Genomic DNA, 72,089 nt, shown 5'->3' on the forward strand with positions numbered 1-72,089 from the left:
AACGGTGGATCCTATCTCACATCTGGAGAAACCGAGCCGAAAAATCGGAACGTAGGGTTGGGGGACGGAGCATTATTCCACCATACCCCACGTGGAGATGGAAAGGCTTGGGATCTAGAGGGGTGGGAACGAAGAGAAGGAAGCAAGGCTCCTCATAACTCACCTGTGCTCAGGCGTAGGGCGCATAGTGGAGGTGAGAGGGATATGAGAGAACAGCACCGGACTGAAATGCTGAAGGCTGAAATAAAAGCAAAACGTCTTGACGTGATGAGTTTGAAGTCAGACTTGGATGAAATGATTGATGGCACAGTGGCACTAGAGAGATTAGACTTGTATACACCAGACGAAATACTGTTCCTATCCAAGGATATTACTCGAAGAGCGAGGTCAGCTCATGAGAACTTATCTAATTTGGCAAACAGGTACATGGTAGACCTGTCACGAACTAAGGCTTTACAGAGCAACCATAGGCTAACTTGCACAGATCGAGATCTGGATGAGCGTAGAACGATCGCGCTGAAGGTACACATAAGGGAATTGATCGTAAGTATCAGAATATGGAGAGATCTGGATAGATGGGAGGAAAGATGGTCCAAGAAGGGCTCCGTTAGACGGAGTGTGCTTGGGAAGTCCCAGGACGCAGACTTGATGCGAATGGAAGCCTTCCCTTTGCGAGAAATCGCGAATGGAAGCTACGTTCATGTGCCCTGGAGTAGGGGGGATTTGGCGGCATTTACCAATTCCTTCCCAAAGCTTAGGGATAATCCCGTTGAGTGGTACAAACAGGTAGAAAGATTCGTGAAGATCTCGAAGGTACTATGGATCGATTTGAACACACTGTTCGATATCGTAGTACCCGGAGACTTGTGGACGGCGTGCAAGCTTAGTGTTGAATGGCCTACTTGTGAGCCACCGAGAGATATTCGGACGAATGGTCCATCAGCTAGAGTCATGGAAAAATACGAGAGGGTAATAACATGGCTAAAAGAGAGAGTGCCAGTGCAGGACATAGACTGGGTAAAGATAGATCGAACGACCCAAGAGCCGAAGGAGACAGTTCATGAGTTCTATGAGCGATTGCTGAAAGCATTCAAGCAGTACAGCGGGTTAGATGTGATGGATCCCAAGGACATAGGACAGTTTGTTTCGAAGTTTGTCCTCGGATTGAGACCAGAAATATGCCTAATGATCCAGCAGCATCTGATCTGTTGGCAGAACAAACCTTTAGATGAAATTCTGAGGTATGCGAGGTACTGTAGTGACGAGATAGACTCTAAGGCAAAGAAGCTTAAAGAAAAGTTAATGCTAGTGCAAATGCAAGCTGCTGGAAAGGATAAACAGCGGCAACAGGGAACAGGAATGCAGGCAAAGAAACAGAACAATCAGAGCAGAGATGAGGAAGAAAGACCGAGACCGAGAATGGATATCGCGACACTGAAAAAGACGACGAGATGCCATCAGTGTAATGAGGTGGGACACCGGCGACGCGAGTGTCCTTACAATGTTGAGTCAGGGGAATTAGAGCAGGAGGAGGAAGAGGTTCAGAACAACGTGGTTAAGGGAGCCACAGTCCCGAAGGGCAAGTTTGTCAAAGGGGGGACTCAGACTCCTCGAGCCCCGTTTCCTCAACCACCTCGCATCTCAAACGGAGGGAAAACCTACAGACAGATGCCATTGTTTGTAGGAGGAGAGGAATGCTACTACGTTGATCCACTTACAGGGCAGCGGGCGAATAGGGAGGAAGATTGTACACTAGGAGCCGCCTTGGAAGTAGATCAGAGAGGACCATACGTAGAGGCTGAAGTAGCGGGATGTCCTACAACCTTTTTGGTGGATACGGGGGCCACTCGATCCACGTTGAGATCTGCGGTAGTCCCAGGTCTGCCAATATCAGGAGAAATGGTTCAGGTGGTAGGAGTCGCGAACAAAAGGATGACGAATCCCCTGACCGAACCAGTGTCAGTAAGGATAGGGAATTACAGTGACGAACATCAGTTTGTGATCTGTGATTCTAGTCCTGTGTGCTTACTAGGGAGAGATTTGCTGTGCAAACTGAATTGCACGATACATTGCACACCAGAAGGAGTAGAAGTGCAGACCAATGATGAGGATGCTGATTTTAAAGTCGTAAACTCAAAGGAGTGTGTGGAACTATATCCTACCTTAACAGTGGAGGAGCTTCCGCAAGACTTGAGAGAGAAAGTCTCAGCTGAGGTATGGGATTTTACTGGGGAAGAGATAGGATTGATCAAGGGAGTAGAACCGGTAAAAATCTTGGTAAGACCCCATGCTGAGTATCCAAGAACACCACAGTATAAGCTAACGCCAGAGACGATTGCAGGAATAAAGCCTGTGATCGAATCCATGATTAAGCAGGGAATACTGAAGGAGATCGTGGGTAGTCCATGTAACTCCCCGATCATGGGTTTGCAGAAGCCTAGTGGAAAATACAGGATAGTGCAGGATCTTCGAAAGATTAATAACATTGTTGTCTCATGTTGTCCAGTGGTACCGAATCCATCAGTGATATTATTTCAGATACCGTTCCAAGCTGAATGGTTTACCGTGATAGATTTGTGCCAGGCTTTCTTTTCGATACCGTTAGACGAAGAGAGCCAGTATCTTTTCGCTTTCAAGCTGGAAGATCGCGTCTTAACATGGTGTCGTATCCCTCAGGGGTATACAGAAAGCCCGTCGATCTTTAACCAGTTATTGAAACGAAATCTTGAGAGTCTAGTACTGCCCAAGAATTCAGTTCTGGTCCAGTACATAGACGACCTCCTGGTTGCGTCAGAAACTGAGGAAGCTTGCAGAGAAGACACCATCACCTTGTTAAATCACTTGGCCGAGAACGGACACAAGGTGTCTCCAAGTAAATTGCAATATTGTAAGACTGAGGTGCAATACTTGGGCCATAGGATCGAAAAGGGAAAGCGGAAAGTGTCTCCAGACAGAATAGAGGCGATTATGAAAATGCACGCGCCTACGACACAAAGAGAAGTCAGGATGTTTCTAGGCATGGTCGGTTATTGTCGACAGTGGATAGCAAACTTTTCACTGAAGGCTAAACCGTTATTACAACTGACGCACAAAGGAGTAAGTGATCCGGTACCATGGGACAAAGATTGTTTGATGGCATTTTTGCAGCTGAGGGAGGACTTGTGTCGCGCCCCGGCTTTGGGAATGCCAGATTACACCAAACCTTTTTTGCTTTACTGCTGCGAGAGAGAGGGATGCGCTTTAGCGGTTTTAGCTCAGATCCACGGAGATGCGCGCAGGCCAGTGGCGTATTTTTCGGCTACATTAGATCCAGTAGCCGCAGCGTTGCCCGGATGTCTCAAATCCGTAGCTGCAACGGGTGTCAGCATTGAGAGATCGGAGAGTGTAGTAATGGGACACCAGTTAGTGGTGTATGTGCCGCATTCTGTGGAATTGTTAATGACTAGGACCAAGACTCAGCATCTGACGAATAGCAGGCTCACACGCTACGAGCAAGTCATACTGGCTGCCGAGAATGTGACTCTAAAGAGATGCTCTGTCTTGAATCCTGCAACTTTGATACCACTTCCGAATGAAGTGGACGATGAAAATTGTACAGATCATGACTGCCTCGATGTGACTGAACTATGTACCAAACCGAGACCTGATATCGTAGATGAGCCATTGACAGACCCAGACGAAATTTTCTTCGTTGATGGTTCATGCGTAAGAAACGATGTCGGTCAGCTGAGAGCAGCTTATGCAGTATGCACGATTACCAGAGTTATAGAAGCCGCTTGCCTGGAAGGAGTACACTCCGCACAGGTAGCTGAAATTGTGGCTTTGACTCGTGCTTGCTTAGCAGGCGACAAACTTCGAGTCACCATATACACCGATAGCCAGTATGGTTTCGGGGTAGTTCATGATTATGGGCAGTTATGGTCTCAAAGAGGTTACATGACCTCCTCGGGTTCTCCTATTAGGAATGGAGAATTCGTGAGACTTTTGTTAGAGGCTTTGCAAAAACCTATGGCCATAGCTGTGGTCAAATGTGTTGCGCATACCAAAAATGTTGATTTTGTATCACTAGGAAATAGATATGCAGATGAAGTAGCGCGTTACTGCGCAGAGCAGGGATATTCTCACACTGATGTAAAAGTGGGGGGAATCCAGGAAAGAACTGAATTGACCATGTTACTAGATACTGTAGATACATGGGATGAATTGAGAGCTGTACAGGAAAATGCACCAGATGATGAGAAAAGGAGCTGGGAAACGGCAGGTTGCGGAAAAAGTGAGATGAATTTTTGGGTTTCTGCCGACGGAAGGGCAGTTTTACCAAATGAACTTGTTAGTCCAATGGCAAGGAAATTGCATGGATCAGCACACATAGGAAGAGATGCTATGGTGAGAGTATTCAGACAGACGTGGTTCAATCCTAAGTTTAGAGTAGCGTCAGAAGCAGTGTGTCAGCGATGTGCGATCTGTCAGCAACTAAATGTGGGTAAGAGAACACCAGTTACATTGAGTCACATTGGGAGGTCTGGGGGGCCTTTCAATAGGATGCAGATTGACTTTATAGAAATGCCTCCATGCAACAGACTCAGATACGTTTTAGTGATTGTCTGCATATTTTCTAGATGGGTTGAGGCTTACCCTACACGTAGGTGCGATACACTTACAGTAGCAAAATTGTTACTTAGGGAGTTGATACCGAGGTTTGGGGTGCCATCCTCCTTGGAATCGGACAGAGGAACTCATTTTAATAGCGAAGTGGTGAAGATGCTGTGTTCAGCTTTGAATATCGATCAGAAGTTACACTGCAGCTATCGACCAGAAGCTTCAGGGATTGTAGAGCAAATTAACAGTACTATCAAGTCCAGACTGGCTAAAGTTTGTTCATCGACATCCCTGAGTTGGCCAGACGCACTTCCAGTAGTTCTTATGAGCATACGTAGTACACCTGATAGAAGAACAGGCCTCTCTCCACACGAAGTGCTAATGGGGAGAGCTATGAGATTGCCATCGGTTCCGACTGCAGCGCTAGTGAACATCACAGACGATTTGATCTCGGACTACTGCAAGGGACTATCTGATGCCGTTAATTCTGTGTCCCTCCAGGTCCAGGCTGCAGAGGTTCCATCAGTACAAGATTTGTGCCATGACCTGAGTCCAGGAGACTGGGTCCTGGTGAAGAAGCATGTCAGGAAGAACTGCTTAGACGTGCGTTGGCGAGGACCATTTCAAGTCATACTTGTAACGAATACCGCAGTGAAGTGTGGAGGTCTGCCAAACTGGATACATGCCTCACACACCCGAAGAGTGCCAACACCTCCAGAAGAAACAGCTCCTCTCTCGGATGAGAATCCGGCGGGAAGCGGAGAAGCCATAGAGGGGGAAAACCAAGCTGGGGAGGTGATCGAAGAAACTGAAACTGTATTGGAACAGGACGACGAAGGTCAGGACACTAGTGGGACCGAAGTCGCCTCAGGAGAAGAAAGTAATTGGGAGTCCGACACAGATATCGAGCAAACTGAGAGTGACCAAGAGACAGGTCCTAGAACAAGGAGCGGAAAGACAAAGAGTGACGAAGCCAGTTGGCCGGAGAGAAGGAAAAGGCCAAGTTCGGAAGGAAAGAAAGAAAGAACTCTTGCCCCGATCGCTGAAGAATCGGATCAGGAGGAAGATACGACATACTCAGGAACGGAGAGTCCACGAAGATCGAGAAGGGTACGTGTGCCCTGCAGAAGGTACGCCACCCCAGAGTGGACTTATCTAGCAGATGTATTGGGGACAGAAATCTGGGAGAGTGAGGAGCGTGAAAGTAATCGATCTCGATCCATTTGTGGCAGTGGAGATATGGATGTTGGCGCCTGGACTCGAGACTGAGGGGTTGCTGACTTTCACACTTCCCATACCCCCACGTTTGAGTAAAATTCAAGATCTAGTGCTAAAAAGATTACGATTTCCAACAGTTGGTCAGCAAATGTCAGAAGAAGAAGAAAAAGTTATTCGCTTTGAATTATTGATAATTGTTGTGAAAGCTGCAGGTCCGAAAATAATTGTTGATGCATAAAAGACTTTTGTACGTATGTTATAAAGAAGAAGATAACCTAGCACCGAGTGGAAAGAAGAATAAAATTAGGGATTACATTTAGAGGACGGAGAAGGGCTAGGGTTGTCTGCTGCTAAAAAGAGAAATGACATTTTGTGAAAGAGAGACTTTGTTGATAAAAAGCACTTTAAAGACTGTGAAAGCAAACAAGCAACCAAAGACTGGAAAGAGAATTTTCGCTAGAGAACGAGGTACCCTGTTTGATAACATGGAGAACGGCAACCCAAACAGAAAAGCTAGATGTATAGTAGGTACACTTATAGCAATAGTGATATTCCTCATAATCATAGTAGTAACGATATCTTACATGACAGGATATGAGAATGATAAAGAAATAGCGAATGTAAAAACTGTAACGACTTTGAAACCTGCTCTTGTGGGAAAGAAGGAGGAGAGCACTGTTATACGTGAAAAGGCGTTACTTGCAGATGAAGCTCGTAGATTACACGTAGACGAGTCACAGGGAAACTTTAGGTCAAATGCGTATGCTAAATTATTGTACGAATATATCGATGCCATGGAGGCCAAGGATTGCTACGTTTGTATGCAATTGCCGGCTTCTGTAGACGAAGGCATTAGATATCATCATCTCCCATTGACTTATGGGATAACATGTAGTTTACTGCTTAGTATATTTTATGGTAGAGAAGGATTTGAGTACTACTTTTCAAATTATGATTCGGTACTGCCTGAAGTTCCGAATTATAAGCAAATGAATAAGTGGGACTATTACAAAAAGGAGGATAGACTAGCTAAATTCTTTCTTCCTTGGGATACATTAGATACATCATATGCACGTAGAAATAATCTGACTTGCAAAGTGTCAGAGGTAGAGAAAAGGTTTATAGCACAAGTAGATGACCGATGCAGACGGCAGAAGATTCTAAAAATGTCAGGACAATGGAAAATAGACTGGACAGAAGAAGAGAAGGCACATAAAAAGAAAGGTAGCAATGGTCCAATAGCATTGGATAGAACGCAGAAAGGAAAGTTATGTTTAGCTCGAAGCAAAACGTATTATGAGAGTGAATTTGTAGGTGAAGTTAGTTGCGAGCACTCTTTTAAACTAGAGTACTACACGAAAGATTTTATGAAAGGGATGCAAGCTATTCCGAATGTGTATTTTGTATGTGGGAGAAATGCCTATGTAAAACTACCTGATAATTGGTATGGTTCGTGTTACTTGGCAATTGTCTTCCCCAAAATATATCATGCAAAGGATTTGGCGATAATAGAAGGAAAGGCTTCGACGAGAACGAAAAGGGAAGTAGGAGATGCAGAGGTAGTAGGAGATGTATTTGGAGCGATGTTTCCATTGTTAGGTTTGATTCTCAACGATGTTAAAATTAGAAGGTTAGCGACAGTAGTGGATAGATTGTCTGCCAGTACTGCAAGATCATTAATGTTAGTAGAAGGTGAGATGCAGTCGATTAGAGCTATGGTTTTACAGAACAGACTTGCTTTAGATGTGATATTAGCAAAAGAAGGCGGAGTTTGTAAAGCTTTGAAAGTTCAGGAATGTTGTACTTATATTCCTGATAATTCAAAACCACTTGAGAAAGTCATACGGAACATTACACAGATTCATCAAGAAATCGAAGATTTATCAAAAATAAATGTTTGGGAAAAAGTAGGAAATGGAGTGGGAAAGGTTGGAAGTTGGTTTGCTAATCTTGGCAAAGGTATAATATGGTACATATTAAAGCCTGTATTAATAGTATTAATTTGCATAATTACATTATTAGGATTAGTAAAATTGTATAAGTGGTATAGGTCGAACCAGTTACAAAGATCGATGAGAGACCAGGAAAGGAGACTAGCTGTTCTACAAGATCAACAGTATAAAAGTCTGAGAGCACTTGAATCGATAAAAAGAGGAACTGATGTAACGAGTTCTGTATAAAAGCTGTATTCAAATTGCTTTTAGTGATGACTCCTAAAAGTCATCAAAGGGGGGAACTGAGAGAGCGCAATTTGAATATAGAGTATATCGTAGCCATATCTAGACGTATATGTTATAAACGTAGGAATGAAACGCATATCGTAATGTAAAGTTGACAACTATAGCATAAAGGCCAACTAACGTGATAACATGGTATAGGAAATGTAAATGTATTCACGTGTTAAATATGCATTAGATTTAGAAGGCCCGTATACATGATGGGTAAACATAGGAATGTGTAGAAATGCTTAAGAAATGTAGAACGTGCACAGTAGAATTCGTGTACGTGTGTAACTTTAAATGGAGAAACGTGGAGAAATAACGTGGATAAATGTATAGGGAACTTACATGACGATGTAACCAAGGAGAATGCATAAGTTATACTCTACGCAGTCGTATTCTATGTAGTATATATTCGATGTAAAATGTATTCAAGTATAACTAAGACTTTTTGCTAAAGTACGAGTATATAAATGTATGCCAAAGGTTATACTGTGTAGAGGGTTTCTGTAGGAATGCTGGAAGAGTTTAGGTCATTTGTGATTGTAACCTGACTGACCAAGAGTTCGCAGGAGAATAGTCAAATGTATGTAATTTAGAGGGCTTGTAAAAGTCGTAAATAGCTTGATGTGGACGTGAGAGCCAAGAAGTCTAGCACTTGTTAGATTTAAGGTGACAATGCCGGACGGAGCTTATTGCTCGAACGTGAGGAGAGACACTTTTGAGGTGAACTATGTTTTGACAAGACCATTCACAGGATCTGGAAGGTTAAAGAGTTGTAGGTATAAGTTAAAGCCTTGTCTAAGTTCATATGACATTCGATCTGAAAGAGTCAGTAAAAGTCGACGATGAGATGATGAAGATGACATCTAAGGAGAAGGGTCAACTTAACGAACGACGCAAGGAGTGGACCAATGGAAGAAGCAGGAAGTTGACATCATCGGGGAAAGACCGTGGTGGGCGTCAAGGGGCGTTCCACCCACACAGTGATTGTGTATTTTAGGGACAGCACCCCGGGGAGGAGAGCAGAGCAATTAGCATTAGGCTAAGGCGAGAGCAAAGACAAGGGTAGATGCCTTGAGCAGATGTGCTGAGAGATCAGAGCGCAAGGGAGCAGTAGGCCGAGGACCCTTAGAGAGAGCGGATGGGTAGGCAGAGAGGGTACTGCTTCTGAAACTTAAGATTTCCTTTAGAGGCTAAGAGAGTTTGAACTTCTTTGGGAGTCAAACTGCTGACACCTTTTTAGGGAAGAAACTTGCGAAATAGGGATGTCACGTAGCATAGAGTAGGGACAGTTTAACTTGGTTATTTTATCTTACTGCAGATGACGCAGAAGGAACCACTTCACAGCAAGTTTAAGCGGCTGATATTGTAACTGATTTTGTATTTTGTATACTTTGAAGTTTTATCCCGAGTGGATTGTATTGCATTCAAAATTACTTCATATAAAACTCTTAAAACTTTATCAGTTGTAAGTAGTTCTTCAGAGTGGCGTCAGTTAATGGGGTTTGTCTAACCTATGCGGGGGTTGTCTTTTACTCAATGACAGATATAAATCGGTCCGAAAGTGACGAATGAGATAAATTATTAAATTGATCATAATCATAAATTGATATCAAAATCTCATTCCCCGCACCCTGAAGTGTCACAGTTCGTTTGGATATATATATATATATATATATATACCCTTAAAAAATGATGAAGGCCATTTAAAAAAACTAAAGGGCGGGCCCAGGGGAAGGGGTCTCTGGGGCCAAAATTGACTCAGGTTATGGGGGCCACGCGGCTCCCCACCTTTTTTAAAAAAAAAAAAATTTTAAAAGGAAAAGGCCGGGTCCTTTGGAATGGAGAACCCAGGGCCTAAATTGGACAAGGAAAAGGGGGCTACACAGGCCCCCATTCCCTAAAAAACAAATATAAATATATATTTTTTAAAACTACGGCAAGTCACCGGAAGCTACACCCCCTTCACCACCACTCTGCAAATGCGCCCCCTTGCACCCTACTAATTGGGGGATGAAGTCCCCTTGGCTCTTGAGGGTCCTGGGTAGCCAACTATCCCTCCTGCCACCTTCAGTAAGACCTGCACAGTTTAATCGATTTGATGGTGTACCAACGTAGCACCAATGAAAATTGATATCGCCGTCATGGTGGACGTAAATGTATTTTAAGAAACCTAGGTACACCTACTTGGTTTCTAACACTTAATTTTGCTGAATATGCATGGGTTGATTTACTTGAATTTTTACGAGAAGCAAATTCAAATATAAAAAACAATGAACTGAAGACAGCTGGAGAACTCTCTTCCTTGGATCGCGTAAATGTAGGCACGAACGGTCACCATAGGTTTCAAGCTATGGCGTAATTTATCTGCAATCGTAAATCGTAAATCATACGTTCTTATATAGCACCTTTCACCGTAAGGTCTCAAGGCGCTTGCTTTGGGAACCCGTCCTGGCCTTTCCCTGCGAGATTACCCCTACTGGGCATCCCCAAGGTGAAGACCAGGCATCCCATTGCGGTGGGGCCGTAGTGGAGATTAAGCAAGCTATTGCCCAGAGTTGCAGAGTGTGAATCCACGATTCGAGTAGGCACTGAGGAGAGAATTATCGAGTCCGTGGACATTTTGAGGTCAAGGCCCTGCCGCGTCAGGGATTGAACCCTGGTCCCGGGTCTGACCTCTGCATCAGGGACTGCCTCCTCTAACCGGTGAGCCACACTCCAATAAAAGCATTCCACCTCTTGGAGAGGTAACTGATTTCTTTTGTAGAAAAGAGTACCAAGCTAGAGGTGCTCCTCATATGCACATGCTATTGTGGATGGAGGATGCACCAAAATTTGAAACAGATAGTGATGAGGCTGGTTTGTCTTTCATCGAACAGTATGATACATGTGCCCATCCAAGAGAAGGAGGAGAAAACGGCGTGAGACAACAAGTTCTACAGTTTCAAACTCACAGATGTGAAAAATACTGCCAACCGATATACAAGTATATAAATATATATATTTCAGCATTGCTTTAACTGTGCAACTCTGTAAATGTCTCAAAATTGGTAGTAATACCTGCACATAACTTGGCAAGAAACATACAGTACAACAAAATATGAGTGAGACTATGTAATGTTTGCCTTTTGTCATATGTATAGCCTCTCCTAGTATGAAGTATTTGTCCAAATGACGGGTTCCTCCATTAAGGGAAACTGCTCCATCCTCATCTTTAGCATTCAACGCCTGAATTTGTTTGATTGTATGGATAATAAATGTGGCTGTAGCTCCCTTCTAGGGACAGTTAATATAATGTAACTGTTTATCCGCTTTCTCGTTTAATACAAGATCAGAGACCCTATTAGAGTTCATAATCAATTATTTTATTTTTGTCTTCCTATCTTGCTTACCTTCCAACGAAAACCAGTTTTTCTCACTATGTATCAGTTGTTCCAAAATGTAGGCTCTGATGGCTACCAATCAGTCTGGCAGTGTTTCATCAGGAAATTGTTTACTATGGCCCATATGTACAAAATTCCAAAATTGAAATTCCCAAATAGCGAATACATAGAAAATGCTATTTGGGAATTGTAAATTGGAATGTATGTACCCTGTGAATTTCCTAATGGTGATTCCTAAGGATTCACATTCACTATTAGAAAATCGGTAACTAGGAAATCAAAAATTGATATATTTCTTAATAGGAAATCGTGATTTTGGAAACAGAGCCCCCTGTGAAAAATGTACAACCATTCTCCCTCATACTGGGGTGTAAGGAGGAACCTATAGTCGCTTTCCTCCATCTCCAGCATTGTGTCACAGATTCCGGTAATTACCACCAGATGGTTTCAGGCTCTCCAGGCCTGCAGTGTTTCTGTCCCTTCCTCAGTCCGGCTCTGAAGGTGATGCAGTTTTTGCTAATCCAGGTCTGTCCCGGTAAACTGAACTGCAAATCTTGGCTCTGTGATTATGTTGCCCCTGTCCTCCAGTGCAGGACAGCTTGTCTTGTCTGTTAATCCAGCCACTCCTCTTCCAGAGAGACCACATCTGTAGGGCCCTCTGCCCTGGCCTTGGCTTCAGCCTCGCCTCCAAGGATAGCGGAATCCACAGACCTCATCCTGTCAACTTGTATGTTGTACTCTACTTATTGCATATTCCTATGTATGCCTTTGCCCACTAAATGCCCTTCTAGTGGAATGTCTCTGCACTGTGATGCACTACGGAATGCTGGGTGTTGGTTGAAGATAAGCCACAGTTGTGATGGGGCTGAGCTGCCTGCTGCCTGCTCCTGGTGGGGCTTGTTCCAGTCTGCTTAACACCTTGGCTGCTAAGGGTTTTCCCGCTGGGCGCTGATCCTTTATGATCCCCATTGTTTGTGACAAGGTCAACTCGTCATAAGCGCAGGGCAGGTAAAGCCCATGACGAGTTGACCTTGTCATTAGCATGGAAGTGGTTAACAACTTACAATAAATCTTCATTAAATGCCTCAACCAGTCTGGAGTCGATTACTACATTGTGCTGCAGAGGTCTAGGGTGAATTTAAGTGAGTGCAGATCTGGAGTCACTGGCAGGAAGCCTTGGATCAACTTGAAGGACTGGGTTCTTTTGGACCCAGCGGTGCCAGGGCACAACACCTGAAACCTTCGTGGGTAACCTGCTCCGGCGTACAAGTCACAGAGACACGGGACACTTCCTTCGGCGTCAAAGAGTCAAGGTTTATTTACTGCAGGGAACACAGAAGTCACAGGAAGTACATCGAGTGTAGTTCGGGGAGACTGCTTCAAATTGTATTTGTGGTTCGCTCCTTTTATACAGTTCTTACCCATAGGATAACATGATACACAATAGTTTACAACCTGGTTCCCACAAGTCGCTCTCAGAGGGGTCGTTTTAGATCACTTTGAAACACACAAAGTCCGGAACATAAGTGCGGAAACATTTGGCGGTTCCCAACTGTAAAAACCCATCTTCCCACCATTAGCACATTCCAATCAGCAGTAAAGTAGATCGAAATAGGAACGAAGACAGGTGCAGAGGAAGACGGAGACAGTGGGGAGATCGGAAAAGGGTGTAAAAGGGGAGTGTCGAGAAGCACGAGATACAGGCATCAAAGGGACGTGCCTAATGAGATGCACGGCTGAGACAATAAGCCCGTACTGTAAGATGAGCCTCGAGCGGCGTCATCTGCCTTACAGCAGCAACCCCCTTGTCATAAAGACACTTTCAAAGAACATGTGTCTTCCGCAAATATCTTGGGAGTCCCAGGGTCGCGAAGCGGACAGCATCCGTTCGCTGGCTACTTGAGGGCAAGAGACAAAATGGATGCCGTATCTAAGATGGAACCCGTGGGTACAGATGAGAAACCCACATAACAAGCGAACGGTTTAAGTTAGCACAGCGAAACTGCGCACACTTACTAAACTCGTCATTTGCGGTTCATAGATACTAGACTCGACCATATTCGTGCGAGTCGAAAACATCACTTACAATTGTCACGGAACCTCAGACGCTCCTTTTGCCCTCATGTAGGCAAGCACTAGTCGGAATCATACTCGATATTCATCAGACCATCAAGATGTCGTTGTAGCATAGCTCTGTCCGATCGAGTCCCCTTGGTAACAGATGGTTGTCTCATACACGTTGTAGCACAGAGGCCACATAAGGCAGGACCACACTGCACACAAAGGCAACACGTGAACAGGAACACTACCACAACCCCGATGATCGTCAGAATCTTCCAACCCCAAGTCGACATCAGGCCCCAAAACCAACCAAGTAGCGTCCAATCCCCTACATCCACGTGTATGGATTCGGAGATCTTATGCAACTTCGAGATGGCTTGATAGACAGTAGGAGCATTATCTGGAATGAAAATGCAACAGCTCGAATGGATCACTTTACATACCCCACCGCGATCTGCTAAGACAACATCTAAAACCATACGGTTTTGTAATGTCATAAGTCTCTCCGCCTGAAGTTCTGTGGTGATATTACCAAGGGCACTGGCAGTAATGTTAGCTGTCGATTCTACCACTCGAGTCAAATGTCTCAGGTTCCTACTATTAACCATAGGTCCCCAAAACGGGAGGAAACCCTTGAAAAAGTCTCCTGCCTCTTGACCGGCAGTATCCTCTTCGCTAATTACGCCTCGTATAACTCTAGTCTTATGATAATCGGCATCTACAGTAAACGTCGGAGGCAACAGATTTGCAACGAAACATGAGCCCATGAAGTCTGCGGGCAACCATGTGTATGCACGATCATGACAGATAAAGTATGTACCCTTGGCAGCCAGAAACACAGGGGACGGGGACATTGGCAGGACGTAACTTTCAGTGCAAGCACTTGCTCCAAGCGAGGCTTGCGAGCCACGACCCACAAGACAAAGATTACCAGTGTGGGGTACGACCCATATTGGAGACGAGCTTTTAAGCTGCTTTTCATTAGTGAACGTACTATATTCCCCTCTACTTAGGACCTTATAGGCTTGTACCTCTTCTTTAGGGATAAGAAAAGGATCATGGATCTCATCTTCCATATCCTCTATTGCCATCGATAGCACCCACTGATACGAGGTAGGACCAAAGTTGGGGGAACGTTGTTCTTGCGTGGGGTGGAAACCCAGTGCGCTTCGAAACATTGTTTGGAATGCTCGAGCTGATCCTTGGGAACTATACGGTAACACCAGATATGGAATTCCCTTACCCGTAGTATGTGGCATCAACCCACACACCCAACAATTAGTAGTGTTAACCACTAACTGATGCTGATGGAGGAGCTGGATAAAGGAATTATTGCGGAATTCTACACGTCTAGCCTGTTCGTGTTCTGGTAACATGTGAAAGGAATGGGGAGAAGCAGTAGAAGTAAGGTTAGGGTAAGGAGTAGGAGTAGGGGTAGGAAGTAAGAAGTAGGACATAGTGTAATACACCCCACCTGCCAAAAATGCAGAAGCAGTTAAAAACAAAACAAACAATTGGGATACAAAACATTTCGTACGACTAAGTTTCTGCAGCTTGACTCTATACGCCTGAGCTCCTTCCAAATCATTCAGCTTCGAAAATGCCATTTCCCTACGACCGTCCGCAACGTTTCTTGACGCACTTCGTTCTGTGCAGCAATAGTCAATCCCCAGGAGTTCCTAGGAACCGACGATCTTTAACCTAGCGTCAAGACCTACTGTCCAGAAGGAAGTACGCGCGCGGCCCTACGGCCCTCAATACACAATGTATATATATTAGCACAATATTTCTCAGCTGTGGAAGGAAAAAGATACAGAGAAAAAAACTCAATATATGTACAAAAACAATTTTCAATGATACGATTGTTCAAAGTTGATTATGGGAAACGAGGATATTGCAGTTATCAATTTCAGCAAAGCAAGAAAATTTTATTTGTCCTTAGTATGAAAACGCAAAGAATATCGATGTTTCCCTGGACGTGTCTGCTCGTCAAACAAAGGATCTGTTGAAGAGACAGCGTCCTGCTGATCAGTTCGTTGATCTGGTCTTGAGTCTCTTGCTGACAAGAGTTCAACAGTGGCTTTCTGCTGCGCTGAGGGTTCCTCAACAAGCTGTGCGTCGCTAAAAGGTACAAACGCCGGCAATGTTTCTGTTTCTGTTGACGCAATGCCTTTCCTTACCCACGGGTCTGCCGGCAAAGGAATAGGGACTCGCTTACAATGGGTAGCATGTACCCAATTCTTCCGCCCCTCAAGACGAACGGCAGTCCTCGTGGCCAGGAGCACCTGGTAAGGTCCGGTGAAGCGGGGGTCCAGATTGTTTTTGCGTGAAAAATTTCGGGTAACTACCCAATCTCCGGGCTGGAGCTGGTGGCCTGGACCCTCCGTCTGCGTCGGCAAGGCGTCGTAAACCTGTTGATGAATTAACCTCAGTTTAGCAGTCAAGTCATGTAAGTAATCGATCAACATCGGAAACTCAAGATCAGAGAATATACCTGGCCTAGGAACCCCCCACACATTCGCAGGACGGCCGAACACTATTTCATAGGGACTAAGCCCTATTCGGGAGTGTACAGTCGCCCTAGTTGACAGTAATGCTAGAGGCAAAGCATCAGGCCACGAAAGTCCAGTCGTAGCTTGAATCTTTGCTAATTTTAGTTTAAGGGTGCCATTGTACCCTTCAACCAATCCAGCTGACTGAGGATGATTGGCGCTATGGAATTTCTGATTGATTCCAAGGCCCTTACACACACTCTTCATCACACTTCCAACAAACTCACTTCCGTTATCCGACCACACGACTCTAGGCATTCCATACCGAGGAAAGTATTCCTTCAGTAGGATTTTCGCAGTGGACAAAGCAGTATTGTCTTTGAGGGGATAGGCCTCAATCCATCGGGAGAATGCGCAAACCACAACCAAAACGTATTTCAGGTTATTGCAACGCTCCATATGGACGAAGTCCAATTGGATCACCTCAAAGGGATACGAAGGAGGAGCAAAACTGCCAGGAGGAGTTGGGGTTCCTTTGCCAGGATTGTACATTATACACACCATACAATTCTTCACCAAACGTTCAGCACACTTAGTAATTCCATCATTCTTCCACACATCAGCCAGCAACTTGCAAATACCTTTCGCGCTAATATGTGCTAACCCATGTGCCATTTGCACAACGGCCAGTACATACGCATCAGGCAACATCCATCTTTTCTGATCCGACAAATCAATCCAGCAACCATTCACATCCAACCTTCCCGTACTTTCTTTCCACTTCATCTTTTCAGTGTCGGTGGCCTCGTTCTGAATTGCTTTCACACTCTCTATAGTATTTTCACACATACTTGATTCTGTAGGCCACCTAACCGAACTCGTCACATACATTCGAGTGCTAAGGTTCCGAGCAGTCTCCTTAGCAATCTCATCTGCAAACGCATTACCACGACCAACATCATCCGTCACTTTACGATGCGCACTACACTTAACAATTGCAATTTGAGCAGGCAAAGTCAATGCATCCAAAAGATCGTTCACAAGCTGGCCATGCTGTATTTTCGTGCCATGCGACGTCAAGAAACCACGTTCTCTCCACAACCGTCCAAAACTATGCGCTACACCAAAAGCATACTGACTATCGGTGTACACATTCACACGTTTACCTTTTGCTAATACACATGCTCTAGTGAGAGCAATCAGCTCTGCAGCTTGGGCAGAATTCTGATTCAATCTCGCAGTCTCAACAACAGTATTCAATGTCACCACAGCATAAGCAGTAGTCACATCACCATTTGGCAACTTAAAACATGACCCATCCACATACAGGGTGCCATCCGGGTCTTCCAATGGGGTGTTTTTAAGGTCCACACGACCTTTTGTTTCCTCTTCTGTCCGCAAGTAACAGTCATGTTCTGCTACTTCATCTGACTCTGCACTACTTGGTAACAAAGTTGCCGGATTTAGGACATTACAACGTTTTATCTGAATGTGGCTTGCCAAAAGCGTCAATTCGTACCCAGATAACCTCGCACTCGTCAAGTGCTGAGTTTTCGTACGATTCAAAAGAGTATCGACTGCATGCGGAACCATCACCGTAAGCATATTATCCATGACCAATCCTGCTGATTGTCGGATGGAGACCGCAGCTGCCGCAGTTGCTCTCAAACAACTCGGCAATGCTCTAGCTACTGGGTCTAAGGTCGAGGAAAAATATGCACATGGACGTTGTTTACCACCAAAAGGTTGTGTTAGAACACTCAAAGCACAACCCTCCCTCTCGTGAACATATAACGTGAACGGTTTACTGTAATCAGGGGTACCTAACACAGGAGCCGAACACAATGAATCACGTAATTCAGAAAAAACTTTTCTGACATTCTTCCGTCCATGGTAAAGGAGTCGAAACATCCTTGCACGTAAGAGCCACCAATGGTTTCGCTAGCAATGAAAAATTAGGAATCCACTGCCTACAGTACGACGTGATACCTAGAAAGGCACGCACATCTCTTTGGGTTTGTGGCACAGCCATGCGCGCAATCGCTGCAATTCTCTCTGGGGTCAATCTCCTTCCCTCCTTTGACAATAAGTGACCTAGGTAGGTTACTTCTTGACAACAATATTGGAGTTTAGAAGGTGACACCTTGTGATTTAACTCACAGAGATGTTGCAGCAGCGACACTGTAGCTTTTTTGCAGATGTCCTGAGTATCAGCAGCCACCAATAAGTCGTCGACGTATTGGATTAAAGCCGCACCAACCGGCAACCTAAACGCATCTAGTTGACCCTTCAAAGCTTGACTGTAAATCGATGGACTTTCACAGTAGCCCTGAGGAGCGCGTTTGAACCGGAAGCTACGTCCACCAAGAGAGAAACCGAAAAGGTCCCTACTCTCTTCGGCAATCGGGATGCTGAAAAACGCATTTTTCAAATCAATCACCGAAAACCATGAAGCAGTAGCTGGAATCAGAGTCAGTAGCGCCGTGATGTCAGGCACAACAGGGAATTGAGGAACCACAATTTTATTTACCTCCCGTAAATCGATAACAAAACGATAAACAGGCGGTTTGGTAGGATCAGTACGTTTAAGAATGGGCAGTACAGGACTATTGCACACGTTTCCCCGAGTTTCTTCAATGACATCTTTCTCGATCAAGTCATAGATGATCGCTAACAAAGCTCGTTCACCATCAAGTGAGATACGGTATTGGGGAATACGTGGCAATCGCACATTCGATTTCAACTGAACAACATAAGGGGAGATATCAAGTAGGCCCACATCATTTGGACCCGTCGCCCACAAAGACGCGGGAAGAGAATCCAATTCCGGTGGAAGCTTATCAAGAGACAAGTACATGGGAGAGACTACTCTCTCTCCTAACGTAAGCTTTACACCCGCAGGAGAACAATACAAAGTTGCATACAAACGTTTAAGCAGATCCAGACCCAAAAGATTTTCACCACAACCAGTAGACAAAATCAATGGAGCTTCGAGCTCACGAGGCCCAATTTTAAGGGGCAAAGGGCGCGAAACTGGATTGCTAACGGGGGCGCCAGAGAATCCAACAGAAACATTTGTTAAGCCAGACAAAGGTGCGCCAGGGAGTTTCGAATGCATGATAGAACTTTTCGCTGCACCAGTGTCCAACAGAAAAGGCTCAACGACGCCCGATGTAGCAACTGCGACGTAAGGCCCTCTCTGATCAACCGGAACTGATACCACTCCCTCTCCTTGTCTTTGGCTGTCCTAGTAATTACTATCGTCAGTTCCCTGATCGACGTAATAATCGTCTACATTGTACTGCGCAGATCGTCCTTGCGATGATCCACGTTGATCGAAACAGTTATTAGAATTTGATGAATGGTCAGAGCGATCATTCTGAGCACCACGACCCCTACCACGCGATGCGTGCTGTGCACCACCACGACCTCCTCTAGACGAATTACCACCACTACGGTCATTTAAAGCAGGACAATTGAATTTAATGTGTCCCTCCTGTCTACAATAAGCACATTGATTGTACCCTAACGAAGATCTTTGGAAAGAGGAATCATTACGCGACTGCGATCGATTCGATTGCGACTGCGATCTATTCTGCTGAGGCGCATTCTGATTAGAACGCGGCGGATATGCTTGTTGTAACAACACTTTAGTTTTCAGCTCTTTCGTTTTTTTATCGGCACGGTCATTTTCCTCTTTTTCTCTATTCTCATAATATTGTGCCGTAGCCAATATCTGAGCTGAGGTAGAGACAGCCCACGCACTCTCTGAATTCTTTAATTTAGTGCACAAGTCGGGCAATAAGTTCGATACGAATTTATCTACAAACAACCTCTGTCCACCCTCAGTACCCATATCCTGCCCACTATGATCAACGAATGTTTCCTCGAACCTCGTAAAGAAGTCTGAAACACTCTCATCTTTCTTCTGCTTACAGGCTGACAACTTGTCCCAATTGACCTTCATAGCTGGCATAAGCGTTTTCATTAATGTAATGATTCGTTGGGGAAGAAGTTCAATCAACTGATCGGGTTTAGTAGCAGCCACTTGTCCAGCGTCTGCCGCTGTAATGGCAGCCCAATCACCACCTAATTCATTCGCGTGATCTTGGTGACGAATCTTGGCCCATACCGGTTGCGGTACGATATTACCAAACAACATGTCGATATCGGCCAGATTCATTATCGTAGCATCCACAAGCTGCGATAATTCTTTGTAATACCCCGCAGGATTTTTGCGAGGATCAGGCAAAGTTTGTTTCACCTGAAGCACTTCCGATCGTTTCCAAGGGAGGTGTATCCACACTCTCTGGAAATGTGCCGCCACTGGAGCATTAACATTAGTATTATCAGCGGGTATCCAAACTGGCGGAACTTCACGCATAGGATATTGGCCAGACCCATCTCCTTTCTCAATGTCCTCAACGAACAATGCATGAGGAATAGGAGCGGGACGAAGAGATAGCAACCGCTCAATAGCACGTCGGACATTAGTGTCGACTATCAGTCCACTTGCGAACTGAAGCCGAAGTTCGGACAGGGCGGACAGCACCTCGTCAGGCGCAACGGCCACTATCTGATCATGTAAGAACTTGCACATTTCATCAAACACATACCTCTGAGTAGGTATGTTGAATTGATCAAACGTTTCGAGGACAACACGTGGTGGATTTCTAACAGGGTTTATCATCCAACCCATCGCCATATTGTATAGCGCAACACGTTCTCTATTACCAGGAAGCTGACTACGTCTCTGAGGACCATCAGAACCAGCAGACCCAAAAACAGGTCCGAGCGACTGAAAGAAGTTTGTCGCAAGGGGAGAATCACGATTACGAGTAGAGGGAGAAGAATAAGACACAGGACTAACAAGAGAAGGAGTAGAGACATTAGCAACAACAGGGGTTAACAACACAGGAGTAGTAGCGGGAACAGGAGTATGTGGAAGCGGAGGAGCAGTAGGAATAGAACCAGGCAAAGGAGCAGGAACAGTCGGAAGAGCGGGTGCAGGTTGAGGAACAGGTGGAGGAATAACAGGTGGAAGAACAGGTACGGCAGGGACCACAGGAGCTGCGATACCCTGTACGTACGGAGGTGGCGACTTCATAAGATAGGACATTAAAGAATCCTCGACTGCCTCTTCCTTCTTATCCGACTCCGTAGGCAAAGCAGGATAGCATTTGTCTATGGACATACGCTGTAGCCTCTCAAACACTTCCTTATCCTTATCCTCCTTATCACGCTGAAACTGCTCAGCTTTCTTCACTATAGTAGCAACATTATCTCGCTCACTGCGTTTATTTTGTCTGATTTCTTTCTGTCGAGCTTCTTTGCGCCACAACCGAAAGGCATCAAACATGGCCGGCCTAGATTTGCGTTCGAACAACTTTATTTCCAAATTATCTAAGATCGATGCTTCGAAGCTACCGTGAGGTGGCCAGCGAAGATCGCCGTCTTTCTTTGTATATTTTATCCAATAATCGTTAAAAGCAATCGGGCCTAGCCCATGTTTGCTATATAAATCATAAGTAGGAGTTCCAACCGGAGGTATCGGACACGAGTCCTCCAGCAGGGAATCCGCACCACAAGGTCTAAAGCAACTGAACAAAGTACTACGACCAGGCATCTTGCACACTAGCCGAGTTTCACAAACTTCAAGGGTTACGGGATTTCGGGATTTACCAAGTCCCAGCAAAGAACAAAACCCTCGGTTTTTGGCGGCTGCAGTCGTCAAACAAATACAACAACAACAAAGTACGCTAGCAAAGTGTCACCGACAAAAACACTCACACAGCGTGTACAACAAAAAACACTAGTGTTTACAACAAAGACACTCGCTAAAGTGTCTACAACCAAGAACTCTGGGAGCGACCCACAAATACTTAACTCAAAGAACAATGGCGTCCTCAGGAAGGCCCGTCAATCGTCTCGCTATACCAAGGTCTACGCCAGGCGCCAAAACAGGTCTACAGTCAGGGCAGCAGTCCGTCGCAGCCGTTAGGAGGCGGGAATCTTCGCGGGAAAAGTCTTCGGGCCACTTATTTCGACAACAGGATCGATGAAGCGGGGTGCACCTTCCCTCGGAGATTTCACACGAAGTTCCTCACGATCGTCGGGCTTGGACCGGTACCACTGATGCAGCCCCCACGTTGGGCGCCAACTGAAGGACTGGGTTCTTTTGGACCCAGCGGTGCCAGGGCACAACACCTGAAACCTTCGTGGGTAACCTGCTCCGGCGTACAAGTCACAGAGACACGGGACACTTCCTTCGGCGTCAAAGAGTCAAGGTTTATTTACTGCAGGGAACACAGAAGTCACAGGAAGTACATCGAGTGTAGTTCGGGGAGACTGCTTCAAATTGTATTTGTGGTTCGCTCCTTTTATACAGTTCTTACCCATAGGATAACATGATACACAATAGTTTACAACCTGGTTCCCACAAGTCGCTCTCAGAGGGGTCGTTTTAGATCACTTTGAAACACACAAAGTCCGGAACATAAGTGCGGAAACATTTGGCGGTTCCCAACTGTAAAAACCCATCTTCCCACCATTAGCACATTCCAATCAGCAGTAAAGTAGATCGAAATAGGAACGAAGACAGGTGCAGAGGAAGACGGAGACAGTGGGGAGATCGGAAAAGGGTGTAAAAGGGGAGTGTCGAGAAGCACGAGATACAGGCATCAAAGGGATGTGCCTAATGAGATGCACGGCTGAGACAATAAGCCCGTACTGTAAGATGAGCCTCGAGCGGCGTCATCTGCCTTACAGCAGCAACCCCCTTGTCATAAAGACACTTTCAAAGAACATGTGTCTTCCGCAAATATCTTGGGAGTCCCAGGGTCGCGAAGCGGACAGCATCCGTTCGCTGGCTACTTGAGGGCAAGAGACAAAATGGATGCCGTATCTAAGATGGAACCCGTGGGTACAGATGAGAAACCCACATAACAAGCGAACGGTTTAAGTTAGCACAGCGAAACTGCGCACACTTACTAAACTCGTCATTTGCGGTTCATAGATACTAGACTCGACCATATTCGTGCGAGTCGAAAACATCACTTACAATTGTCACGGAACCTCAAACTGGAGGAGGAAAGCTGTGAGATCCCCAGTGAGCCAAACGAATGGTCGCCTTGGCTGGGATCCAATAGGGCTCATCCCTGACGCAGCCAAAGGTAATATTGTCTATATTGCAATTCATGTTTGATCACTGAGTCCAAAACTGCAGAACAAATCGGCAGTAAAAAGGCCTAATTTGCAATAGACTCATACTTGTTGTAGATCTGTAGGAATTGTTGTGCATTGATGCATTCTTGTATAGTGCTTGTGACAGGCATATGGGGCATGCATCAGAGAGTCAGGCATGGCCGCACATCCAGCCCCAACATTAGCAGGGCACAAGGAATACTAAACTGTAGGCAAGCCAAAGTCCACTAAGGCACCCCTTTATTGTCTGCCACGTCTGTAGCCCTTTCTCCACGTCCTGGGGCAGCAGGTGTTTCCTCCGTAACCCACTGGTGCCTAGCTATCTTTACCGCAAGGGTAATACTGCATTGCTCTTGGGATGCCTGTATTCCTAGCTAGGACTTGAGTCTGCTCAGGTAATATGGGCAGCAGTCAACTCTTACTTTAGGGTTTGCAACCCGAATTATGCACCGTGTCCAGTCAGTGCTTTATTTACAACAGAAACATGTTTTGCAATTAAGACATATATGTGAATGAAAAACTGGAAAAACGAAAATACAGACGATCTGAGCACTTTTTGAAACAGAGAGATGATCCCCAAATATTCCTTTAGTGCTTTTGTAGTTTTGCCCTATAATGGTGTTCTTATGGCGGTCAATGAACCATGTTAGTCTATGGAGAGAGATCTCAGAAACTCAGCAGTTCTGAGCTTTTTTTTCTGGAGTTGAAGGAAATATTAAAAGTTTATGGAAGGGCTCTGAGCCATCTATCCTTTCTCTTTGTTTTTTGCAGCCCTAGGTTCAAGTATAGGTAGTTCATTTGGCCTGAGCCAATTCTGCAGCGCCAATGCGAAACCACCCAAGCCGCAAAGGGGTTACTCCTTGACTAAGGAGAAACTGAACAGCGCCTGCACTCCATGTGTGCCCAGTGTGCCTGGACCTCCAGGTTCTGCCTTGTAACTGAGAAGTCACCAGACACTGGCCAGGGACCAGCCATGACTTCAGCTGCTCCCAAAGTATTTTCAGATGCAAAGGGGTTCCAGAAAGGGGTGTTGGGCTTTGCGGTTCACGTCAAAGTATTCAAGGTGCCCAAGCAGGTGGGTGTTCAATGTTCTGATGGCACCCACTAAGTTGTTCAGCATTACATCTAATTTATAGCATAGGAAAAAAGCGGCAAACAGCATCTCAGCTACCTCATTAACTCTAAACTCTAAGCCCCAGAGGCTAAACCTTTGTCACTTTAGTATGTTTCACATTTTCTGTGCTTTACTGAATCTGAGAGTCCGACCAGATCCTTTATAAACAGCACCTAATGTAGATGGTTCTGAGGTCACCCTGACAAACCCTCATCTAACTGCAGACATCACATGAGTGTCATTTTGAAGTTTGCACCTGGTTACCATCAGATCCGATTCCATGGTAATAGCCATTCTTAATTGTGCATTTTGCGACTAGTTGCAATCAGGAAATGTTATGCACATGTGGTTACTGAACTGCATATGGGAAATCACTATTTGCAATTTCCTATTTTGCGCTTCCCAAAATGCGATGCCTCTCTTACATACTGAAAAGCAGTTTAGCATTTCTCCATAGCCTGAAATAGTGAATCGTACATTAAGAAATATTAGAACATTGGAATGTTGGGAGCTCCATTGAAAACAATAGAGTGCTCTGGGCTTATAATGGCTGGTATAAGCCTGGAGCTCCAACATTCCAATGTTTCTTTGTTCACAGCTCTGGCTGTGAACAAAGGCTTCAGGGAACCTGAGGGCATTCCAATCCCCTCACGCTCCCAAAAGGCTTTGTTTTTTTGTTAGAACATTCTGTCCTCTAGTGACAGAATGTTCTAATAGCCTTATAGCCCTTCGTAGATGGGCTATACCGCTATTAAAGTCCCTCTCCCTTGTTAAAGGCCCTCGCCTTCGGCTCGGGCCTTTAACGCTGGAGAGGGCCTTTAATAGCTGGTATAGCCTTCTACGGCGGGCTATAAGGCTATACAACTTCCCTTTGCACTTATGGCCCTAAATGTCTTGTTGTCCACTCTTCTACAAGAGCAACTTAATATAAATAATATATAGACCGTACATAATATTTGTGCCAAAAGTTTGGTATGCCTACCTCTATCCTTAGCACTGAGTTTTATACCCCATACACAATGATAGCCAGTTCTTCCAAACAGGCATCGCTGCATTTACATGCATTTCAAGTGTTTACAGGATATAGTTTCATAACCATGTAGCAGGAGACTTGTATGTACATAATAATAGTTCAATTAGTCTTCTATCAATATAAGCATCAACCTGTTGAAGAGCACTAGCTACTGCTTTTAAGGGCCTCTGACATGACCCGTTGATAAATTGCTTGAAAGGTTTACACCTACATATCTGTAATTTGATACAACTTCTTATTACATTCAATTCCATCTAACCCTAAACATTCTTCAGTCTAGTGCTTCTATTGTTAAAGACTGAAACTTTTGTATTGGCAGCATTGATTTTTAAGATGTGTCTTGACAATAATGATGAGATATGCTCAATTGTCTTTGAAGGACAGTGAGTGTTAAATCATATATTATAGTATTATCTTCATAGTTGATAGTATGGATCTCTTCCTGCCCCAACCTTTGGGGGGATAGCGTCTTACTTTACTGAGACAGTGGCATCGGAGATAAAACCTGAAAATAGTAATGTGCCAGGAGGCACCCTTGGCGGAGACCATTTGTTGTCAACATTTCTTAAGAGAAGCTTCCATTTTCACCCTTTTGTTCATGAATCTTCATGTATTCTAACAATTGAGTATATTTAAGGTCTACGGATTCCCATTTATCCACTTCCGCACATAACCTTCCCCTGGTGGGCAGACAAAATATTGAGTTGGAAATGTCAAGCTACAGAAATTTCAAGTCCTAAATATTGTGAGACAGAAATATCAACAGCAAGAATATCGTAGTCAAGAACATCGATTTTAAGGTAAGAAATATCATTTAAAAAAATATAGAAGTCAATAATATTGTTTGAAAAAATATATATGTTTAAAATATCGATTTTTAATTAGTGTTATGTTTTTTAGTACATATTTTAAATCTATGTGATGTATTCTTTATGTATCAAAATTGTTCATGTTTTTTAATATATGTATTACATTTTTAGTAGTTATCAATTTGATTTTAATTAAAATTTGTGTTTTTTAGTTCCGTAGCAGGCTGTGGGTTTAAAGGGGAATAGGGTGGGAAGTAATTTAATTGTAATACAGTATTTTTTTTTATTTATTAATGTTTATTTAATTGAGATTTTATAGTGTTTATTGTGGGAAGTAATTTAGTTTGAATTAATTATTAATTGGTTGTTAATTAATATTAATACATTGGTAATTAATGATAGTAATTGTGTAATTGTTTTAGGTGTGGGTTGTGGGGTGTATAGGGGTTAAGGGTGGGAAGTCATTTATTTTTAATTAATTAATAAGTTGTTAATTATTATTAATTAATTAATTAATTGAAAAGTAAATATGGAAATTGTGTAATTAATTTCAGGTGCTGGTAGTGTGGTGTATAGGGTAATGGGTGGAAAGTCATTTATTTTTGATTAATTAATAATTCGTTGTTAATTGATATTATTTAATTATTAAATTTTTGTAACTAATTTTAGGTGCATGTTGTGGGGTTTATAGGGGCAAAGGGTGGGAAGTAATTTATGTTTAATTAATTAATAATTATTTGTATATTCATATTAATTAGTTAAAAATTAAATATGGAAATGGTGTTATTAATTTTACGTGTGGATTGTGGGGTTTATAGGGGTAAAGGGTGGGTATTAGTTTATGTTTAATTAATTATTAATTAGTTGATCATTATTATTAGTTCATTAATTGATATTTAATAGGGTATTTGTTTATTTTTTGTGTGTGGGTTTACTTTTATGGGGTAAAGGGTGGGGAGTACAATAATTTTACTTACATTTTAATTAGTTGTTAAATACTAATAATTCTGTCATTTTTTTACAGTTTAATTTTAGGTGTGGGTTCTGGGGATTATAGAGGTAAAGTGTGGGAAGTTAAATATTTTGTATGTGTTTTAATTTGTTTTTCAATTAATATTTCTTTAATTGGTAATTAATTATGCTAATTATAGAAATACATTTTTATATTTAGATGTGGGTTGCGAATTGTGTGGTGTTATAGGGTATGAAATAAAAAACCTAAAGGTATGTAATAATTAACTTTATTGTTTCTAAATATTTTCAAATAAAAAATATGTATGTTTGAAAATATTTTTTTTTATTCAATATTACATTTGTAGGTATTTGGCATATGTATTTAAAATTATAATATGTTTTTATTTAAACAAAAATTAAAATTAAATATATTAGTATTTTAATTTTTAACATATTTAGATAATTTCTTATTTATTTTGTTTTTAAAATATGTTGTTGTTGTTAACATTTTGTTTGTTTTGAATCTTGAACTGACTGGAGTGGGAATAATAATTGTTACCCCTCTGCAATCCAAAACTTTCCCTGCTGTTGCACTGATTGGAGTGGTAATAGTAAATTGTACCCCTTCCCTACTGTTGGAGTGACTGGAGTGTATATAGATATTATAACATTTATAGAATTTTAAAATTATAAAATAAATTTAAATAATAGTTCATTAATTGTTTCAAAATAAATATATTTGTATTAAATATTATGTATGTGTGTTCAACTTTTTTAAATTAAGTTTATTTGTTTTATTTGCTAAACTGTATATTAAATCTAATTTTTTATTAGTTTTATTATTTAATATATTTAATATTTATTATTTTATATAAATATATAAAGATCAATATTTTGTACAACTATATTTTTGACATTGATATTTTTTTTCTTGATAGGTTTGTACTTACTTGTTTAAGTATAGGGAGTCAATATATTTGCATTCTATATTTTTACCTCAATGTTTTTTACAACTATATTTTTGAGGTCAGTATTCTGTCAGTGAACCCCTTCCTCTGTCGACCAGGTCAAAAGCTGTAGTAAGGTTTATTTATGCCACATATAACAACAACCATTTTTGTATAGCATACTTTGCCATCAGCATACAGGATAGCATGAAGGAAAGGTAACTTATTTATTTTTTCTAAACCCACATTGTTCTGGAAGGATATTATTTTCCTCCATCCATGTTCGAAGGGGGTCTAGAAGTATTTGACAAACATTTTAGCAGTGATGTTCATCAGGACAATCAACAGAATTTTTAGGGTTAATATTTTACCCATTTTATTCTGATATCTCCTCTCCATGATTGAGAAATAGATACCTTGGTTATAACATTTCCAAAAATTGGCCCCATGCTCAATGACTGGCATTCTGCTTTAATACTGATAACTATGCCATCCGGTCCCTCTGCTCTTGAACTTTTTATTGATTTCACAATTCCTTCTATCTCCATAGTAGTTGATGGTGCAGGCAAATTATCTGCCTGATATAGCCCACACATAGCTATATACTCTAAACTTGTTTGTGTCATTCAACCCTTACATCTCTTCTCTCATTTTCAATTATAACATTTCTGGGGCTATATAAACCCTTAATATATTGTTTCACTTTTTTCCGTGACTGGCACAGTTGTCAACTGTTTTCTTGACAATATAATCTCAAAAATGTTTTATGCTGTTAACTTTTAGTGTCATTGCTATTTTTATTCAGAGTTTTTCCTTTTCCTGACATTTGCATTCTCTCACCCTTTAATGAAGTTCAGACCCGTATTTCTTAATTGCGCTCTTCCTTTAACCATACAGGAGCTTAAACGCTATCCTTATTTGTTTATTAAGTTTACTCCTAACCCATGGTAATTCCATGTTACTCCATTTAAACTAGTGCTTTTATTCTGATAATACATTCTTGTTAGAGCCATTTATTTTATTTGCGTGCTAAAATCATTATAAACATAAAGGATCTCATCTGCGTCAACAGAGTTTACCAAGAAAGTTGTATTGGCTAATTGTTCCAAACTTTACACTTGCATTTTGTTTGGCCCAATTTAGTAGTTTTTCCCAGGGGCTTAGCTTAAAGGGGTGTTTCGGTTGTTACACCCCCTAATAAATGTATTCTATAGTAAATAGCTTGGTAAAGGTATTTTAAGTCAGGTATTGTGAGGTGTTTGTCAGAATTCAATTTGTATTTTAATATACACATGCAGACAAAAATACACTTACACACACACACCCATCTCTGTTTTAAAGGTCTTAAAATGGTTATTGGGGAAATATTACGTTTTAACTACCCATCACATACTGCACTCCCCTCCCTTCCTTCTGCTCCTGAAGTCCCTCCATGCCCTGGTTCTCAAATAATGTATTTTAACCAGCATGACTGTTGGAACATCTGAAGCTCTAACTCTCTTAATCTTATTGACTAAGCTACTCCCCTGGATTTTCCCTTGTTATTTGCAAATATCACCCTTTCTGCAGATGGTCCTGTATTTGTGTATTGAGCTAGATCACAAATGTAATTGGACCCTGATCACTACCACATAGTTCACCCACTTGAATATCTTTTATGATGTATAGGAAATAGGTAGGTATTGTTAAGTAGTCAATCAAGGGTGATCTTCTCCCATTATCAAATGTGTGCATTGCTGGTTGGCCACCTTGACTACAGTTGAGTAATATTAAGTTAAATGTTTTTAATGTCTGGCAATTTCCCCCCATCTGTCTGTCTTGGAGGACTTTAGAATCTCTTAATGGTTCTCCAATTGTTCATACATTTCATTAAGAGCACTATCTTATCTATGCTGTGTTTTTCCCTTGAAATCTACCATCAAAAGAAGGTGAAATCCTATGCTGTCCACTTCCACTTCATTCAATAAGCCTCTTAAGGAGATTAGGCATCTAAAATTCATTTTCTTGACTGTTTGGCAGATAGATATTTATTAATATAATTTGGCAAGTTAGTTGTATCTATTTATATTGTTTCTTTCGTTTTTGCACATACTACAGTTGTTAAATAGTCCACATTTTAGAAATTATCTGAACGACATCTAGATGAAGTGATATGTTTATTACAAACAATAATCCACTTCCAGGTAGTCCTTGTTGGCCTTACTAGACCTGGCATTAGTCAAGAACTTTTGGTTTTATTAAAATATGTATAATATACTTGCCTTTAGGCACTTTGAGCCACCTATCTACATCCATTGGTCTGTTGTGTCATTCACATTTTGCTTCCGTCCACTGCATCATATAGCATGGGGCAGTGGGGCAGTTTACTTAAGACACTAATTAATTTCACAAGGAGCACATCCACTCACAAGCTAGATCCCTTCAGTGACTGTGTTTTAGATTTTACTCTAAAATGACTTCCGTGTTGCCTTTGTTTTTAGAGTCTGGTGTGATAGCAGGATGCTTCTGATGCACATTCCATCTTTATCAGATCCCATCTCCTGCCAACGATGTTGTAAATTCCTTATAGAGTGTTTTGATTTTCTAGCTGCTGCTATTTCACACCATACCAGATTGCGTAAATGTGGATCATGTGTGTGTGCCAAGACATAGGCCTGTCTCACGGATTGTAGTCTTGTTGATCCGGCAGTGGTGCTCAACGCGCTACCCTCATAGTGGTGGAAGGCTACTCCATTCAACAAGAGTTAAGTGTGGGGGTGGCAGCAACATGTGTAGTTATCAGTAGTAGTAAACAGGCACTGTTTAACCTGTGTCACTAAAGTGAGGCCTACAGACTTATTCACCCTTTTAAAGTTCTGCTGTTGTGTGCATAACTCACCCTTGGTCTACATCAGTTAGATATAGAGCACTGCAGAGTGCGTGGGTGGTGTCTCTGCACTTGATGTGTAAGGGGCTGGTAAGAGTACAATACAGGGATAGAGCAATTTTGTGCAGTGCATGCATGGTGAGTGTATGAACTGGGTGGATGTAGATCAGAGAGGAATATATTACATGAGAGATGTAGTGCTGTGCAGTTTGTGTCCAGTGTAAGTATGTGCTGTGTGTATGTGCGCTTGTGAGAAGTACAATACATGAAAGGTGAAGTGTTGTGCAGTGCGTGCATTGGGAATGTGTGTACTGGCAGTGTGTGTGTTTGCAAGTAGCTCACCGTGGTACAACACAGAAAAGCACAAGTACTGAGCAGTGAGCACAGAATGAATTTGTGGGCTGGATTTATGCATGCCTATAATGGCCCAATGCATGAATGTAACAGTAGTGAATAGTGTATGTGCTATGTCAATACCCTGAGCGCAAGTGTGTCTGTAATAATACATTACATGGAGGACCCTGGGTTCCATTTTGGGAAGCCCAGAACTGCCTGGGGAAGACATGAGGAATGTCCCCAGAAAGATTTGTGTATTGCTGCATTCCTGTGAGCTGGATGGGACACACTGTAGAAAGTGAGAGAGAGAGAGAGAGAGACCCCCCATGTAAACTTCAAATGGTGTTCTTTGATTCAGCCATAGATGACAAGGAAAGACCCTGGACACATCTCAGGAAAAAGATGGGGCTGATAAGGGAATCATAAAGAGCAGGGCTGGGAGCACAGGATCAACCTTTAGATGCGCATATCACTGTGGCTGACATCCAGGAGTGAACTCTAGTCACTAACATTGCCTGTGTGGGGGACTGTCAGCTTCAAGGTCTCTCCTACTGTGACAGGCACCCTTTGACGAGGATGTAGAGAAACAAATGTGTATATTTCAAAAAAATCAGAGCCCCATCAGAAAACTTCATAGACCCAGACCCAAAATGAAATTAAATGAACTGTAAGAAGAGGAGGTTGAACCCCCAAACACGAATCATCTACCAAGCAGCTAGATGGGCTCCATGAGAAAGGTAAGCTGTGCAAGACTTCTGCCTCTGACCAGGACTGGGGGCCAAGGCCTAATAGTTTCCATTCTGGGTGAGGGGACATCACCCAGGGAAACCACGACCACCCGCTCTGGAGCCTGGAGCACCGGAGCCTGCCTGCTTGCAAAGAGTAGTGTGCCCAGTGAGGAGAGCGTTGGAGGAAGCGAGGTCCAGTGGGGACCTCAACCAAGTAGACTCTCTCTGCGAGGTGTGAGGAGACAGCTACTGCACTGATTGGATTGTTGGCCTTGTGCAGATTCCAGTCGTTGACCCCCATTTGCCAGGAGAGGGCCGTCATGAAGATAGTCATGAGCAGAGTCCTGTGTGGGATGAGTGAAGCTTTGTGTGCCTGTAGCGGTGACCCGGTATGCCAGGAGGAGCTGTAGTGAATGTTGTTGCCAGGTTCAAAGGACTGAAGTCTGAGGGGAGCCTAGCCACGATCCCGTATGCCAGGAGAGGTCGCTGTGGTACAGACTACCACATTGCCAGTAGTGCCGTATGCCAGAAGGCGCTGCTGATTCCTAAGTGGTAGCGAAGATCGGGCATTCGCCCGAGACATGTGAGCTGTGAACCATAGGTTACCACAAAGCAAGGAGGATTGAGTCAAAGCTGTCCCTATGAAACTTAGGAAGTCGCCGTTGTACGTGGTTATGGGCCTATAGGGCCCATAGGGATTCACTGCTGAGGGCGCTGCAGTGCCGAGACACTTTTGACTATTGCATTATGGCCTTCTAGTTAGCATTCCCAGGATGTGACCACCGGTGATGGTGAATAGCCCCTACCACATTATGAAAAGAGTGGTGGAATAGGGATTTCCTAGCGAAACACTAGAGCCCCACCTCAAGGGGAATGTGTTATTGTTTATATACGTTGTAACATGGTATTGAATGTGTAGAGTTAGAAATAAAATACTTTTTTAAATTATAAAAATAAGTATTTGACTGGACACTGATTTACTTGACAGAGCTGTGCACTCTTTCAATTATGAGTAAAGTTCACTGACCTATATTCACACATCCGTTCCTAGGAAGACTTGGTCTGCTCGGCCTTAGCTACAACGGAGAGTCAAATACAGAAGGAGTACCTGGCCCAGTTACTCAGGATCCATAGTAGGTTGAGTCCCAGGACATCAGGAGTAAAAATGCTTCAACACCCACAGTAGGGCTCAGTAAACCCTGAGTGCCACATGGCTCACTGAAAGGGATTCTGACAGTGTCTTTTTGAAACTGTTTTGTATTAGGTTATCCTCTGCTTTCCTTGCTTTCACTCAATCTCTCTATCTTTCTTTCTTCTTGCCTTCTTTTTTGTCCTCTTTCATTCTTGCCTTCTTTCATTCTTTTTCTGTCTTGCCTTCTTTCTATCTTGCGTCTCTTCTTTTTTTGTTTCTTGTTTTCCTTCTTCTTTCTTTCATTTCTTCCTTCTTTGTTTTCTTCCTACTTTCTTGTCGTCTTTTTCTTTCTTGCCTTCTTCCTTTCCCTTGCTTTCCTTCCTTCTTTCTCTTTTACCTTTATTCCTTTTTATTGCATTCTATCTTTCTTGCCTTCTTTCTGTCCTGCCTCTCTTCTTTCTTATACATCTTCTTTCTTTCCTTCCTTCTATCTTTCTTTCAAACCTTTTTCCTTCCCTTTCCTTTCTTTCTTTCTTTCTTTCTTTCTTGGAGAAAACTTAAATGAAGAGCTCCCTTAATGATTAAGTTAACCCTTCATTTTTTATCTTCTCCCATTTTAAAGTGTACAAGTAGCAGTGCTCTTGCTCCCAGTGGCCAGTAGACACTGTGCCATATATGAGTGACAAATACAGTAACTGTGAAATGGTGAAGAAACATATTTCTATGAAACATTAGGTCAATCTTTTTCTCCACTTTCAATTATGTCAATTACGTCTTAATATTTAATGATATGAGCTACAGTAAGTTCTGCCCGGGGAAACAACTGCTGAGCAAAACCTAACTAATAGTACAATGTATCTATCCCAAATAACACAAAATGTCAATGAAAGGTCTCATAATTGTTTAAGACAGGGATAAAAGTCAAAAAGTAAAAAATGCACCACAAACGATGAATCAGTTTTTTCAAAATGTATATGATATTTATAATAGTCAAATTTATAAATGGCTGTTGTATACACACATGTTATGACAAACAACAAGATAGTGAGGTGACTTTGGTGAAACCCGAAAGGGTTGCTGCAGAGAGCGAGGAAAAGAGCTTGGTACTGCCCACGTGAGACACTACTGGAGGTGAGACCCAAAGATAGTAAGATGAACAAACTAGTCTGTGTCACCACATTTAACACCAGGAGCCATGACATCAAGAACGTCATTATGAAATACTGGAACCTTGTGGTCTCTGAAATAGACATGACTGAAAACCCCATGTTTGCATTTAAGAGGGGTAGAAATGTCAAAGATGATGTGGTTTGGTCCTTCTTGGAGATCCCACATGCATCTGACATTAGAATGCAACTAACCCTCCCCCATTAGTGGGCCATTTGAGATACAGTCACTGTAAAGCATGTAAGCTCAAAATAGAGGGTAGCAAATTCACACACAAGGGACTTACCCACTTACTACTACACCAATTTCAACAGCTCTGAGGTGATCTCTGCAATTGCCTGTCCATGTGATAAGATATATGTTGGGCAGACGAAACAAAAGGTGAAAACCAGGATTTTACAACACTGCATTAGGATTCGCTTCCAAGTTCAGGGTGCCTCCCTGACTGAACACGTCCTTAAGGCGGGCCACCCTATAGAAAGTTTGAAATGGTGGTTCTTATGAGAAGATACCCCATCACCCGAGTGGAGGTGACATTTCCTCCATACTGAGTAAGAGAGAGTGCAGGTGAATACACATTCTTAACACGGTTGAACAGGGCCTTAATGAATTTGAGGAGACCAACTGACAAATGGGTTTGATTAACTACTCATAGTACGCCTTACTCACGCAGTGGTCTCCACATGTGTTATCTAGTGCTCTTTGATGGATCATTCTGGTCTATATTACTTAAGAACATTATGTACAATATACTCCTTTTTATTTCCATTTGATTAATGCACTTTGCCTTGGTACATGTAATGATACTAACCGGTTAATTTAATTAATGCTTCTTTTTTGTTTCGCCCATGAAGTGCAGTCACTTATCAATTCTATTGCTAGGAACTAAATTGATTTTCACCTTGTGTATATTTATTGCTTTGTTGAAAATGTCACTCTTGCTAAAAACGTTTCTTTCAAGAAACATCCTAGATGGCATCAATTGTATAATTTATCATTACTTACCATAATGTAACATACTGTTCTGACTATTCAATGAAATGTTACTGTTATTGCAAAGGCATTCAACCTTTCTAATATTGTTAACCATCATTCGCCTTGCTAATATCAGTGGTCGTATTATTGTTATTGTAAAGGTTTCCACCTTTTTAATAGTGTCAAACATCATGCGCCTTGCAATATCACTGGCTGGTATATTTACACAATTTAATTTTATGTGATGAGGTTCCTTTGTTCTACTTCAATTCAATCACTGGGTGTATTTGCTTGCCATTATTTGCAATCTCAATGTTTTGTGTCTTTAAAGGAGGAGATTACTTGAGCACCATAAATAGGCTGTGGGGTTTTAGGTTTAAACCTATAATAACTGATAAAAACCCACTGAAAGAAAAATAGCCCTCACCGGTGAAAACATATAAACACTGAAAAAACACCTGGACAACCACAAACTAAATGCCATTCAAAGAAAGGAAAAAGAGAGTGAAAGAGTATTTTTTTTCTTCCTGAAGGGGTTAATACAATGTAACTTAGTTATACAAGCTAGAAGTAACATTATTCTGCTTGAGGTTTGTTCTTTAGAGATGCCACTAAAATATTGTTTCTTCTTCCTTTTACTTTTTCAGTTGTGTGGCCTTTGGTCTAAAGATGCAGGATTTCGTTTTATGTTTTAGGTCTAGTTTAACTATTTTATAAACTATATAGAATCAGGAAATATCAAACTAATATTTGATATTTTGGCTGCATTTGATTCTTTCACTGATAGGTAAAATGGCTGGTTTCATAAACATCTTTCCTAATATGTGTCATCACATTTACCCACAGAGAATGGGTAAAAACCCTTAATACATCAGGCCATAGTTTTTAGTGGATCAGTATTGATAGTAGGTGAATTGCCAACACCTCAGGCTTTAAACATTCAATGCAAGGTATAGTGGCAAGTATATATACCACCAAGCATCTGGGATAGTGGTGAAAACATGACACCAGACTTTTGGAAAACATGGAACACAGTCTCACTTGTAATGCTCTGCAAAAAGGTTCTTTCCAAGTTCAGCAAAGACTGGAGTGATATTGTTTGTATTTGCAGTGACTCAGCTACTTATATAAAAAAGTTGTGTGCTGACCTGTCAAAATTGATAACCAAGCTGAAGTGATTCCCTGTAAGAGATCCTTGCCACTTGTTAGATGGTATGCTGAAAGCATCTTTACAATCTTCAGAGTTAATGAGGGATGCTATTGACTTTTTAGACCATTCTGGTGCACTGTTTTCTTATGCTAAGGAACTAAAATGCAAATATTTATAATTTTGTGATTTATGTGGCATCAAAGAAAGAGTCATCCCAACTGTGTCCCTTAGCTGATGGTTCTCAGCCCAAGGGGCTATGAATGCTGAGAGGGCCTTTTCACAGAAGTTTACATAGGAAGAAAGAGCAAGCGCACATGAAACAAAGACTCACTGAAGAAATATTGTATGGTGTACTATAAAAAGATTAATTTGCAAAAATCTATTTGGACCTCATATACACTATAAGTACACTGTCTATAAACCATGTTCTTTCAGTGCAGGAAGCAAGCAATAATAAAAGCAAAACGTTCCATAAACACCGGAAAAACACTTTTTCTGTTGTTTTTAGTGGCGCGAAAATGTGTAACCACCAGAATTTACCAAAAATAGAAACTGAAAACAGGAAAGCCTAACCATAAATAAATCAATTATCAGGCACTGTAACACATAATCATGTTTGGATCGCTCCTCCATGTTTTACCAAGCATCACTTAACCCGGTTTGCATACATCTTTACAAGACACGTGTCCACTCTCTGACACGTCAGCTGTAAACTGACAGGCCTGCTGCGTGCAAGCTAATGCAGCGTCTGCCTCGATCACTTAATCACTGCTCCAGTCAATCACGGGCCCCCTAGCACATCCAAAGAACGCGGCCATTCACTGCTGATCGTCGGAAGAGGGAAGTCTTGACGTATGGCTTTCCGTACATATTTTTAGTGCTCGCAAAGCAAAGCAAAGAGCCCTTTCGTAGGGGTTTAAAAATGGAGCTTGAAATTCCACACAGCTCGTGCGTGTTGATTTCCTAGGTCCATTTTGATTGGGCTTTGCGTGCGTGCTGTTTTTAACAGAACACGCAATAGGCCATAGGCGGTCGCGTAGCTTTGCCTATGGCCTATTGGTGTCTGTTACGCGCACCAAAGCCCATATGTCTTCAATTATCGCGGCCAGATACGGGCACGATAATTGAAGACATTTGCCTCGCACTGGCGCGCGTGCACCACTCTCGGGTGCTTTTTTTTTTCAGGACCTTTCCCCAGCGCCCGCCCTCCCCCACCCGTCCTATCCTTCAGTCCACGGGCAAAAAAACTGTGTTAGAGACAGAGCACGGCAGCAGCGAGGAGAGCGCCTGCGGCGCACAGCAGACAGGGCACCCCGGCACTCCAGCCCAAAGCCCAGGAGCCGAGGTGGCGGCCCCTTCCTTTCCTGCCTCCGAGAGCCACGCAGACAAGCTGTATACATGTGCCTGGCCATGTCCTGTCCTCAGGGTTACTTGTATCAGCCCTGGGCATCCCTGGCACTCTAATCGTGCCCGACGTACAGCACCAGCGTAATCTCGGAGTCCCGGACCGATGAGCTGGGCCGCTCCTCCTCGGGCTCTGCCTTCTCACCCTACTCCGGATCCACTGCCTTCTCTGCGCCCTCCCCGGGCTATGGTTCGCATCTGCCCTACAGCTTGGACCCGGCAGCGGTGGTGGCTGCCGCCTTCACCGCCTCCTACGTGGTAAGATGACTGACTGACACCTTTCAAAGCCTATCTTATCTTGCGTTCGAAGCGCCAGTTGTGACCCTGGGAACATCCAAGCTGTTTTCACACTTATACACTACTCTAAGACTCTGATCCCAGATTTCTGTATACCGGCTCAGGAACTTGCGAGCGTCTACTGCCAACTGGGATAACACACCACCGGAATAGTGTGTTCCATTGTATATAGTGTGCTACTTGTAACCCTGGGCAAACTCCAATCCGTGCATCTTTTTCTGATTACCCTGAGACCCCAGATACAGCTCGGACCCGGCAGCGGTGGCGGCTGCCGCCTTCACGTGGTAAGATGACTGACTGACACCTTTCAAAGCCTGTCTTATCTTGCGTTCGAAGCGCCAGTTGTGACCCTGGGAACATCCAAGCTGTTTTCACACTTATACACTACTCTAAGACTCTGATCCCAGATTTCTGTACACCGGCTCAGGAACTTGCGAGCGTCTACTGCCAACTGGGATAACACACCCGCCGGAATAGTGTGTTCCATTGTATATAGTGTGCCACTTGTGACCCTGGGCAAACTCCAATCCGTGCATCTTTTTCTGATTACCCTGAGACCCCAGATATCGGTATACTATGTTAGGAATATTTAGAAGTCCGGTACTGCTTCTGACTGACACGGGGACACTCTGCTTTTCTAAAACAAATATTTTCCTGTGCACAAGGCGCCTGCCAATACTGACCCTGGGAAAATCCAAGACGTTTCATGCTCACCCTTTACCCTGAGACCTCTTATATCTGTACACCAGCTGAGGAACGTGAGAGTCTGCAGCTAACGGGGATCCCTCGCCCATTCCAAAGCGTTTGTTCCCTCGCGGACAGTGTGCCACTTGTGACCCTGGGCACTCTCCAACACTTGCAGACTTACACACTACCCTGAGCTCTACAGATCCCACATATATCTTTGTAGCAATTCAGAAACTTGTGACAGTGTGGAACTAATGGGCCCCCCTTCACCCATAGCAAAGTGTTTGTTCCTTTCTGGACAATGTGCCCTGTGTGAACCTGGGCACACTACAACCCTTGCACACTACCCTGAGCTCCACAGATCCTACACATCTATGTACTAGGCCAGGAACTTGCCAGAGCCTGCTGCTAATGGGATCCCTCACCCATTCGAGGACGTTTATTCTCTTGTGTACAATGTGCCCGCCATGTGTGATTGTGAGCACTTCCCAGTCCTTTCAGTGCTGCTTGTTATAACTTTAGCTCCACACTACTCTACAGAAAGAAGCTGGAAGAGTCACGGCATTGTTTGCATTCCTTACGGGCCACGTGACACCCTGTTGCTTCACTCCCCTCTGCCCGCCCGCCCAACCTCCCTGGACCTTCCAGCTGCAGGGGAAGGGGCTTTCTGCCCCTGCAGGCTTCTGCTGTCTCCCGGTCCCTTTCTCAAGTGCTTTCAATGGAGAATTTGCAGTGTATGTACCTGTTGTGAGCTCAACCGCTGGCAGTGCTTGCCTTATCAATAACATTGCTGTGATCCTTAGAAATGCCAGCCCCCTTTCCCTGCATTGAAGTCGGGTAGGCGCTCCGCATCTTCCGATACTTACTCCCCAGAATATATGGCACTATCTGTCCCATTGAAGATATAAAAGCCGCTGTGGCTTTAAAGCGTCAGTACTTGTTTCATCTGGAGTATCGCTGATACTGCCCAACTGAAAGACACCTTTTGAAGCACTTCGCAAAATGTGCATGAACAGCAGTACACATCGCCCAAACATAAACACCACAGCAATTAACTATATTTTATTGCCTTGTACTGTATTTAAACACAGAGGGGCAACATATCCGCACCTGTGGGATCAAGGTCAGTAAGGGGTGGGGATACAGTTAAAAACAACTGTAAACGAAATGTTAAGCACAAGTCCCTGTAGCAGATGCCTTAGCCCATTTAGCTACCAAACTATGTCTGTGTGTCTGTATCTGTGTGTCTGTGTATCTCTGTGTGTCTCAGTCTGTGTGTGCGTGTCTGTCTCTATGTGTGCGTCTCTCTTTATGTATACGCCTCTGTCGCTGTGTGTGCGTTTCTGTGTCTGTGTGCATGTCTCTGCGTGTGTTTTTGCTGTGTGGGCGTTTCTCTATCTGTGTCTGTGTGTGCATCTCTATGTGCGTGTTTCTGTCTCTCGGTGCACATCTCTGTCTCGGTGTGTGTGTCTCTATCTGCGTGTATTTTTCTGTGTGTGTGTCTCTATCTCTATGTGTGCGTCTCTATATGTGCATTTGTCTCTGTAAGTACGCTTCTTCTCTGTGTGTGCATCTTTGTTTTTATGTGTGTATCTGTCTGTGTGTGCGTCTCTATACGTGTGTCAGTCTCTATGTGTGCGTGACTGTCTGTGCGTCTCTGTGTGTATGTTTCTATGTGCGTGTCCGTCTCTCTGTGTGCGTTTTTGTGTGTTTGTCTCTATGTGTGTATCGGTGCATGTGTCTCTCTGTATGTTTGTCTCTGTGTATATGTCTACTGTTAGCCTCACTGGCAATGTAAACATGGCATAGGAACGCTTTAATACACATACTTACTCCACAGATACATACATACCTGCCATTCCCTAACAAACACAGTACACAAACCAGCAAACATATCCAGCTAAATATAAGCAATGCCAAATTCTCTAACTCTACCTAATGCGAGACCTGTTGCATTGGAAATGCTTGTTTCAGGTTTTTCAGTCATCCCTAAACCCCGACCCCCAATTCCTTTTTTTTTCATTTTCACTTCAGATTCCAACTGGTTGGTGGAAGCATTTACAAACTCTGGGATTATTTGCCCACTCCTTTATCTAAGCACAAATCAAGATTCATTGCATATCACCACAATCTATTCAAGACTGTGTTCATGGTTAGTTCACCACTCGTTCATCCATGAACGCCTATCAGATTGGGCAACTCTGGAATATTAGACCCTATCCCAATTCCTTATTATAGATTCACGCCCTGCTGGTAATTCTTTCTGGTGTTTGTACCCATTGATTTCTTTTGGATATTGTCCTGACAGCTTCTAACTAGAGAATTTGATGAGAGACAACAGTGCAGTCTCCCTCGTGTATACTTATACTCCACCCAGGATTGGAGGAGTTCTTCAGAATTGGTGAGTTTCTTTCCTCTCTCTCATTAAAGTTATCTACTAGTTTTAACGCACCCCACTCATTACATTAATTTCTTCAATAGAGGTTGTCCACAGTCTGTACATGAGTCCTGATGAAGACCCGCTGTGAGTCTCATTAATTACCCATTACTTTGGGTCAAAACACAGACGCTTCATTTATCTGTCCAATTCCCAAGTCTCTCAACCCTTGCACTAAGAGGAAGGCTTTCCAAAGGGTGGCTAGGACCTTTGAATTTGAAACCGAAAGGACCTATAACTTGTTCATTATTGTGTATCCAATTTATATTTATTTCTGTCTTCATTCTCATGAGCACCCTATGTCGCAATTCTTCACCAAAGTCACCTCACTATCCTGTTGTTTGTTATATCATGTGTGTATACGACAGCCATTTAAAAATGTGACTATTTTAAATATCAGATACATTTTTTTTTTAAAACTGATTCATCGTTTGTGGTGCGTTTTTAACTTTTTGACTTTTATCTCTGTCTTAAATAATTATGAGACCTTATTTATTTTATTTATTTATTTGTTTACATTTGTAATGCGCACAGCTACCCAACAAAGGGTTTTCCGGCGTGGCAGATCCCAATAGCAATGCGGTTACAGAAAACTAGATGTTAAAGAGCCATGTTTTTAGGGCTTTTCTGAATTTGATGTAATTCGACTCAGACCGCAATGTGTGTGGCATTGAATTCCATTCATTTCCTTTCATTTACATTTTGTGTTATTTGGGATAGATGCATTTTACTATTACGTAGGTTTCGCTCAGCAATTTATTCTTCCAACAGAATTTACTGCAGCTCATATTGCTGATACCCATGTTCTGAGGGACACAGGGTTTACTCCATTGTCTTTAATGGGTTAATATTTAATGAAGCATGTTTCTTCATGTTAAGTTCCTCCCAGTTAACCAAATTGCTCTAGTTTCTGTTATAAATATGGTACCATGTCTATAGGCCACTGAGTGCAAGATGCCTGCTGTTTGTAAATGTGACACTTTGAAATGAGAGAAAATGTAAACGATGAGTTGTATGGAATCTATCTTAACATAAAGTTAACGCATCAGTTTAAATTTCTCCCATTCCAAAGTGTCACATTTACACCCAGCAGGCATTTTGCTCCCAGTGGCTGGGGGGCATGGTGCTATATTTATAAGTGTAAAATACAGCCTTTTTTAAGTGGGAGAAATTTAAAGTTTTAGAAAACTTTTCAATATTATGAGCACTTTTGCAGAACATTTTTCTGCACTTTAAATTTCTCACATTAAAAAAAACTGTTGTATGGGAGTGAGCTCTCGGTCGATCATCTCCTTGTGTTTGATTTGTTCACCCTAAGTTGGCAGGGTATGCCCAGATGTGGGTCCCTTACTCACTTTGCCAGCTGGATTCAAGCTAGCATGGCTAATGAGGGGTCTTAAATACAAAGAGAACTTCTTATCAAGCCTATCTAATTTCTAAAATGGTAGTTACTCTAATCAAAAATATTTACCTTACAGCAAAGAAACACAAAGATTAACTTTCTTTTGAATTGTATTTATTTATCAAAAATATTTTTATATACTTGTTTTTTATATATTTTCATATTTTTGGGGGGATTTGTATTAGCAAAAAAATGTATACAAAATACAAAATCACATTATTATTTTAATTAGAAAAACACATTCTTTGACTTTTCTAAACAGTGGTTTGTATTATGATAACCCCCAAAATTACTCCATCATTCTTCCATTCTCATCTTTCATTCCATTCATACATACCAACTATCATACCACACAAACAAATTTACAGTAAAAACACATCTGAGTAAGAGTCCTACTCGCTAGTTTTGTTTGTCATTTGTCAGTACATTCCACAGTTCAAACAAAAACAACAACAAAAAACTCACGTCCATCAATTAGAATTTAGATAATTCTTCTTTTTACTTGGTTCTCGGGTGGGGCTCTCAGATGCGTGTAACTGGCCTACGTATGTTTTGGTGAAACCAAATTAATATCACCTTCTTCAGGCCCGAAGAAATACATATTCCATCTTTGGGGTGGTCCGGGGGTTTATATGTCTCTTAGAGGGCTGAAGGTGTTTTAAATCCTCCAGGGTGTAGAGCAGTCCACACAATTTTTTTTTTTAAAATAACAAAGATGAGTCCTTAAGAAATTAGGTCTTCTATGTAAGACACAAGTCTGTAGTACCAAACTAAGAGAAAGTTCAAGAGTACTATTTATCCATATTATTGGGTTGTAGTGGGTCCATCTGCAACCTAATCCAAAACAAAGCAACGTCTGATGGTATCTCGATGTCGTTGTAATAACTGTTTTTATCTTTGGAAGATTGTGAAGCTTCTGAAATGTAGTATTTGTGGAGGGCCAATCAGTGTCTTTTGCTCCCGTTCACATCTGCAACCGTCCGGAACAACTCTGCCAGAGATGAGGGGTCTTACCCCAAAACCGTTCCCAGGATGCTTCTTTCCGGTCCAGGGAAGACCTGGCTTAGCAGTTCGGGCTAGACTGTTTCCTTGATGCACAGGGTCAAGACTGATTTGCATATAGCTGGGTCTGAACTGATGTGGCAAATTGAGCTAAAGAACAATGAAGGATTCAACCTTGATCTGTGACGGGGGTGACTGTCTGAAAAGTTTCAGCACTCCGTCCATCATCTCTTTGTGTTTGCTTTGTTTGCCCGAAGTTGGCAGGGTATGCCCAGACATGGGTCTCAGGATGCTTGTTTCCAGTTCAGGGAAGACCTGGCTTGGCAGTTCGGGCTGGACTGTTCCCATGAGGAACAGGGTCAAGATTGAGTTGCAAATGGTTAGGTCTGAACTGGGGTGGTGAAGTGAGCTCAAGAATGATAATGGATTCCACCCAGATCTGTGACTGGGGGTGAGTGTCTGGAAAGTTTCAGCACTCCATCCATCATCTCCTTGTGTTTGCTTTGTTCGCCCTAAGTTGGCAGGGTATGCTCAGACGTGGGTTCCTGGCTCACTTTGCTACTGGATTCAAGCTAGCCTGTTCCCAGGAGGAACAGGGTCAAGACTGATTTGCATATGGCTGGGTCTGAACTGGGGTGACGAAGTGAGCTAAAGAATGATTATGGATTCAACCCAGATGTTTCTTTTGTCTCCTTTCACTTTATCTGAGTAATGGCTGCAGTTCTTATAAGGTCTATGCATCATTGGAGCAATTGGAATGCTGTTGTCTGTGTACATTCTGGGACTTGTACTGTTATAAACACAACTGGGCAAATTACCCTTCCAGTAGCATTGTAATCGGTAAATGCACTTACATCATCATAACTAGTGAACTAAGGGGCTTATAACTCTTGTATGCTATGGTGAATGAATGACGTGGACAATGTCTAGTGTTGATATGAGAGGGGTTTGCCAGTTGAAGCTGTATCATGCATTCTTTTTGTGTGCATTTATTTCCAGGTAAAATATTATATTTATGTACCATGAAGTAAAGGCTGACTTTGTGATGCTTGCCTCACTCAAACATATCCCAGGGGGACGAAATACATACATCTTCTCAAGAGTGGCACATATGTTAATGTTAATATATAGGTTGCTGTACTAATTATGCACTTGCCATGTAGAGAATCTGATTTTGTCAAGGGATAATCCAATATTTCGAATCACATCTTTGGAAAGGTCATATCCAAGGCCTTGTTTTTATATGTACGCCCAAAAATGCATTTATGTTTTGTTTCACTAGGCTACACAACAGATGGCATTTAATATAAGTGTAAGACTGTTGAGACTGCACATTACAGGATAGTACTGGGTCCACTTTTAGGTGTTGATATATCCATCCGCACTGTGTCCCATCTACACTTGAAGGCTTCCGTTGGAAGATAATATGTTTGAATGTCAGGAAACTTGCATTTATGCTAATGGTGAAGGTTAACATTCTTAAGAGTAAACTGACCTAAATTGAGGAATATGTTATGGTGTGAGTAAATTCTGAACATTATAGTGATAGTACACATACTTTTTGGTCCAATAAACATATAATCGGTTAGTGAGATCAAAGAAGTACAAAGTCAGCACTTGCTCAATGTTGTCTCCTGCTGTGTTATGAACTGTATACAAATTACATAATTGTTTGTCTTCTATTTCAGTGGTCCAGGCTGGCCAATGACCAATATGACAGGACATGGGGCAAAGTTGGAGATCCTCGGTTTGTCGGTGGGCACATCCTCTAGATTCTACCAGCAAAGAGAAGGCGGGACACGAACCATCAGGCAGGGGTAGTGCATCCACCTGAAAGGTGCCTTTCACAGCAACAGCCCAGATGGAGGCCGAAGAGACTGAAAGGGGGGACAATGAAAGGGACTCCTCTAAGCCAGTGGGAAGAGGAATGCGGCTCTCCATCGGCACACATGAACTTGACTTTGAAATGGTGTCCATAGGGCAGGCCTCATCACCATCTGAGCCTGCCACCAACCCCTTCCTAACTCTTGAGGTCCCCATCCCATCAGGACCTCAAAGTGCACCCCCTGCCACTAGTCTCCCTCTAAGTACCTGCCCGGAAGAGCTTAAAGAGACATCTGCCCATCAACCCACATCCCTCTTATTCTACCCAAACCCCTCCATATGTGATTACTCCTGTGGCTTCATCTCAGTTAGTGATGGTGGCATCTGATGGTGACCAGAATGTATCCTCTCAGATCTTACAGGAGATCCAAGATGAGTCCCATGTGTTATGAGAGGGATATTCCAGAGAAATGGCTAACCTCAATCCTTCCATCACTTCCTTGAGTGCAGCCATATTGTATGTGTTGGCCCGATGACTCATCCAGGGCACTGTAGTTGTGTCTCCCAGTTTGTTTTCCCTGCTACCCCTCGTATCCCTCATGTTTCCATCTACCGGTGGCTGGTCCTGCAGCGGCCAGCCAGGCTACCTTGTTACACAGATGGTCCTACAAATCTGCATGTCTTACTCTCACACATTTATCATCACATATATGGCCTACAACCAGAAACCAATTTACCATCATCAACTATTACATAACTCAGTATTGACTTGTGAAGAAGATCTTTAAGTTTACATGTATTGGGGGTATTCATATTTCACTGTGATTATGGGGGATCTCTGTTGCAACTTCGCAATTGTGGTGGTGAGGATCTCTGTGAGTAAGTGTGTTTACTGTGTTGGTGCTGATGTGGGGGTCGGTGCGGTGCATCTGCCTGTACAGGTGGGGTAGGTACCTCACAGGGGGTCAGGGTGCCCGTACAGGTGGGAAAGGTGCCTGTACAGTGGGTGAGGGTGCCGGTATAGGTGGGGGATGTTCCTGTATAGGGGTGAGGGTACCTGTACAGGTGGGGTAGGTGAATGGGACATGTCTGTGCTGAGGGGCATGTGCAGGGGGTGGTGTCTGTGTAGGTAGGGGGTGCTTGTGCAGGTTGTGGTGTATGTGGCTTGATGGGGTGTGGTGCAGTAGAAGCAAGGAAGACTTTTAAACTGTTTCAACATGCCCTCCATTATCTTCTAGGCCAAAGCATGATGTCTTGTACTCTCTTCCCTATATATTGCTGTGATGTAGTTTTTCCTCATTGACATGCCTTTGCAAGATTTTTTAATCCTGTCCGAGACAAGAGTCTGTTTGTCAATCATCTGAGAGATATGCTGTATTCCCTGTAGTGAGTCTGAAATGTCAAACAAGGTAGCCCCCAAAGTCCTGCCTCATATCAGCCTGTCGCTGGCAACATTAATCCTCCTACTCACCACCATGACCATCTGCCGTCCCTCTCTGCATAGGACAGCCTCTGATGAAACCATTGGGTACACCAGCATGGGGGGGTGGCAATTGGCAGGCTGTGGGAGAGTTTATTGGTAGCAAGGGGATACCTGCTCCTCAGATGGTGGAGAGAAGGCCTGGGAAGCACTGCCATGAGAGGAGTGCATAGAAGATGCAACATGACTATCTTGGATGTTAGGGTTGAGGTTGTGTTGGGGTAGGTGAATGCTGTGATTGGTTGGCTGGGAATGGGCAATCCTCAGAGGCGATGTGAGAAGCCCAATACTGTCCGGACCTGATGCTGGCTTCAGTCTTTTGGTCAGGGGACCAACAATGCACTCCTTGACATCCAGGTCTTCCTCTGCAACCCGCACCTGCTGATCATCGTCATCCTCATCCTTGTCTTGTTGAGCAGTGCAGGCTGCTGACATTGCTGCTTGGAGGAGGACTGGGTTCTCTCCTTGAATTGCTCCATTTTACCATGATAAGTATTTTCTAAGCATGGGCGAAATTTGCGAATTCCCGTTCCGCGAATTTGGGCAAAAGCGAATTCGCGATTCGCATAATCCGTAAATTTGTGCGATTTGCTTTTTTCTTTTTTGCCAGTTCGGGAGGGTTTTTGCCAGTTTACGAGGGTTTTTTACAAGTTCTGGAACGCGAACTTACATGTGTGGTCGCAACGGTCGCAACCATGTTGTTTCCACGTGTCCAGCCTGTTTACAACCCTGTGGTTCATCGCGGCCACCCTCCGGTTCATCAGTGCCACCCTCTGGTTCATCACTGCCTACCTCTGGTTCACCATTGCCACCCTGTGGTTCATCACTGCCACCCTCTGGTTCACCACTGCCACCCTCTTGTTCATCCCTATCACCCTCTACTCTCAGGAGCCTCAGGGGGAATGGGAACCAGGCCGCCCCCCACTCAAAACTAGATCCTCAACAATGGCCTGCCCCTTTATACTCTCTGGTTAAAGAACCCAGATTACTTAATTCAGTCAGATAGAGGGTGTGCTTCAGCCTTCTCTCTGAATGTGCTGAACACAGTCACTAGCTAAACCAACTTTAAAAACTGTATATGTGTATTTGTGTGACCCACCACCGATCTTATCACCTCCCTATACCTTCCAACAGTGAAGAAAAGGGGGAGGGAAGGTTGACAGAGCCTCACCGGAGCAACACCCAGGGGAGGATCTGACAGACTGGTACTCGCCTGATTACTCACTTATCATCATCATCTACTGTCAACCCGAAAGAAAAAGGGGGGGATAAAGTAAGTGCAATCAAACCAAAGAACCATTATGTGTAACACGTGTTACATAACCCATTGTAGTATGACAATGCCCCTACCATTCGCGATAAAGACATACCACCATTAAAAAGAGCTGAGCTGAATTGGCAACTACAACTTTATTCTGTGCTGTTGGCTCACTCTATTAAAATTAACCGCCATGTTTCATCACCGCTGTTTACTTCACCAGTGATTTCTTCAGGTTTTGGGTCAGCATACATATTGCACGTTTAGATTCTCCCTTTATTGTACCTGTAGTCGGACAGGGACAAAAACACACATATATACATATATTGCACTGATTGTGTCTCAATAAAAAGTACCGGTTAAGATACTAGCTTCAATGTGGCGTTTCTACATCTGATTACTGATGATATTTGTTATACATTATCAGGTGGCCTCCAATGTTGCGCCTACCCGGCCCCCATGGAAGAATGTGTGACTCTCGGACACCCCTACACCATTAGTGGGTTCCGCCAACCGCCTATAGGTCGATCTCTGCAGTGAAACAACAAACGTATGTACAATGTTTATAAACTTGCCCATTCGTACTACGCTTGAAAACAACTTTATACCTTAACCCTTGCGCTATGGTTTATAGCCGAGGGTGGGGATGTTACAAATCCCTATTTGTAGCTTATCTCATTATCCCCCTAGCCCTGTAGCAATTGGTTGTCAATGATCCTGTGTCTTTAATGACACATTCACTTCGAGGGAACACAACATGCTGCATTCACTCGGTCAAAGGACAAGGCTCCTGCCAGCTTACTGGTAAGGCTAGAACCTAAAATATTCCTGGAGGACTAGCAGTTCCGGGTGGACTGGAGCTACATAGCTAACAAGTGCACCCGGGACTGGCTTATCTTGATAATTAACACTGCCAAACAACTCAGTGAGGAGCTTCTCACTGAAATATTGGATCTAGAAACAAGCATAAAAAATGATACCATCATACTGGATGCAAAAGAACAGCTATCCAATATCCAAAATGATTTGGGAGAATACCAAACATATATGGTAAACCAAAATATAAATGGCCTGAGACGTAATCTGGACAGATTCAGCCATGAGTGGGCATTCCCTTATACTGAGGATCAACATTACCAACAGACAAGTGTTCATGATCCTGTGTCTTTAATAACACATTCACTTCGAGGGAACACAACATGCTGCATTCACTCGGTCAATGGACCCGCCTGGCGTCAAAATTCCATGGCGCTTATACTGCCAAAATTCTCTGTTGCCCGCTCGGTGAGATTACCCGATGGAGATCCCATCCCGTTAGGGCTTGTAGTGGCTGCTTGTTACCCTCCTTACCGTCACTGCGCGCTGATGTGGCCTCTGCTCACCCTGCGTGTAGCCTGATTCAGCCGGCGTCCGGCTTTCATCTTCAGGCACCCAGTCATGTGATCGGGGTGTGTTACGTGAACATCAACACGACGTTACGGATCGTCTCGGCTCTATTCGGCCACCATCTTTGAACGGGATATTCTTCCTGTAATATACATCCCTGTTGATTTTAAATGTGTCTTGAATCGATCGATAATTCTTAATGCTCTTATGATTGGAGTTCCGGTTCAAAGTTATTTAATACCACCCTTATAGATTTGTAAATGAGCTAGAATCAACCCGCTACACAGTGTCTTTGTTCATAATGCTCGCGCTGCCTAACCCAGACACTCATTTATTGCGTCAGTGTGCCTATAGGGGCAGTTCCAGAGCTCTGCTCCATGTTTAACGGTCCCTGGATTCCTTGGCTCTGACAGGTGCAGTACCGGTCATAAGTAATGGATCAAGCCACTTCATGATTTGGTCTATATTTAGTTCAGCATCTACTTGCCACCTGTCGTAAAGGGTGTATCTATGTACTAGAGAAACTGATTGATGGTGTGCACAGTTTAGGAAGGCACTACACTGCTGATGCCTTATTCCACTCAATAATTTCATTGAGGCCATGTTGGTCCGTGGCCTCTTCGAAAATCCAATGTACCTCTTTCTTGAGCAGTCTATTACTCATATTAAGCTGATCACCCTTCACTCTTTCAATCACTAGCCAGCGAAGATCCCTAGGTTGATGGTTTTGGCTGGTGAAATGCTGCACCAGTTTGGTGGTGAGCTTCCCCGCTTTGAGTGTACTTAAGTGTTCTAGGATTCTGACTTTGATCTTTCTAGTCGTTAACCCAATGTAGTACAGTTCACAGGGACATGATAGCCTGTAGATCACATTACATGTGTTACAGTTACTGAAACTATTTAGGTACCAGGTCTTCCCATTGGCTCTTGTGATGGAACTAGTCTTCGTAGTGAGGGCACAGATGGTACAGTCCCCACACGGGTAGTGGCCCGGTGGAATGTTAGAGTCTGGCAACTTTACTTGGGGGCGTGTATGGACCAGCCGGTCCTTCAGGCTCGACGATCACTTAAAGGCAAATCGTGGTTGTGGCATTCGCATGGAGTTGGTACTTAGAAGGTGCCAATGTTTCCTCATTATTTGGCGGATCTTGGTAGAGTGCAGTCCGAAAGTAGTTACTATCGGGATGCAATCAAGTTGCTCTTTGGTCTGTCGGTCAAGGAGGGCCTCCCTTGGGGTATTGAGTGCCCGCTTTTTTGCTTGTTTCACAATTTGTTGTGGGTAGGCTCTAGCAGTGAGTTTGTCAGCTAGTTCCTCGGTCTGCTCCAAAAAGCTAGCAGCTGAAGAGCAGTTCCTTCAATATCTCATAAATTGCCCCACCGGAAGGTTGTCCCGCAAGGCCCTGGGATGGAACGACCTGTAGTGCACCAGGGAGTTTTTATCTGTGGGTTTTTGGTGAACTGATGTTATAAGTTTGTTGTCTCTGGCCTGTATGTCCAGATCTAAATATGTCGCTTTGTGCCGATCCACAGTCCATGTGAATCTAAGGCACCTGTTGAGACTGTTAAGCCATGTAAGAAACTGATCCAGTGTCTCTGAGGAGCCCCTCCAGATGCACAGGATGTCATCTATATATCTCTTCCAGAGGACAATGTTCCCCTGGAAGAGATTGGATGCATGGTAGATGTAGTTTGACTCCAACTGGCTGACATAGATGCATGCCAGGCTAGGGGCAAAAGTTGACCCCATCGAGGTCCCCGACGTCTGCAGATACAGCTGTTGTTTGTAAGCAAAGAAATTGCGTGTCAACACTATCTCAATGCACTACAGTACAAAGGTGTGTGCAGTGTCATAAAACCACTCACATGCACCCAGGAAGCGAGCTGCTGCCACCAACGTCGCCTCCTGGGGTATGTTCGTGTATAGTGACTCGATGTCAATCGTCACTAGAAATTGCTCATCGGGATCATATGTAACCGTCTGTAAATGTCTCAGGATATCAGTGGTATCCTGCACAAAAGATGGTTGTGTGATCACACATTCACGGAGAAAAAAGTCTGAAAACTGTGACAGTGGCTCGAGTATGGAATTAATGCCAGAGACTATCGGCCTTCCAGGTGGGGGCCGTTGTGCTTTGTGAATTTTCGGCACAATATAGAAAGCTGGTACCCTGGGATATGGATTAATCAGGAACTCAGGTTCCTTGGCTGTGAGCCATTTCTTTTCCCTAGCAGTTGCTACCATAGCGTGTATAATGGTTTGCAATTCAGCCGTGGGATCTCTGGCTAACGGTTGGTAATGTTCTCTGACTCCTAAGAGTCTGTTTATTTCATTCTCGTAGTCATAGGTATTCATCACCACCACCGCCCCGCCCTTATTGGCCGGTTTGATGGTGATGGAGTCATTATCTTGTAGGGACTTCACCGCCATCCAGTCAGCTTTAGACATATTACTTTGTTTCGCGGTATGTTGTTTCCGTTCTAAATCTGTGATGTCTTGCAAGACTTTCTGCTCAAACACTGCCACTTCTGGACCCACCTGCTGGTTCAGGGGCATGAAGTTGGATGGTCGCCGTAAATCTGTGCAAAACGTCATGTCAGTGGGTGTTTTGTCTTTACCCTCAAAGAATTTTCAAAGTTTAATTTTTCTCATTACACCATTGAGTTCACCCCTTAGTTGAAAACTGTCATGTTTAGGGGTGGGGACAAAGGCCAAGCCTTTATTTAACACTGAATTTTCATTGGGCGTGAGTGGATAATCCGACAGATTTACCACGATGTTGTCCTTTGGATTTACATTGGTGTCCGTCCCCTGCTGCGGGTCATTCTGAGGGAATGCATTTGTTGGTTTGAGTTGGTAATGTGCAGAGCTCGGCCCCTGCCCCTGCCTCTCGTGTTTGCCCCTCTCAGGTTTGGTTGATGCTGTCCTAAAAAAACCCTGAAGAGAGCTCCTAGATCCTGAGCAGAATTACCTTGGGGGTTAAATCTAACTCGGGCATTACTCTGTGGGAGTTGTGCACTTGGTTCTTCCTCCTCACTGCTTGTATTATCAAACACCCAGTTATTTGGGGTTCTCCTTGCCGGGTATCTCCCTCCCCTGCCATGTTGGGGTGCTGATTATGAACAATTGTCTGTTGGTAATGTTGATCCTCTGTATAAGGGAATGCCCACTCATGGCTGAATCTGTCCAGATTACGTCTCAGGCCATTTATATTTTGGTTTACCATATATGTTTGGTATTCTCCCAAATCATTTTGGATCTTGGATAGCTGTTCTTTTGCATCCAGTATGATGGTATCATTTTTTATGCTTGTTTCTAGATCCAATATTTCAGTGAGAAGCTCCTCACTGAGTCGCTTGGCAGTGTTAATTATCAAGATAAGCCAGTCCCGGTGCACTTGTTAGCTATGTAGCTCCAGTCCACCCGGAACTGCTTGTCCTCCAGGAATATTTTAGGTTCTAGCCTTACCAGTAATCTGGCAGGAGCCTTGTCCTTTGACCGAGTGAATGCAGCATGTTGTGTTCCCTCAACGTGAATGTGTCATTAAAGACACAGGATCATTGAGCACCAACTGCTACAGGGCTGGGGGGATAATGAGATAAGCTACAAATAGGGTAATGTAACATCCCCACCTTGGGCTATAAACCATAGCGTGAGGGGTAAGGTATAAAGTTGTTTTCAAGCGTAGTACGAATGGGCAAGTTTATAAACATAGTACATACGTTTGTTGTTTCACTGCAGAGACCGACCTACAGGCGGTTGGCGGAACCCACTAATGGTGTAGGGGTGTCCGAGAGTCACACATTCTTCCAAGGGGGGCGGGTAGGCGCAACATTGGAGGCCACCTTCTAATGTATAACAAATATCATCAGTAATCAGATGTAGAAACGCCACATTGAAGCTAGTATCTTAACCAGTACTTTTTATTGAGACACAATCAGTGCAATATATGTATATATGTGTGTTTTTGTCCCTGTCCGACTACAGGTACAATAAAGGGAGAATCTAAACGTGCAATATGTATGCTGACCCAAAACCCTGAAGAAATCACTGGTAAAGTAAACAGCAGTGATGAAACATGTCGGTTAATTTTAATAGAGTGAGCCAACAGCACAGAATAAAGTTGTAGTTGCCAGTTCAGCTCAGCTCTTTTTAATGGTGGTATGTCTTTATCTTGAATGGTAGGGGCATTGTCATACTACAATGGGTTATGTAACACATGTAACACATAATGGTTCTTTGGTTTGATTGCACTTACTTTATCCCCCCCTTTTTCTTTTGGGTTGACAATAGCTGATGATGATAAGTGAGGAATCAGGCGAGTACCAGTCTGTCAGATCCTCCCCTGGGTGTTGCTCCCGTGAGGCTCTGTCAACCTTCCCTCCCCCTTTTCTTCACAGTTGGAAGGTATAGGGAGGTGATAAGATCGGTGGTGGGTCACACAGACACACATATACAGTTTTTAAAGTTGGTTTAGCTAGTGACTGTGTTCAGCACACTCAGAGAGAAGGCTGAAGCACACCCTCTATCTGACTGAATTAAGTAATCTGGGTTCTTTAACCACAGAGTATAAAGGGGCAGGCCATTGTTGAGTATGTCATCACTATAACCCTCTAGTTCACCACTGCCACCCTCTGGTTCACCACTGTCACCCTCTGGTTCATCACTGCCACCCTCTGGTTCACCACTGCCACCCTCCTGCTCATCACTATCACCCTCTGGTTCACCACTGCCAACCTTTGATTTACCACTGTCACCCTCTGGTTCATAACTGCCACCCTCTGGGTCACCACTGCCACCCTCTGGTTCACCACTGCCACCCCCTGGTTCACCACTGCCACCCTCTGATTCATTACAGCACCCTCTGGTTCATCACAGCACCCTCTGGTTCACCACTGCCACCCTCTGTTTCACCACTGCCACCCTCTGGTTCACCACTGCCACCCTCTGGTTCACCACTGCCACCCTCTGGTTCATCACTGCCACCCCCTGGTTCATCACTGCCACCCTCTGGTTCATCACTGCCACCCTCTAGTTCATCACAGCACCCTCTGGTTCATCACAGCACCCTCTGGTTCACCACTGCCACCCTCTGATTCATCACTGTCACCCTCTGTTTCATCATTGTCGCCCTCTGGTTCATCACTGCCACCCTCTGGTTCATCACTGTCACTCTCTGGTTCACCACTGCCACCCTCTGGTTCATCACAGCACGCTCTGGCTCATCATAGCACCCTCTGGTTCACCACTGCCACCCTCTGGTTCATCACAGCACCCTCTGGTTCATCACAGCACCCTCTGGTTCACCACTGCCACCCTCTGGTTCACCACTGCCACCCTCCGGTTCATTACAGCACCCTCTGGTTCATCACAGCACCCTCTGGTTCACCACTGCCACCCTCTGGTTCATCACAGCACCATCTGGTTCATCCCAGCCCCCTCTGGTTCACCACTGCCACCCTCTGGTTCACCACTGCCAACCTCTGGTTCACCACTGCCACCCTCTGGCTCACCACTATCACCCTCTGGTTCACCACTGCCATACTCTGGTTCATCACTGTCACCCTCTGGTTCATCACTGCCACCCTCTAGTTCACCACTGCCACCCTCTAATTCACCACTGCCACCCTCTGGTTCACCACTGCCACCCTCTGGTTCACCACTATCACCCTCTGGTTCACCACTGCCATACTCTAGTTCATCACTGTCACCCTCCTGCTCATCACTATCACCCTCTGGTTCACCACTGCCAACCTTTGATTTACCACTGTCACCCTCTGGTTCATAACTGCCACCCTCTGGTTTACCACTGGGACCCTCTGGTTCATCACTATTACCCTCTGGTTCACCACTGCCACCATCTGGCTCACCACTGTCACCCTCTGGTTCACCCCTGCCACCCTTTGGTTCATCACTGCCACCCTCTGGTTCACCACTGCCACTCTCTGGTTCACCACTGCCACCCTCTGGTTCACAACTGCCACCCTCTGGTTCACCACTGCCACCCCCTGGTCCATCACTGCCACCCTCTGGTTCATCACAGCACCCTCTGGTTCATCACAGCACCCTCTGGTTCACCACTGCCATCCTCTGTTTTACCACTGCCACCCTCTGGTTCACCTCTGCCACCCTCTGGTTCACCACTGCCACCCTCTGGTTCACCACTGCCACCCCCTAGTTCATCACTGCCACCCTCTGGTTCATCACAGCACCCTCTGGTTCATCACAGCACCCTCTGGTTCACCACTGCCACCCTCTGATTCATCACTGTCACCCTCTGGTTCATCACTGTCGCCCTCTGGTTCACCACTGCCACCCTCTGGTTCATCACTGTCACTCTCTGGTTCACCACTGCCACCCTCTGGTTCATTACAGCACCCTCTGGCTCATCACAGCACCCTCTGGTTCACCACTGCCACCCGCTGGTTCATCACAGCACCCTCTGGTTCATCACAGCACCCTCTGGTTCTCCACTGCCACCCTCTGGTTCACCACTGCCACCCTCTGGTTCATCACAGCACCCTCTGGTTCATCACAGCACCCTCTGGTTCACCACTGCCACCCTCTGGTTCATCACAGCACCATCTGGTTCATCACAACCCCCTCTGGTTCACCACTGCCACCATCTGGTTCATCACTGCCACCCTCTGGTTCACCACTGCCACCCTCTGGTTCATCACTGTCACCCTCTGGTTCATCACAGCACCCTCTGGTTCACCACTGCCACCCTCTGATTCATCACTGTCACCCTCTGGTTCATCATTGTCGCCCTCTCGTTCATCACTGCCACCCTCTGGTTCATCACTGTCACTCTCTGGTTCACCACTGCCACCCTCTGGTTCATCACAGCACGCTCTGGCTCATCATAGCACCCTCTGGTTCACCACTGCCACCCTCTGGTTCATCACAGCACCCTCTGGTTCATCACAGCACCCTCTGGTTCACCACTGCCACCCTCTGGTTCACCACTGCCACCCTCCGGTTCATTACAGCACCCTCTGGTTCATCACAGCACCCTCTGGTTCACCACTGCCACCCTCTGGTTCATCACAGCACCATCTGGTTCATCACAGCCCCCTCTGGTTCACCACTGCCACCCTCTGGTTCACCACTGCCAACCTCTGGTTCACCACTGCCACCCTCTGGTTCACCACTATCACCCTATGGTTCACCACTGCCATACTCTGGTTCATCACTGTCACCCTCTGGTTCATCACTGCCACCCTCTAGTTCACCACTGCCACCCTCTGGTTCACCACTGCCACCCTCTGGTTCATCACTGTCACCCTCTGGTTCATCACTGTCACCCTCTGGTTCACCACTGCCACCCTCTGGTTCACCCCTGCCACCCTCTGGTTCAGCACTGCCACCCTATGTTCATCACAGCACCCTCTGGTTCACCACTGCCACCCTCTAGTTCACCTCTGCCCCCCTCTGGTTCATCACTGCCACCCTCTGGTTCAGCACTGCCACCCTCTGGTTCATCACAGCACCCTCTGGTTCACCACTGTAGATTATGGGTGTAAAACACACCTACCCAGCCTCAACTGAGATGAATTAATTTGGGGCTGGTTAATGTGTCACTGAATTTGAGCTTCAAGTCTGGCACCTGCTTCCTTCGCTGTAAGTGCTTCCTGTTGCAGTTTAATTTTTTTTACAGGAGCATTGTGCCATACTTGTAACTATTCTCTGACCCTGCTTTGATGGTCAGAGCAGGGTCAGAGAATAGTTGCAAGTATGCAACTGGACTCTGAAGGGGCCCCTCAGGAAGCACTACAGGGAATGGCTACAAATTAGCTTGAACTTTTGCACCTGCTAAGTGTTTTCAGTTTAGCAAAATTCGTTCCGCGCAATGTCGCGGATTTTTCTGCAATTTCGCCAGATTCGCGGATCGCGAAATAGCAGAAAATCCGCAAATTCCGCGAGCGGAACGAATTTTACGCCCATACTTAGTCTTTTCCATAATATATAATGCGCTACAACACAAGTGTTGGGTAAAATAATCTTTGCATCTATCTGATGTTCCACATGTGACCTTGTTTGTGTTAACTAAGGGTGGGCGTAGTTCGCGAAGTAGCGCTACGCGAAGTTACGCGAAGTGCACTTCGCACTACGCGAATTTCAAGTAGCACTACGCGAGCTGCGTAGTAGCATGTTCGCACTGTGCAAGATGTGTTTTCAATGATTGCACAGTGCGGACAAGCATCTGGCACTGTGGAATCATTGAAAACGGCATCTTGCACAGTGCGAGCTGTAGTTTTCTGCTGCTCGAGTAGATTATTACTCGAGCTTCAGCTTTCTCAATGCGAACTGGTAGTTTCTCATTCAGAGCAGTCACGAGCATGCGCAACCACTCACAATGAGAAACCTTACCTCCCCGCGTTGAGAATCTCGCCGGGATGTCATTTTGCTTGCTCACGGTCGCGAACATGACGTTCAGGACCGCGAACAAGCAAAAGATGAGCGCTGCACTATGCTACGCTGCACTACGCGTGTTCGCACTGTGCTACGTGCAGCTCGCGTAGTGCGAAGTTGCGCAAACTTCGCAAACTCTGCCAGCGTAGTGTAGTGCTTCGCCCAGGGTTAGTGTTAACCTACATGTGCCAGCTCACTCTGTAGCATTGAGATGTTCAATGCAGATATGCAATGCAAATCGAAGGACACTTGCTTCAGACACAGATCTGTGTAGAAATGAGGTCTCCCGTGATGTCAGCTGCTGAGCCTGGATGCTTGAGAATGTGACGGACGATGAGGTCCTCGATGCAGCAGCTTCAGAAGGAATTGATACTGTAATTAATGTTCAGCATGAATAATATGGAAACATGCAAAATTAACACAGACATTATTGATTATGTTGGGAAAATGTCACACATCAACTTTAGATGCTACAAAGAAGTGGCAATATCTGCTAATATCCTTTTACATGGATTTGGTTACTATGCACTATTTGGGAATCAATCGTTAACAACACTATATGGCACACATATCTGGTAGTGGGTCTGACTGCTGTAGCCAGGATGGCTCCCAAATCTCTGGATGGTATACTTTGGTTAATTGATAAAGGCTTGACAGCAGTTGTAATGTGCCACACATATCCATATTTCAATACAAAGGATGATGTGAAAAAATGTACATGTAAACGTCATAGGTATTAACTTTCAACCCTGTTGTGGGTACTCCTAGTTAGATGAGACAATATAAGCAATTTGGTGCATCCTATATTTGTTTAACATGAATGCAGAGTCATCCTTACATTAGCCAACATGTTATGAAGTAGTATAGACTTATGAGCCATATCTGAGCATATGGTCATAAGTGTCACCAGGGATATTAGACACACACTACATACTGTTGACATATCATAAAAGATTTCAGTCTATGAGCCTTTTATAAAGTAATTATTCAGTGTACTCACCGGGGTTCACTATCCGGCTCGTGTGTGGTGCCTGACCATTTGCCACACCCGTACGTGGAGCAGAGAACCCTGTGTGTCTGGGGTTTTCTGGCCAATGTCATAGGGCCTAAAATGATATGAGTGTATCTAGTTATCATTCAAGTTAACACATGTAATGAACAACATATCCTAGTTCAGTTCACATATTTGAGACCAATGATGGACTCTATGTAAAATATCTATAGGTTGCTTGATCACAATGTACCACACGGGACCCTCTTCTGGCCATATTTACATATCAGTTTGTGCTGGTGGTATGGGTTGATGAGCCCCATGACGTTGCCTCCCTGTTTGTGCAGGAACCTCTGCCCCAGTGGGTGAATCTACTCTGACTATATGTGACAATGAAAAGAAGAAGTCAAAAGACAATACCAACTAATGATGATTTGGTACAACTTTTCCCCATATTTACTGAACTGCATTTACAAGGCAATTGTGTTGGTTACCAAATCAGGCACATTTTCTAGTACCATATACCAGTGTGAAGTGAAATCCCCAGCAGTGATGGGACACTGTTTGTAAATGAGAATTTGGAACTCACCACTTTCATAACAAAGGATTCTGGGACTTGTAGTGCAATGGACAAAATAGGACACATGAGAGTTTAACTCACTATAAATATTATCACAAACCTAAAGTGACTTCCATAGTCACATTTGCAGTGTATCGTACACATTTATCATTGTAAGTCATAGTTAAAACATCACATATTACCTGGCACCAAATTACGGTCATCATGCACAAGCTGTCCATGCAGGATGTGGGTGTGCATGGTGAAGAGGACCTCCTTCTCTAGTGGTGTGAGACAGTGACGGGTTCCAGTTTGTCTACCAGAGCTCTAGCCACCTGTATACTAGTGAACTTCTCTTTCACCTGCCTCTTCTCATCCTGCCCCCACTTTTTGACATCTATGAGGGTATGGACATCCTCCCTAAATGCACTGACTGAAGTAGCCAAGTGCTGCCATAGGGCTGCCTTCTGTGTTGCACTTCTGATGTATGGAGGAAGACCATGCATTTTTTGACGTTCCTCACTACAAAACTAACAATCAACTGGGTCTCTTCCTCTTCAAATTTACCATGATGATGGCAAGACAAGGTGCAGAGCAGGCAGGTGAAGTGAGGTGTGGAAAACTAAGAGCCTTGCATTGATGTGGTTTGTAGTTCATGGGTTGCAGGTGACATTAATTGTCTGCACATGTGTGAAAATACATGTATTCAGCCACACTTGTGAAGATTCTGCCCAGACTAAGGAGATTACGTCCAGACTGGGGAGATTCTGCCTCGAGTGCGGAAACTCCAGAGTCATAAAAATACTACTTGTAAGTCCCTTTGTGAACACCAAAAAGTTGTAAATTAAGACTTTTGGTCTAACTTTACCTTTGTGAATCAGGCCCTTTGTTCCACATTCTTCCAGTCTCCAACTGTAAGGCCCTCTCATTCTGAGTTCTGTGGTATTCATGTGCTGGATTCAGTGCTAAATTTACCATTACCGTAGGGTAAAACAGAAAGTTGTTGCTGATATGAGTTGTTACTCACAGTGTAGCATACTGTAAAATCATATGCATTAAAATCAAAATGAAATTTTCACTCATAAATTCTGTACTTGAAATTACCAATTGTTGATTTTACTGCATTGCTGTATTGGACTTTACGATATTATATTTCCAAAATATATATATTTTATTTTAACTATGATTCACATTTAAGTGTAAAAAAAAATTACATTTATTTGAAAGCCTTAATGATTTTTATTGTTAATATAAATTTTTAAAAAATCATTGTTTCTTTTTTAATTTACCCAAATAAATAAAATATCATGCATTATTACTGTTTATAACATCTTCGATTCCTAGAAAAGTAAAAAGCTTAATATTAATGTTAATAATAATTAAAGGAAGTATTCACTTTTAATTTCTTTCATGATGCTTTGCACATAACTATTTAAACATTAATCAACACACATATTAATGTAACTATTAGAACATAAGTAAAGTATACAATGAATATAAACTGTGTTCTTCGTAAGATTATCCTTATTTAAAAACATAAAAATGTATAAATAGTTTGAACTATTTATTGCATACATATAAAATACCATATCAAACACCCTGTTTAGAAAATTTTAGTAACACCATGTTGGAAAACGGCCCTACCTGAAGGGTCACCCTAAAATTTTGTCTTCTGCCTCCTCTTTTTCTGACCCCATTTTTGCTGGCTTTAGGACTCTGAGCACTTTACCAGTGCTAAAGCTTGTAAACATGGTATAATTATCTATATAACAAAGCAGCATATTTAATTTACTTATAAGTACCTAGTAAAGTGCACTACATATGCCTAGGGCATGTAAATTAAACACTACTAGTGGACCTGCAGAACTGATTGTGCCACACACATAAGTAGCCCCTTAAACATGCCTCAGACCTGTCATTGCAGGGCCTGTGAGTGCATTTGGCTGCCACTTCGACTTGGCATTTTAAATTACTTTCCAAGACTTAAACTCCCCATTTATTAAACAAATGTCACCCTAAGGAAGGCCCTAGGGAACTCATAAGGCAGGGTGTGGTGTATATAAAAGGTAGAGTATGTACTTTGGTGTTTTACATGTCCAGGTAGTGACAAACAGCTACATTCATTTTTTACTGCTGTGAAGCCTACTCCTCTCATAGGCTAACATTGGCAATTACTTAAAATATCTTTAAAATGTAATTACTGATTAGAAAGGAGTAGCTACACCATGTTTCATATCTTTGGAATGATAATGATAAATCCTAGTATAGTGCTCTGGGCCTAAAACCATTGTTTTATTGCTCAACACGCCAATCGTGTTTGGACGCAGCCACATGCAAATCAGCCTTGACCTTGCTCCCCATGGAAAAGGTTCAGCCTGAATTACCCGGCCAAGTCCTCCTTAGACAGTAAAAAGCATCCTGGCGCCAGTTATGGGGTATCACCCCTCATCGGGGTATCGCCGCCAAACCGCCCACCGTGACAGGATGCAGCCACCTCAGATGCATACTACTGAACACCTGCACTGCACGCAAACATGCCATCGTACTCTGGGATCTGCTCGACACATCCTCCCCGGACATCGCCTTCCTGACAGAGACCTGGATGTACGCCTCCTCGGCACCCGACATCGCCATAGCCATCCCGGATGGCTACAAGATCACCAGCAGGGACCGCACCACGGGAGTAGGAGGGGGAATCGCCATCATCCACAAGAACACCCTCAGGGTCTCGACCAGCACCGACAACACCCTCAGCACCGCCAAACACCTACACTTCCAGATCCACACCGATCCCAACACCACCCTCAGAGGAACTCTCGTCTACAGAACCCCAGGACCCTGGCCTCAGTTCAGCGACTCTATCGCCGACTTCGTCAGCACACACACCCTTGCCTCCACAGACTACATCCTCCTCGGAGAACAGAACTTCCACCACAAGAACAACAACAACACCAACTACACCACCCTGATTGCCATCCTCACCAACCTCGGACTCAGACAGCTCATCACAACGCCCACCCACTCCACCGGCCACAAGCTTGATCCCATCTTCTCCGCAAGCCCCCACATCACCTTCAAGCACACCACCAAACTCCACTGGACCGACCATCGCTGCATCCACTTCACCTTCTGGAAACCCACCACGCACCACCACACTCAACAGATCCCCCGCCGCATCTCCTTCGAGACCGCGACCTTCCCGGAGAGCTGGAAGATCAACGCCTTACTGAAGAAACCCAAGGCGGATCCGAGGCACCTCAAGAACTTCCGGCTCATCTTCCTGCTCCCGTCCCCGGCGAAGGTCATCGAGAAGACCGTCAACCGACAGCTGACCCGCTACCTTGAGGAGAACAACATCCTGGACCCGTCCAAGTCCGGGTTCCGCAGCAACCACAGTACCGAGACTGCCCTCATTGCTGCCACCGATGACATCAGGGCGCTGCTGGACAATGGAGGAACTGAAGCCCTCATCCTCCTGGACCTATCAGCTGCCTTCGACACTGTCTGCCACCGCACCCTACGCACACGCCTCCACAACGCAGGGATCCGAGACAAGGCCCTGAAATGGACCATCTCCTTCCACTCCAGTAGAACCCAGAGCGTCCGCCTCCCCCTTTCCGTTCCAAAACCTCCGAGATCACCTGCAGCGTACCTCTAGGATCATCCCTCAGCCCAACATTGTTCAACATTTACATGGCACCGCTCTCCCACGTCGCCCGACTGCACAACCTCAACATCATCTCCTACGCCAAGGACCCACTCACCGCCAAAACCAACCTCCATGACGGAATGAAAGCCATCGCCGTGTGGATGAAGAACAGTCGTCTAAAGCTGAACTCGGCTCCACCCCCTCAGCCTGGGATGACTCCTGGTGGCCATCCGCACTGGGAGCAGCACGGACCACGCACTCAACCTGGGGTTCATCCTCGACTCAACAATCTCCATGACCAAGCAAGTCAACGCTGTCTCATCCTCCTGCTTCAACACCCTCTGCATGCTCCGCAAGATCTACAGGTGGATCCCCATCAAAACATGAAGAACGGTCACCCAAGCCCTCGTCAGCAGGAGTGTCGGCCAAACACCTGAAACGACTACAGCGCATACAGAACGCCTCTGCACGCCTGATCCTCGACATCCCGCGATACAACCACATCACACCACACCTGAGAGACCTGCACTGACTCCCTGTCAACAAGAGGATTACCTTCAAGCTCCTCACCCACGCACACAAGGCGCTCCACAACACCTGACCAGCATATCTCAACAGACGACTCACCTTCTACACCCCAAACTGACCTCACCCTCACCACCATCCCCTGCATCCGAAGAGCGGCCACCGGCGGCAGATCATTCTCCCACCTCGCTGCCAAGACCTGGAACACCCTCCCCATCCTCCTAAGGCAAACCCAGGACCTACTAACCTTTAGGAGGCTGTAGAAGAGTAGGGTCTGCTTCCTATGGTCACCCCCCCTTTTTGCTGTGATTCTCTGATTTTTCGACTTTAATGTGGCTGTGGGTCTGCTGATCAGACCCACAGCCCAGTTGTTCTCTCTCTAAATTGATACCATGCACTTTAGGTGCATACCAGATTGGTTACTGGGTCACCCTTGTGAGCCCTGTATAGTGTACCATAGGTACCCAGGGCATGGGTGCACCCTAGACCTACCAGGAGCTGCAGCATGTATTGTGCCACCCCTGGTTTGCCTTCCAAACTGACACCACAGGTCTGTTCACACAGCCTGGGTAAGGTGGTGTAATCACCCCTTACTTAGATATAGTATACCTATATCTACCTTTATATATAGACACATATACACCTATAAGCCACTCCTATGGTAGGCCTTGACAATCCTGGAGGCAGAGTGCTTGGTTTTATGTGAGAGGGTACCCTAGCATGAGCTGAGACCCTCTGCAGCTTTCGGAACCATCTCCTTATAGCTGTTCTATGATATAGCCATACCATATACTCTTAAGTACATTATAATCCTCACAGTTAATGCTAACTTTGGTTTGGCTTTATCAAAACATGTCATGCAAGGTGTCAAACACTTTGGAATACTACCCCCCTCCCCACCAATTCTGGTGGCAGGGGTAGCATTCCACCCTTCTAGAGGGATAAGACATGTAGTTTACAGCTTTACCCGGTTAAACTTACACAGAGCCTCAGCATCACATAATGTATGCTGCTGCCACAGACACAAGTCTGACCCCCTGTTGCTGGGGGAAACTCCAGCAAGGGTGGCCTGGACAAAAGGTTTCCTGTCCAGGGAGGTGCCAGCACCTCCCCAGACAGGGGTTTTGTGTATTGGGGCAGAGTGGGCTGCATTCAGGGAATGCATCTAGACACTGCCTGGGGCACACAAGGTGCTCCATGCATAGCCCGGTTCAACCCAGTTGCTGGGGCACTCCAGCCCCAGCTCTGGCACGAAACTGTACAAAGGGAAAGGGGTGTAACCACCCCCTTCTCAGGTCCACCCATAGGAGGGACCTAGTCAGGTAATCCAGCCCCCTTTCTTAGTATAAGTATAGGAGCTGTGTCCCCAGGACTTTAGATTATCCTGGACAAATCTTTGTAAGACATATCTTGGACCTTTGACATTCCATTCTGACTGGAAGATGGAAGACATCTCCCTTGTGGTCAAGGAGCGACCACCCTGTGCAAAAAGGCGCCAACAGCAACTTTGCTGGTCTGCATCGTCGAGGCTCCCGCCGGATCCCAAAGACTTTGCAACACAAGAACTGGACTTCCAGACTTCTCTGACCCCGACCCACATCCACAGCAAAGCTGAGACAAGTGGCGGACATGACATCTTGGATATCCTGCATTTTGCTACCTGCACTCCTTTCCTGAAGCTTCAGTAAGTTGTGCATTGAGGTACGAGAAGCCCCAGCCCTGAGCACCATTTGCACCAAAGCTCAAGCCTCCACACTCCGCGAGTGTCCCATGGGCCCCGCCTTTGCATTTGAGCTTGACGCGTATTCCTGGTTCCTTGCCCGTTGGCTTGCGAGCCCCCTGAAGACCTTCTTTTGAATTCCACTTGCTGTCCTGGTTACTCCAGGCTTGCCCCAGCTTCCCTGAAAAGGAGAAGCGCCACAGACCTTGCTGGTCTGCAACAGAGCCAATCTCGACATTCTGCGTGGGTTGCGGTTGCCTAGGCATGTTGGGTCGGATCCAGATACCGACGTGGCAATCATCTAAATCCATTGTGGGACAGCTCAAATCCAGCTCCTGGTCATCGTCGATGCCTTCTGGACCTCGTGGCTGAAGAGACAAACTCACCTTCTTCACCTTAAAGCACCCGACATCGCCTGGTTCCTTCCTGGTCACTGGCTAGTGACCCAGACTCTGTCCCCTTTGCTTTCAGGCTCTTCACATCTCTGATACACCCTTGGATCCACCCGGACACTTTTCCTCTGGTCGTATGCAGCACTTCTTTGCAGCTCTCCATAGAAAATGACGAATAACCCCACACGAAAAAACACCTATGCATCCGGCTTTCCTGGGTGAGGTAACACAAGTACTCCGGTGCTCCCGTGGGTCTTGACTCTCGAAGTGTCCTAGTTTAAAAGAGTTCCATCCTAGTCCATCCGGAAGTGTCCTTAAACTGTAACTTTGTAACTTTTACGAACTCCGTAGAAATTCAATGGGAACCCGCGCCTGTGTTTAGACACAGCACGTGGCTCCCGTGGGTCTCCTACTTCCTAACCTTTGGTTGTTTAGTGTAGCCCCATCGATTCTACAGGACTGCTTTCTAATTCTCTCGTATACCACTTTCTTAGTATAGGGTTTGTGAGGCCCCTAGGGCATAACGTATACTGTGCAACTTATCGTATATTAACTGTGTGACTTGTATTGTATTTTTACCTCTGACCTCATTAAGAGTACAGAGGGGTTGTGTTTAGATTAAATACATATATATTTGATATATACCTTGTGTGGTGTCCTTTCATTTGGTATTCAAGCGATTATATGAGGTAAAACAATTGCTTAACTCACCTACTGAAGTATTAGCCTGAAGACTGCTGGTTCATGCTACCACTAGGTTAGCTTTCTATAAGGTTGACTTTACAACCACCATCAATAAGGGTCGAAGACTGGTGCAAGGTGCCCACTAGAACTAGTGGACATCATATGCCAGGCTAACTTCTCACAGAGGCTCCTCAAGACCTGGCTATTTTAGCAGTTGCACCTTGAGACCCTGACGGGTGAGTAGTGCGCTTTTACAAATGTACTGATTGATTGATCAGCCAGGCTAGCTTGACTGGAATAGCATGGAGAGCATGGGGCCAACGTTTGGTCATACCTGTCCCACTCAGGGTGAAAAATGCTAAACAAATAATTGATGGACGGAATGCTGAGCAAAGTCAAACATACATACCCAGTACAGAGATCAAGACCTAAATCCATTGCTTTTTTGTTCACCATTCCATTCCAGTTTGGACCCAGCCATATGCAAATCAGTCTTCACACTTTTTCCCCTGGGAACAGTCCAGTCCAGTCCGAACTGCTAGGCCAGCTCCTCCTTGACCATAAACAAGCATCCTGGAACCGGTTTTGGGGTATCACCTCTCATCAGCCAGGCTAGCTTGACTCCAGTGGCATGGAGAGCACTGGACCCATGTCTGGGCATACCCATCCCAATCGGGGTAACAAATACAAATAGAACAATTGATGGATGGAATCCTGAGCAATGTCATACATTTACCCCCAGTCCAGAGATCTGGGCCTAAATTGATTGTGACCTGGGGGTGAATGATTGATTTGTTCTGCATTCCGTCCATCATTTGTTCTTTTGGCTTTTGTCGCTCTAAATGGGAAGGGTATGCCCAGATGTGGGTCCTGGGCTCACTGTGCCACTGGATTCAAGCTAGCCTGGCTGATGATGGCTGATTCCTTGAAACCAGTCCTAGGATGCTTGTTTACGGTCCAGGGAGGACCTGGACTGGCAGTTCGGGCTACACTATTCCCATGGGGATCAGGGTCAAGACTGATTTGCATATGGTTGAGTCCAAACTGGAGTGGCGTGGTGAGCAAAAAAATTATGGATTACACCCAGATCTGTGACTGGGGGTGAATGTTTGATTTGTTCAGCATTCCGTCCATCATTTGTTCTTTTTGCTTTTGTCGCCTAAGTGGGAAGGATATGCCCAGAGTGTGTCCCCTGCTCACTTTAAATTAATTTATATTTATTCATTATTTTGGCTATCTTAACTAATCCAATTTAATGTAACATTATATCCTACAGGGTTTTATTTTAACTCCCTACCTCCATTATGTTCTTTGGGAGGGTTTTGCAGTACCACTGGTTGACCTTGTGTAGAGTTGGGCATACTAGAAAAGTGTAACTTACTACAAAAATGTAAGTTACTACAAAGGTGCTGTCTGTGAAAAGTAAAACGTGCTAAACTTAGACAAAAGTATAAACTTACCCAAAACGTTCCACCCACTGTGGATTGCACCACCAAAATTCAAATAATGTCAATAAAGAATGTCCAGAAATGTTAAATCTTTCTTTTGTTTCTTCTTTATTCAATTTTCTTTTAAGCAGCCAACGCGTTTCGTTCAACAGAACTTCATCAGGGCGTGCGGGCTGTGTCCAATGTGCACAGGCATCACATCACTGTACGGATACTCTTTCCTCTGGAGAGGATGCCACTTTTCGCTCGGCACACTAGCCTTTATCACTGACCTGGATGTAACTAATAGAAAAACGTGATGTGATGCCTGTGCACATTGGACACAGCCAGCACGCCCTGATGAAGTTCTGTTGAACGAAACGCGTTGGCTGCTTAAAAGAAAATTGAATAAAGAAGAAACAAAAGAAAGATTTAACATTTCTGGACATTCTTTATTGACATTGACATTATTTGAATTTTGGTGGTGCAATCCACAGTGGGTGGAATCTTTCATTTGTCTTGGACAAAATAATTGCCTCTTGGGAGCAACAGGGGCAGTGGTAATGCACACCATATGAGCTAACAGCTCTGCAGAAAATAGATAACGGAGACGGGCAGGCTCAAGACCTACAGTGAGGTGCAGTACACTCAAAAAGTTATTTTTGGGTGTTGTGTTGAGTTGCTCAAGGATAGGGTCTTACCCAAAACGTATTTGCACAAACAGCATCTACTTGCTGCGCCACAGACTGCCATAATGGTTCCCACAATTTTGCACTCGTTTTAAGCATGTCTTTGGTAATCAGGCGTGCCTCTCTTTCATAATTGCATATGTCAGTGTTTTAGGTTCTCTTTCAGTACATTTATTCTTTCTTAGCCTTTCTTCTGACAATTTGATTGTTGTCAATATTTTTGATTATTTAGTGAACTCACTGGTCCCAAGAAAAGTGATACATTATGTACCCAGGGCCTGTGAAATAAATGTTAGTAGTGGGCCTGCAGCACTTATTGTGCCACCCACTTAAATAGCTCTTTAAAACAGGTTTAAGACCTACCATTATAGCCAATGTGCAGTCTCAAACTGCCAATTTGACTTGGAACAATTAACCTTTTCCTAAGCCTAAACCTTCCTTTTTTAATATATATTTCACCCTTTAAGGTAGGCCATAACCCACCCATAGGGCAGGGTTCAGTGTATTAAAAAAGGTCAGTAAGTTATTTTTAAGTTTTACATGTTGTGGTAGCAGTGGCGGTCAATGCACGTAAGCGCAGTGAGGCGGGCAGGGGTGGGGAAGTGGAAGTAACAAACGACAAGATACTAAATTTAAAAAAAATTACGCTTTCATTGCACTAGCTGCATCGCTGAGTAGATGATGCAGCAAGCGCAAGGTAAGTGGTTTAATTTATTTATTTATTTTCACTATCCGTTGTTTGTGACTTCCATTGCCCCATCCCACTGCTGCACCACCCTTACTTGCACAGCCCGCCACTGCCTGGTAAGGAGACATTCTTAATTTTGTGTTTCACTATTGCAAGGCCCACCTCTCTCATAGAATAACATTGGGTTACCTTATTGCATTTAATAAGTGCCAACTTTGCCTTGGGAATAGGGCTTAATGTCATGCTTGGTCTCAAGAGTTGTATTTTAAAATGATCTTTAATAGTAAAGTCAGATTTTAAGTCATAATTCTGAAATGCCCCTTTTAGAAATTTGACATTTTCATCTTCTATTTGGTACCAGTAGCCTGTGTCCTGGGTCACTTGACTGTGAATAGAGTGGCATTTGGCCTTTCTATATTCCGCTCAGACAGTAAGACATAAGGGGACCTGTCAGGAGGGGCAGCACTGTTCCCTGCCCCACTTACACTTCCATGGGCTACCTCCAGCACACTCACAAAAATCTGACACCAGTCATTTGCCATCCTAGACTTCTTGGAACCTGAGCAGGAGATGGAAGAAAATTCCAGAACCAGATGTGGGGGGGAGTTTATCCCACTTCAAAGTTTGGCACAAGGTATAAATATTGGACCCTCAGACAAACTCTCCAACATGTTATGTTATGTTAATGTTATATGGATATTTCTTAAGCGCACATTCACCAATGGTCTCTTGGCGCTATGAATTGAACAGAGAGGGTTCCAAGCTGGAGCCGCCTAATAATGAGTTAAAGTAAAGAGCCAAATTGTGAGCAATTTTCTGAACCGTACATCATTTTCTTCAAGTTTCAGAGTAATCTGCAATGAGTACGTCAGTTTCGGGCTCAGTGTAGAGAACCGCGGCCCTCCTGTGCGTTTACGTCTGAATCTCTGTACAACCAGTTGATTCAGATGAATAGATCTAAGGGTGCACTGGGGGGCATACTTGCTGATTCTCGATGAGATGTAACTGGGACCGGTACCCTGAATGGCTCTAAAAAGGATACACCATGTTTTAAACATAGTTTGTTGCTCCACCGGGAGCCAGTGGAGTACGTTCAGCAGTGGGCTAATGTGACATTGTCTATCCTTTTGATAGATGATTCTAGCTGCTTGATTGTGAATCATCTGAAGACGGTGCTTCTGATGTTGTGGGAGGCCAAGACACAGTGCATTTCCATAATCAGTTCTGGAAAGAATCAGGGCGATTTGGATGCTAGCATCTCTGCTGAAGAATTTTCTTATTTTGTGCAGCTTATGAAGCTGAACAAAGCAGGCCAAAGTTACCGATCCAATCTGGGAGTTCATGGTGAGATCCGAATCAATTAGTATTCCCAGACTCTTAATTACCAGCTTGGGAAGTGGTGCAGCGCCAAGCTCTGGGGGCCAATTTGTGGGAGTCCAGTGCATAAGTTTGTTTCTCAGTACGATTATTTCAGTTTTTTCGGAATTCAATTTTAACTGATTATTGTTTATCCAGTTTTTGATGAACAGCATATTATACTTTCAGAGACACTCAGAAAGCCTGCCTTGTATTTCAGTGGCCTGCCTTTCTGGTCGAGGCATGCTTTCTGCATCAGTGGTTTGACCTGCTGCTACCAGAGGACTGTGCAGCTTTTCGAAGGCAGCCTTGTACCCTCAGAGGACCACCCTTGTGATTGAGGCTTGCCTTGCTGCTTGAACCCAGTTCTAGCAGAGTGATGCCAAGGTGTAGTTGGCTGACTTCCTGTTGTGAGCTACATGGACTCAAAAAACTCCAACAACCTTGACCATGAGTCTGCCTGAAGGGAGCCATGCCCTTCAAGTGGTACCAACCAGTCCTGGACCCTTGGATGTGGTGCTAAATGTGCCCAAACAGCCAAAACCTGAAACCTGGGAAATGGAAACCTTTTCACCAAAAGGTGGCCTGAGAAACGACAGGAGACCAGGACCAACCTGCTTGCCGATCCACCGAGGTGCATCGCCTGTCAGCCTATTTTCACAATATCTCCTGCCACTTTATTCTACGCAGCAGCAAATCCTGTTCAGTGGCTCCTCTCGTAAGAGATATCTAGCCTCGCAGAGCCCTCGTCGGCTATAGCCTGCAGCTTTATCCCGCTGAAGATTTTCGATTTCCATTACAGGATAATCCAGGAACCACTTTTAGTTGTGGATATGTCCATCCAGACTATGTCCCATCTACACTTGAAGACTTACATTGGAAAATAATATGTTTAATTGTCAGGAAACTGACAATGCATTTATGCGGAAGATGAAGGCTGGTAAATACTGAAGAATATACTGACCTAAATTGAGGAATATGTTATGGTGTGAATAATTTCTGGGCATTACAGTGATAGTACACTTACTTTTGGGTCCAAGAAACATATAATTGGTTAGTGAGATCAAAGAAGTGCAAAGTCAGCATTTGCTTTATGTAGTCTCCTGATGTGTTGCGAATTGTATACCTACTACATAATTGTTTGCCTTCTATTTCAGTGGTCCAGGCTGGGCAAGAACCATTATTACAGGACCAGGGGCAGAGTGGGAGATCCTCAGTCCGTCAGTGAGCACGACCTCTGGATTCCACTAACGAAGAGAAGAAGGGACAAGAACCATCAGGCAGGGGTAGTGCACCCACCTGGGTGGAGCATTTCACAACAACAGCCCAGATGGAGGCTGAAGAGACTGGTGGAAGGGACACCTCCATGCCAGTTGGGAGAAGGAATGCAGCTCTCCACTAGCACACATAAACTTGACTTTGAAATGGTG

The sequence above is a fragment of the Lissotriton vulgaris genome, chromosome 8 (assembly GCF_964263255.1).
Source record: "Lissotriton vulgaris chromosome 8, aLisVul1.2, whole genome shotgun sequence".
Taxonomy (NCBI): domain Eukaryota; kingdom Metazoa; phylum Chordata; class Amphibia; order Caudata; family Salamandridae; genus Lissotriton; species Lissotriton vulgaris.